This window comes from Triturus cristatus, chromosome 1_1, assembly GCF_964204655.1.
Source record: "Triturus cristatus chromosome 1_1, aTriCri1.1, whole genome shotgun sequence".
NCBI classification, from domain to species: domain Eukaryota; kingdom Metazoa; phylum Chordata; class Amphibia; order Caudata; family Salamandridae; genus Triturus; species Triturus cristatus.
This window is the reverse complement of record NC_140579.1, coordinates 660,269,339-660,341,427: the sequence shown is the minus strand read 5'-3', so window position 1 is coordinate 660,341,427 and position 72,089 is coordinate 660,269,339. Positions and strand designations below refer to the sequence as shown.

Genomic DNA, 72,089 nt, shown 5'->3' with positions numbered 1-72,089 from the left:
CCTGGAAAACCTTGTCGGCGCCCCGTTAGTCCTTCGGGCGGTTGTGGGCCTGAACAACCGGGGGCTTGCCTTGCTACGCTCCGCCCTGAAAGGGGCGTGAGTAATAAGGGACCGTGATCCGGGAAGAGGATCATCAAATGGGCAGCACAGACGGGGTTCGCCCCAGTGCTGCTTGGCTCATCAGGCGGCCCAGTTGGTTGCCTGCCCTTGGATCGCCCGTAAGATAACCCACCATATTACATAACGGTGTATGTAATAAACATGCAGCAGTTTCTTACCCAAACAAAAATTTGTGTGGTGTGTTTTATTTATGCGTACGAACATGCATGCTATTGTGGGGGGGGGGGTGGGGACTGTTGCCTCCTTCTGGCGCTATGTGCTCTGTTCTTAGTGGTAATGAGAACCTAACCATTCTCCCAAGTGCACAGTTATACAGGCTGAGTCATGACATCTGATTTGTGTTTTCATGCCAGCACTCTGAGCATTTAAGTGTGCATGTATTTTTAAGCCCTGCAAAAATGCCATTTTACTCAACACTGACAAGTACAGCAGGGGCATGGTGATCAGCCACTCAGCCGAGCTCAGTACTGCCCGGCCATCGCCTCTCCTCCCCTGCAACAGCTGATCTACTGTTATGTGGACCGAAGGAGAATCCGAGTGTACTCCTGATTGCGGACATGAGCAGCCACAATCAAACTGCCATGATTGATTGCCCGTTCTTCTTTCAGCTCTCCTCCCCGGTTCATCTTTCGGCTCTCCTCCCCAGTTCCTCTTTCGGCTCTCCCCCTGTTCCTGTTTCACCTCTCCCCCCGTTCCACCTCTTCCCCCCTTCCTCTTTCACCTCCCCCCGTTCCTGTTTCACCTCTCTCCCCCGTTCCTTTTTCACCTCTCTCCCCTTCCTCTTTCACCTCTCCCCGTTCCTCTTTCACCTCTCCCCGTTCCTGTTTCATCTCTCTCCCCGTTCCTGTTTCACCTCTCTCCCCCATTCCTGTCTCACCACTCCTGCTCTAATTCCTCTCCTCCCTCCCTTCTCCCCCTTGGGCGTTATTTTGTCAAATAATGTTAGGGAGTATAAGCCTGACACTTTCCCATATAGAGTGTTGGTGATTTTAGCTACAAAACACAGGGGCCCTAAGGGGGGGTTAAGGCGTTAGTGTTGAGTTATTTGGCACGTGAAGATATTCGTAATGTTATTCATTTATACATTAAGCCATAAGTTACCTTACTACTTAGAACATCTTTTAACTGTTAACAAAGTGTGGTATACTATGTGATGGTGGTGCCAGCGGTCCTGTCTAAACAGTAATGTGTGAGAATAGCTTTTGCAAGGCTGCCCAGGGGGGTTGCGCAGCAGCCACCCTAAAAGGGCGGCCGCCTTAGTGCCACAGGAAGGCACTGGGGTCGCCGGTCTAGTCCCTGGGCCACGGCCAGAGAAGACCTCCGGCCAACCCATTTCCGGGGAGGGGACAGGGGTATTTAGGCTGTCCCCGCCCATCCTTCGCCCTCTTTGTCCCTCGCCGTCTCGCCTTGCCGTTTGGTCGCGCTGGGAGCGTCCCGTGTTTCGCCCGATCGGTTGTGGTGAGTGTTGTGTTTGCAGGCTGCGTGCCTGCAACTGCGGGACAAATTGTTGAGCCCCCCACCTCCATTGTGTCTACTGTGTGCGGGGTAGCGGAGGTGTCTCGCGCACTCTTCGGGGCTTTGGACCGACGCGGTCACAGGGGTCTCACGGGCAGGCATTGGCGGGATGTTTAGGTTGGTGGCCGGCATCGTCGATTTTCGAGGTGAGCGCATGAGGGATGCTGCATGCTGCGAGGAGCGCCCCCCATGTTCATAGGCGGTGGTCGGAGTCCGGTGCGGTGGGGCATGACGCTCGAGGTAGCCTGCGACTATTTTACATCCGAGGCTCGACTTTGCCGGTTGCGCGGTGGGTGACGATCCGGGTGGTGGTGTTGGACAATGAGTCCGGTGGTGTCGCTGTTGTGGCCCCCGCGGTAGCATGAGCGATGGGGGGAGCTTTGTGTGTGCCCCTTGAGTAGCGCTGTTGCACTGCGGGGGGTGCGGGGGGTTGTCATGCCCTTCCCTCCGGTGTATGGGCCGGCTGTGGGCGCTCTGGGAGATTATGGCTTCGGGGGGCCATGGTCGGACTACAACATGGCGCGGATCGGTGCGGGACAGGCGCACCAGGCCCGGAAGAATAGCGATAGCGATGGTTGCATACGCAAGGGAGTGCCTTGAGGCGTGAAATTTAGAAACTAGGAATTACAACGCATAATCGGCTCCATAGGGGCCGCTTGTGGGGCCTATGAAAAGTGATTTTCCCGAAGCAGGGCATCCCCCCCCTTTACCTATCGGACGGTTGGGTCTGGAGCCGTGGCCCTCTGGGACTGGGCGTTGCACTTTGGGAGAGTGCGTGGGCGCCGTGTGGTTCCCCCTCCGTGGCGGTGTCGGGGCTTCGGGCCGAGCGGAGGGGCGGGCATTGTATGTGTGCCAGCAGCCCTGACTTGTGGTTGGGAGGATGCTGCGGGTCACTTGAGCGTGGATGCAGTGGCGAGGCAGCTGTCCACAGGTCGGCGCCGTGGCGGCCAGAGCCTGGACACAAGGGTTTGCCATGCCCTCTATAGTGCGGCAAGGGGCTGGGCCCGGGCGGGCGGCGCAGGCGCTGTTCCCTCAGTGGGGTTGCAGCATGGCTCTGACGCTGGTTCCCGGACGGCATGTTTTCACGGAACGCTGTCGGGGGTGTCTCAGTGGCTGTGCTCACGGCCTATGGTGCAAGGGCCTAGCTGCTGCTTGTTTCTCATATGCAGTTGACATTCCTTGACTGCGTCGATGGTCCCGACTTGGGGGATTGGGCATAGCTTGTTTGGCCGCCGGGCGGCACTGGCGCGTTGCGTTGCTTTCTGCACAGGCCGGTCAGTTGTGTTGGTAGTGCGTGGTACTTTGTTGTGGTGCTAATTTTGTCGTGGTGCTAGTGCGTGGGCTGCAGTGGTGACAGGTGCCGCTCTGTGCTCCTGGGCAACGCGCTTGTCTCCCGTGCTGAATGTTGAATGTGAGACGGGGCACATGCTAGCGCACCGATACCGTTCTGTGCGTCTGGGCAAGTCGCTTCTCTCCCGTGTCAGAGTGTGCGGTGTGGAGCCGGGCGCATGCTGGTGCTCCGGTACCATCTGGTGCTTCTGGGCAAGTCACTGGTCTCCCGTGTCTGAGTGTGCAATGGGGAGCGGGGCGCGGGTTGGCGCTCCGGTGCAGCCGGGCAAGTCGCTTGTCTCCCGGGCCTGAGTGCGCATTATGGAGCGTGTCGCATGCTGGTGCTCCGGTGCTATGCTGTGCTGCGGGGCAAATCACTTACATCCCCGGGCATGAATGTGCAATGCAATGCAGGCGCACGCTAGCGCGCCAATATCCGTCCAGTGCTGCTGGTCAAATCACTTTTGTCCAGTGCCTCTGTGCAATATAATGCGGTGCGCACGCTGGCACGCTAATACTTTTCTGCGCTTCTGGACAAAGGACTTATCACCTGTGCCTTTGGGCAATGTAATGAGGTGCGCACGCAAGCGCGTCCACACCGTCCGGCTCTGGACAAATCAATCCTGTGCCTTTGTGCAGTGTTATGCGGTGCGCACGCCGGCACGCTAATACCGTCCTGTGCATCTGCTTCTGCACTAATCACGCATCTCCTGTGCCTTTGTGCAACGTGCTCCTGGACAAATCACTTATCTCCTGTGCCTTGTGCAGTGTAAGGGGGTGCGTACGCTAGTGCGCCAACTCCGTCCTCTGCTTCTGGACGAATCACTTATATCCGGTGCCTTTGGGCAGTGTCCAATATACCCCTTTCATTGCGCTGCTGGTATTGGCCTCTGTATTGACCAAGATGAACTATGATATTGCGTGGCTCGCATCCACATCCCTAGGGAGCCCAAGGAGTGGTCAGATTGGGCAGCAGGGGAGGCCACCCCGCCTTGTGGAACCTCCACCGTACTGCGGGGTAGGTGGCCAGGCGGGAGTGGTCACGGGTGGCTTGATGCTCCGTAGGTTAGGCCACCTCTCACATGATGTCTTTTAGGCGTAATTTGGTGGCGCCAGGGGGAAGGATCGAACATAAGCAAAGGGTTATGATGTCCGGGAGGCAGAATTTATTGACAGTGTTAAACGGTAGCGGCAGTTTCAGTCGATAACCTTTCAAGTATTGCCCAGCGGTAATCGCCTCTTATACCATTCGATGTTAAACCAATAAAGAGGCAGGCGCCGGAGACTGGAAGGCAGGAAACAAAGTTTTATTCCGTCGGAGTAGAACACATCAGATCAGACAGCAAGGTATCGTCACGAGGTGCTCTAACTGCATCTCTGAGGCCTGGCCTCTTATACACAGGTTTATGACTTTATTGCAGGTTTATCACACATGGCACATTCTTGAGATTGTCTTGATACAAGCAAGAACTTCCTCGGAATCCCCACTTCGAGCTCGTTCCCACACATATCTTCAGTGGGAGTCCCCACCCCTCCTACAGTAGGAGATGGCTATCACACAGCTGGACATTCCGCCAATTCCCGTGGGTGTGTGCAACCGGTCGGGTCTCAGGGGGTAGGGGCTTTGATCTGCTGTAATCCCTTTGATGTGGGGGGTTTTCCTTACAGTAGGGGCGATAAACTGCATCCGTAGGGCTAGGTGATGGCCTGGGATCGGTTCGGACAATCGGGCGCGGAGGATGGGGGTTATCAGGAAGGATGTATGACCATGTATGGGATGAAAGGAGGTGTTGGTCAGGCACGGGGTGTGATTCCATGGCAGGGTCGCGCAGAAGGAGAGGGTTTATGGCCCATGTATGAGAGAGCGGGGGTGGTCGGCGCGCGGGGGGATGCTTGCAGCGCCAGGGGGACACGCTGGCGATCGACAATGAGCGGGGAGAGAGAGTGGGGTGCCTGAAATGGCGGCCGTGCGTTCGCTGTGTGTGGCGCTGGGGAGAGGCAAGATGGCACAGATAATGTTCAGTTACAAGCTAAATTTCCACAGTCCTCCCTTTTAACATATCTCGCCAGCTTGCCTGGCCGACATTCACCTTCGTTAACCCTTCAGCTATAATACCGTTAATGTTTTTCATGCATTCCTTAAAGATACAGAGTTTTTAGGGCAGGCAGGAGTAATCTGACACATTTGTACATAGTTACATACAGTTGATAAAGTAGGCGAGGAGGTAGTACATACAAAATTACATCAGCTGTGCCGCATGTCAGGCCCAGGGATAGGAGGAGGGGAGCTTGTTTGAGCACAAACATGATACTGTAAAGCAAAAAAAGAGAGAAACGTTTCTGGCAAAACAAGGGATATTTCGCACATTACTTAAGGCCCAGACTTCGTGTTGATCAAAAATAGTCAGTATAGTCGTGTGCATGGCTGGTGTTGTATGAATGTCATTATACAAAGTTAGATTTTCTTAACTTCTCAGTGTACAGTCGGAAGTGACTGACGCAACATCATGAAAACTCGATAGGAAGATAGTTAATATAAAATGGTGGTTGGGAGAGGAATTCAACTTAACATTAGTTACAGTCATGGGAGGGAGTTCTTCTTTCCAGTGTCCTATTATAAAGAGCCATCACTGGTAAGCTCTTGTTGTTGTTCTTCTTTTGTTGGCACTGTTGAGCACCGGCGGTGGAGCTAAGGTCCAGCTCAAATCCAATTTCTCACGTGGCAGGGTGTGACCATTCGTTGTTCTCCGATCACAGTCCTGTTCTCTAACACAGTTCATCATAGGTACTTTGAGACGGGGTACCCGCTTTTTGTTCTTCGGTAGTTAAGTCAAATTCAAAATCCATATAAAAGAGGGAGAGAGAGAGGGAGAGAAGGGTGTGACGTGCTTCGGGATGCCGAGGGAAGAGGGGGTGGAGTGGGGTCGGATCAAAAAGCGGACCAAGGGGGGCAGAATCTTCCAGCACTGAGCCCATCAATCGAGCTCGACGGGTTGGGACTTCAGGCACGCTGGTCAGCGAGTAGGGGGCCTCGAGATAGCCCTTCGTTCCATCGCTTATCATTCTGATAATGGTGCCTCGTCTCACGCCCTTTTTGCTTCGTTGCTTCCCCCTTTGTCGATGTCTTAGATGTTCCATGGTCCGTAGCCAGGCTGTGCGTCACGTCCGACCCCTATCTTCCGGTGGCTGCACGTTATCTTTAAATGAGTACAAGAAACAAAATCTTAGAGAGTTGGCAGGGAAGACATTTACACACTTCATCCTCTCTCCCAACCACCGAGTAGTTGGGGAAATGCTTTTATCGGTTGCTGTATGATTGATGTCTATTAACTCTGATGTTAGTGTGCGTGTTACTAATCTATTAATCATTGCTGTGGTGCAGGTTTCTGTGGGTGTCCCTGTCCATCGTCTGGCCTACTAGGTGTCGATTCCTGCGCCCTATAATCGTTGCAGGAGGCCTGACATCTGTTGACTTTCTGGTTTATCAAAAATTCGAACCGGCTTCTCCGGTAGAGACTCGTTCATTTTAACACAAGTTCTGTTAATACACATTTTCCTCCGAGGACTGCTAAGTTTATGGAAAAAGTACGAGGTGCTACTGCCATGGGTTCACAGGTATCTATTTCGGGGAGGGACATAAGCTAAACATTTTTTCTTGCTGGAGACAATAGGTAACCCCCATCAGCTTAGGCAATGTACCTTTAGAGAATAAGGTCATCAGCTGTTTTGTCCGAAATACTCTGAGACGGCTAGTACAGGGCTGGGGTTATTTTGGGAGAACGGGGTGCTTAGACATTCTAGTTTGGGGTAATTGGGTGGAGGCAATTCTGGGCGGTGGAGATGGTGTTGTTAAAGCTCTAAAACGAAAACCACTGACATATAGTCCCCGTGATGAGGGCCAAATTAGGAGACATCAGTCGTCTTACCTGTCCTTTCTTTCTCAGCCAATTAAGCTCAACATTTGCAGAAAGGAGAGGTAGTAACGTGGTAAAGTACGGTCGTTTTTGTTTCTGTCAATTTGTTCGAACACCACCGTGTTTGAGGCCAATTATACACAGACTGAGGAGGTATGTGTCGTTAATTTATTCAAAAAGAAAGAGGGCAAGGAAGCCTTTAGTGAGGGAGGGAGAGAGAGTGAGAGAGAGAGAGAGAGAGAGAGAGAGTGAGAGTGAGAGTGAGAGTGAGAGAGAGAGAGAGAGAGAGAGAGAGAGAGAGAGAGAGAGAGAGACGGAGACGTGTGCATCAAGTAGGCTATTTGGCATATGTACGACACAAAACGAGAGAGAGAGACGTGTACGATAATAGGCCACTTGGTGCACACACAACATGGAGTAGCATGGGTCTGTTCTATGTAAGAAAACACAAGCGGGGGAAAGACATAAATTTGGTGATCACGCACACACGAATACCGGATAGGGTGTGACAGTACATGCATCAAGCGCAGAAACTTAAGACGGAGACTCAGGGCTACGTTGAGTATGGGGACCTCTCCTTTCCTGTCCTCTTTCCTATGCATGCTGCGTATTGTCAGTATTTTGTAGTTTATCTTGGGGGGGGGGGGTGTCGGACCTTTTACTCTCCTCCCTTTGATCGATGGACGAGCACTTCAATCATACGATGACGCTCTCTTCAAGCGACCCAAGCATGAAATGCATACACATTCATACCGTATAATCGTAGCACACACGCACAATCATACCATACAGTTTTTCATGTTCCCAATGGTTGGTCTGCACTTTACGCACTATCCCACAACGTTTGTCTATGTTTTTCCCGATATTGAACACGGTGCGGTCCATGTCCACTCCATTCTTCAGTCGGAACTTCGTCGTGACCTTTAGAGAGGGAAAAGAGGGGAGGGGATGTGCAGTATTCAAAGTACCTTAGCGCGCGTAGACACGAAAAAGTTCTACTTACCACGTACCAGGCTAGCCGCAGGAGTGGGTAATACCACAGACCTATTATTCTTTTCTCCCGAGACAAAGATGCTCTATTTCATTCATCTCCTAAATTCGGGTTCCCTGGTCGTACATGCATTTCTCAATCGGTCGTGTATTATGGTGCAAGATACCATACCTTGCATTCGGCATATACCTTAAGCTATGGTTGACCATTTTCTAACAACTCTTGGAAAAGACAGGTGTGACGGGCACAAATTCCGTTAATCAAAAAGATTCATGTAAATGGGGTCTGCATTATCTGTTTTCTATTGATTGGGAGTAACAATCGTTTATTCAAAAGAAAAACCTTTACCAACCTAGATGATTTGTCATGACACTGATTCCGTAATCCCTTTAAGAAGACCTTTATTTAAAACAATGTCAGTATACAAATACGGGCCTACAACCGTTCAGGCCGGCCACGGCGTGAGAGGCGTCGAGTATCATGAGCAACACTATCTTAGCATAAAAGAATAAAAACGCTAAATAAAAAATGGGTAGGTCAGCAATCAGTAAGGTTGTACGTATGCTCGGTCAGTACCCTTCCCGTCCCTCTGCTCATCATGTGTGGAAACATCACATACATATCCTTTTAACACAAATGCCACGTGACTGGAACGCCACAAGGAGTTGTAAGCCTCTCCTACATCGGCGCCATTTTGGGGCGAGGTCGGGCCAGTGTACAGTCTAAGTCTTTCCATGAATTAGCTGTCGGACCAGAATTCCTTTCGGTAGTTCGAGAACTTTCGTTGGCATCGATGGAAAAGAACAGACAGCATGAATCGTGATTCGGGAATGGGGAGGTACAGTTTTGGTTCCTACCGGGTCATGTTGAGATTCCACCGGACCCGATCCGAGCGGATAGGCCGCGGTGTCTTCTGATAATTCAAACAGAAGCTTGCGTCAGCATGGCGTCACCACGGTCTCACGGTGATGCCGTGATCCGTTCTTAGGGCGGGACAGTAGGCGGGTCTTTCTGCCGACGTCCTGCCTCAGTCTTTTTCACTGCACCAAGCGGAGGCAAGGTGGCTGCCGCCCGGGGCAAAAAACAATGGCGGCGGTTTGTCCTTACCGGAAGTCCGCGGGAGTCGAGGGCCAATGACCCCCGCAGAATCTGCAAAGCTGTGGTGGCGTTTTTCCAAGGGTGGGGTCCACGCCCAAGCAGACAAGCTTCCGAGTCCAGAGCCGTCTTTCCAGCGGGCCGGGCCTGAATCTGAAAGATCAACCGCCACCCCGGGGGTCCAGTAGCAGCGACAGCAGCAGTTCAGATGGTATCGCCACCGGGGTGGGTCCCCGATCACTCGGCTGCGGGGGCCCACTCCTCGCGTCGGGCGCTAGTGGCAATCTTGGTGAACCCGTGCTTGGGTGGTTGTCCGGCGGTCGAGTGCAGGGGCGCCAACTCAGCTGGACGGCGAGTGAAATGGCTGGGTGCAACTCAGCTGGCCGGCGAGTAAAATGGTTGGGGTGCCCTCATCTGCTGGCGAGCCTCCACCTGGGGAGGCGGGGGAGGCCCGTCCGCGACGCTTGTCCCCGCCAGGGCACCCTTCGTTATTGAAGGAAGAAGAGAATGGGAAGATCCGCACGACGTGGCAGACCCACCTTGGCGTTGCCAGGGTCTTGGCGCCGCGTGTGGCTTCCGGACTATTCGCACAGTTGTCCGCCACTGATGTCAATGTATTTTTGCATGGCTTTTATAGCCCAAGGCCGACTAAAAGGACCGCCCAAAACAGGCCAATGTTGCAACTTCGAGGAAGGAGAGGCGAGGACGGTGTCACGTGGACGTAAATGCTTTGGGATGCAGGTCGCAGCAGACTGTCATGTAAATAGTTGTTTAAAACGTGTTTTAACCTGTTCATCTTGTCGGAATGTTGTTATACCTATAAGTTATTAAAATGTTTAATCATACTACTTTGTTGGAGTGTTGTACATATTTGCAATCTAGTTACAGTGTAATCGGAAAATGGCATAGTCCAATTGTGCGTGATCCTAGTCAAGTTCGGTGACGTCGATGGTGGGTATCAACAGGCTTTCGGTCGTGTCTACTGGGCGGGGTGGGTGGTAGGGCAGACATGTTTAGGCAGCGAGAGCAAAGGAGCCGGGCTACCTCGTGGCCGTCTTGACCGTGAGCTTGGTTCCTTCCCCTAGTTCCATATATACCACAAAGGGCTATTTCCTAGCGTTTCTTTAGTTTTGTAGGGTCAAAAAGGATCCTACCAGTGGCCACTGACTCTCGGGGTCCCCCTTTGTATATTTTATGCCATAGCTTGCTATAAACTACGGCGATTAGTTCGTATTTTAGTGAACATGTCCTTATTAGGGGTGCCTTCCAGAGGAGCCGGATGGTTCACCTCTAATAAGCGGTCCGGGCAAAACCAACTACCAATCAGTGGGGAGAAGATAGGCATGACGGGTTTCAACGGGGACAAAAGTCAGCACTACCTATCCTTTCACTGCTTGCAAAGACTAGACAGAATATCTCTATTCCTCGTTATTTGTAAGCAGAGAATACCTCCAAAGAACCAATATCGAACAACTAGTGTTCGGACAATCAATCAATCAATGGGGAGATAAAGATAGGCACGACGGGTTACAACGGGGACAAAAGTCTGCGTTACCTACCCTTCACTATTTGCAAAGACTAGACAGAATATTTCTATTCTACGTTATTTGCAAACAGAGAATATCTCAAAGAGCACTATTCTTCAAAACAATCAATGTTCGGACAATCAATCAGTGGGGAGATAAAGATAGGCACGACGGGTTACAACGGGGACAAAAGTCTGCGTTACCTACCCTTCACTATCTGCAAAGGGAGAGAGAGAGAGTATTTCTACTCCTCCCCGTTTGTAGACAGCGAATATCTCAAAGAGAACAATCAATGAGCAATACTAGTATTTCAGTCAATCAATCAATTATTTCGCAATTTGTCGTGTTTCACGACCTTACCCGGACCGCGTGGACAGTTTCTCGTCTTCCGCCTCCAGCGCCCGATCGTCCTCTACTCTCCGTATTTGCCGCGGCACTCCTGATGGTTCCCAGTCAGGACCGTAGATCACTCGAGAGAGGTCTGCTCGGAACCAGTGAAGTTCGGATGATCGGCTGCCAGACGAGGGTCTATCGGGCAGGAGCTCTCCCGATCGTTGCAGTCGTTCACTCTGTCGTCGGGACCTCTCCCGCTGGATCCACGTGTCGCTGATGGGCCCCACGCTTGGGACGCCAATTGTTAAACGGTAGCGGCAGTTTCAGTCGATAACCTTTCAAGTATTGCCCGGCGGTAATCGCCTCTTATACCATTCGATGTTAAACCAATAAAGAGGCAGGCGCCGGAGACTGGAAGGCAGGAAACAAAGTTTTATTCCGTCGGAGCAGAACACATCAGATCAGACAGCAAGGTATCGTCACGAGGTGCTCTAACTGCATCTCTGAGGCCTGGCCTCTTATACACAGGTTTATGACTTTATTGCAGGTTTATCACACATGGCACATTCTTGAGATTGTCTTGATACAAGAAAGAACTTCCTCGGAATCCCCACTTCGAGCTCGTTCCCACACATATCTTCAGTGGGAGTCCCCACCCCTCCTACAGTAGGAGATGGCTATCACACAGCTGGACATTCCGCCAATTCCCGTGGGTGTGTGCAACCGGTCGGGTCTCAGGGGGTAGGGGCTTTGATCTGCTGTAATCCCTTTGATGTGGGGTGTTTTCCTTACAGTAGGGGCGATAAACTGCATCCGTAGGGCTAGGTGATGGCCTGGGATCGGTTCGGACAATCGGGCGCGGAGGATGGGGGTTATCAGGAAGGATGTATGACCATGTATGGGATGAAAGGAGGTGTTGGTCAGGCACGGGGTGTGATTCCATGGCAGGGTCGCGCAGAAGGAGAGGGTTTATGGCCCATGTATGAGAGAGCGGGGGTGGTCGGCGCGCGGGGGGATGCTTGCAGCGCCAGGGGGACGCGCTGGCGATCGACAATGAGCGGGGAGAGAGAGTGGGGTGCCTGAAATGGCGGCCGTGCGTTCGCTGTGCGTGGCGCTGGGGAGAGGCAAGATGGCGCAGATAATGTTCAGTTACAAGCTAAATTTCCACAACAGCGCCTAATTGGTGGCCTATATTGCAGTAGTTAGGTTCCTTGTTTTCTTTCATCCGTCAACGGATGTGCTCGTCACAGTATAGGGGCTCGCCTCGCACGGGAGGTTTCCTTATGGGGATTAGGACACAGCGCTCTGTGGCAACCCAAGCAAAGGTATATGGCGTCGCGGTTGATAGTTTAATAGGAACGCGGCGACTTTTCAGCTCATCTATGTGCGGGCGGGGTCCGCTCGGCGCGTCTGTCTTTTTTCCAAACTGCAACACGGCATCAATAAGGGCCCTTCCGTTTCTGGTGCTTCGCATCAGGGGTACGATCTTTTTGGGTTTGTTGCTCGAACTGGTGCATTTTCTTATATTTATGTCTCATTGGCTTTATTATGCTTGCGATAAGTGTCACTCACACTTGGGTAACTATCACTCTTTACACTGTTTGCGAAAACATCACACATAGCAAAATTAACCTTTGGCAGTATTGTTCAATGTGTTTGACACCACTCTGGTGCCATCCATATTCGAACCAGATCATCTATGGGTATGTTGAAAAACGTCAGTGACATCATGCAGCGAGTCTGCCCATAGGGCCTAATCTTCGCCTACTGGTCAGACAGCTGTGGATTGTCCACTGAGCAGCGGTCTGTTGGGAATGTCTGAGAATGTGTCAGACATGGTGAGGGAGGCCAGGTTCGGGAACTGAACCCCTGGATATGGTTTTGAGCCTTATTGCATCAACGTTTTCTTATTTCCGGGTATATTTCTACCTTGGGTACTGTTGCTACACGGGTCTCTGCGCTACAGCGCTTTCATTAAAGCACAATTAGTATGTGGTGTGCAGTTGATAGGCTGGATACATTAGTGTTATAAGGAAAGGTTGTGTCGGTTGTTCCCTTCCCTTCATAAGAGCTTGGCTGTGTGTGTGACATATCGTCCAATTTCCGTGACTGTATAAGTATATTCCAATGAAGAGTAGAATTATAGAGCAGGGATGAGCGTGCAGGTGGAATTTTGGAATGTTATTTGGTTACCTGCATGCTAGCGTCATTCAAATTACATCCATGAATCGTCAGGTGTTGCTAGTTTTGATGACATCAATAGGATTGATGAAAGGGAAGCCTGGCAAGTAAATAAAATGTTAGAAGAGGGTACGTCAGCACTGGAATGCCAGGGACGGTGTTGGAACTGGGCAGGCGATGCAGCGCGATTATTGGAGGGTGCAGGGACGATCACGCCGGTAACCAGGTCCCGGGGTCATCACGTCGCTGTGTTGAACGCGTAACAGGGGTGACGAGGGGGGCTTACCCATCACTGTTTTCTCTTGAGTGGTAGCTGACTTCACGTTATCGGGGCATTATGTTATACATTTTGCAGGAACAATGGTTGTTTGCTTGATTTTTCTTGTCCCCTACATGACTGCAAGAGGCGCACCGCGGCAACAAGGCTCAAGACAGGTTGAGGACTGGTGCCAGCTGGCATAGTGGTGGCGGTCTGTGACAGTATGGTAACTAGGGAGAGGTGTATGCAGTCGCCGCTGTGGGGTGCCTAGTTGGCGATTATGGGTGTGCGGTTTGAATAGTATATACACTGCCTCTGGGATACTCTGCCTAGCGACCTAAGGGGTGAGTAGGAGTTAGATATAAGGTGTACTTTCTTTTCCTGACTTGTGGGGGCTTCGGCTAGGCTCAGGGCAGACCTTAGCCAACCAGAACTCCGCTTGTTACAGTGGTAGAGAATGCCTAGGAGTTGTTCGCAGTCCAGTTGCAACCGCATCACAGGGTAAACGTGTTAGGCCACATGGCTTGTGCAGGCCTCTTGTGGTGGAGCCTGGTTCTAGAGTTAACGTCGTACTAGTGGGTCTTGTGCTTTCATCGCATGATTAAGTCCCGGTCATGAGCCGATTTTATCAGGGTTAGCTGGCTGGGGGTGCCGATGCATCAGAAGCACGGAGCAGCTTTCAGCCAAAAGGGTAAGGTTGATATCTGATGCAAGGGGCATCTGTTAGATCAGAGCTGCACTCCATTGTACCGCCTCCGGTGCTTTGAGGTCTGTTGCCACCGCCGTTTCAATGGAAGCCATTGGCTAGCGGGTTGCTCTGAGTGGAGTATTTGCAGGCTTTATCAACGCTATCCGCTAACAGTTCAAACGTGCATCTTTTACTAATTTATACTATGCAGAGCACATGCACCAATTCCCAGGCTCCTGCAGGAGGTGCGTAATAAGGTCGTAGCAACCTGGCAAGGGGACTGTGCCAAGTGTGGTGGGTAGCATGTCGTTTGGTTTGGGCATGAGCGCGGCATGTCCTTTCGCCGAGGGACAGCAAAGTCGGTGGCCTGGGCTCCCAGCAGTACTGCTCACTGAATTCGGGTTGACGATATTGGAAACTTTGTTGTTTGTGGCAGGTCACCTTATTTGGGGTTAGAGGTCCATGGACCAGCCGGTGTCTTCCTGCACTTAGGTCGGTGAGCGATAACTTTGGGTGTTGTGGTGTCTATGGTAAGTTCTGGGCAGGGAGACTCAGGTCTAGGCACTGGTAAAATGGTGCATGCTGAGTAGTCTTGTAGGCCCGCCCCACCCCTGGCAAAGATGGCAAGCAGGGGTCACAGGGGGAACGGAGCTATCAGCCGTCAATCTGTTGAGCTTATAAACAGCAGGAAAGTCGGAGGGAGGCGGCTGAGTTGCCCTTGCATGGTTTGTCTCGCTTCAGGGCCAGTTGGGGTCACTGTTATGGGTAAGGTTAGACTGCTTGGTTGCATTGGATACTTTGACAAGTTGCCCCTGTGCAGGCATCACGGCGATAAGTGGTAATTTTGGGAGCGTGAACTAGGTGTCCTTCTAGAAACTGATTAGAGCTTGCAGTCCCGCTATGGCAGAACATGGTTGTCAACATTCTTCAAGGAAACCATTATTAGCAGGAAGGTATTGCACCATGGAGAGCCAATGGTTGTGGGTTCGTACACAGCAGTAGTAAGGGCATCTCTTTCTGTGTCTGCAGGCCAAGTGTACCATCAATAGCTCCAGCAGCTGTAATGCTTCTTTTGCGTCCGGGACTGGGCCTGGCAATGTCGGAACTTTGCAGCCAGACACGGCACAGGCAAAGATTACCTGTGTTGGTACAACGGCACGTAGCAGTGGAGTCAGCTGTGTGTCATCGTTCCCTGGTATACCGTCAGTGACATAAGTATGGTTGGGGCTACATACGATCAGGCACCCTCTGCCTGCCGGGGCGGGAGGGTGCCAGTGCCAAGACGGAGCGGGTTGCCTGGTGAGGGCTGACATATATGGGAGTGAGCAATAATACGGACAATAATATGAGCTCTCTTGCAGTCACAGAAGGTTAAGTTGACATTTGGATGGCATGGTGCCAGTTGCTTCATCACACGCAATTCCCTTGGTAGATGTCTGTGAACATTCTGAATGCTATGTTGGTGGTTAGCACGTTGTCATGCCTTTCAGAGGTGTTTTAGCTCAGGCCGGGCCATGCAGGAGTTAGATGCCGGTGGTCTGCCCTGGGATTCATGTTAATTCATGTTAACAGGCAGATTGAGTGGCCGAACAGTCAGATTGAGCGGAGGGGCTTGGGTCCGACCTCTGGTTCAGGCGCAGATCCTGGTCGGTTCACTTAGTATCCCGTCCTCGAGTTCGTGGAAACAGGCACCTTGAGTTGAGTGACGTTAATGTGTGAATTTTTCGCCCTCCTGCCTGGGCTGGCAGCTGCAGGTTGAGGAAGTTGCCTTCCAACCAGGGCGACATGGTACATAGGTTTGGTGGGAAACGCAAGTTGCAGATCCTGGTAGGTTCACTTAGTACACCGGCCTTGAGTTCATGGAAACGGGTACCATTGATTTGAGTAACGGTAACGGGTAACTTCTCCCGCCCTCCAGCACTGGCGGGCAGCTATGCAGGTTGTGGAAGTGGCCTTCCAACGGGGGCGATTTGGTCCACAAGAATGGGGGAAACTCCTGGGAAACAAATTTGGGCGACAAAGTATCAGGAGAACAATTGGCATTCCCGGTATTCAAAATAGAGAGGTATTTTCTACATTGGTTCCCCTCTGGGTCACTCGGTACTGTCTGCTCCCTGGTATACTAGTGGAAGTTTGGGAGGGCAAGGCCTCACTGTGAGTGGTGACTGACGGAAGGCGATGAACATACTCCGACTAGTGCTAGACTCAGATAACTGAGTGTAGGAGGATGTAGAGCGGGCTTGTCGACTCTTACCGCCCCCGCATTGGCACTTCATGGCAGGAGTGGCTGTCAAAGGTACTGTTCTTCAGCCAGTCAAAGGTAACATTGGACCTACGCCTACTTTTAGGTTTCAGGTCATTTCAGTCAAAAATCCATGGAGAGTTTAGAAAGGATGGGCGCACCTGTCCAGAAGGGGCATGCTGGCCTCCGGTCCTGTATGGGCTAAGACTTGTAGTGGCTAGACCTGGGAGAGGCCCGGTATCAGCAGTGTAAGCAAAGAGGCCTATCTTGGTGGGGGGCCCTGGTTGTGACGGTGGCAACCCCCAGAGCTGTGGATGAGTTACAGGGCGATCCAGAGTCTGCAGATACCAAGGGGTACTTCATGCAGCAGCACAGCGTGGTGCTAAGCCAGGATACCCAGGGATGTCTTAACGTTGTCCCCTGGAAGAACTACGGCGCCCCGTTAGTCCTACGGGCGGTTGTGGATCTGAGCAACCGGGGGCTGCCAGAAGAAGCTCCGCCCACCTCTTTCGGGGGGGGCGTGAGTAAGCAAATGGACTGGTGGTCCACGGATGGGAGGGGTGGCCCCTCCCAAGATTTGGTATGCACCAATTGGCGACTGCCACGGTGTAATTTAGGCTTATCAGACGGGCAGGCGGCATAGGGGTTGGCCTGCCCTGGGATCGCCCGTAAGATAACCCACCATGTTTGCATATTGGTTATGCTAATAAACCTGCAGCAATATTTCTCCACTTACAAAAGTGTTGTGTGGTTTATTAATGTATTATGTGTGTTATGTGACTACAGTTGCCGATATTGGCACTATGCAAGGCTGCCTGGGGGGGTTGCGCAGCAGCCACCCTAAAAGGGCGGCCGCCTTGGTGCCACAGGAAGGCACTGGGGTCGCCGGTCTAGTTCCTGGGCCACGGCCAGGAAATACCTCCGGCCAACCCATTTCCAGGGAGGGGGGAGGCGACAGGGGTATTTAGGCTGTCCCCGCCCATCCTTCGCCCTCTTTGTCCCTCGCCGTCTCGCCTTGCCCGCCCCTCCGCTTACCCGGCAGCCGGAGGTACAAGGTGTGAGGGGGGGTTAGCTTTTTTCTAACATGTTATTTTGTGTTGCAGGAGGAGTTACAGGGCGATCCAGAGTCTGCAGATACCAAGGGGTACTTCATGCAGCAGCACAGCGTGGTGCTAAGCCAGGATACCCAGGGATGTCTTAGCGTTGTCCCCTGGAAGAACTACGGCGCCCCGTTAGTCCTACGGGCGGTTGTGGGTCTGAGCAACCGGGGGCTGCCAGAAGAAGCTCCGCCCACCTCTTTCGGGGGGGTGTGAGTAAGCAAGTGGACTGGTGGTCCACGGATGGGAGGGGTGGCCCCTCCCAAGATTTGGTATGCACCAATTGGCGACTACCACGGTGTAATTTAGGCTTATCAGACGGGCAGGCGGCATAGGGGTTGGCCTGCCCTGGGATCGCCCGTAAGATAACCCACCATGTTTGCATATTGGTTATGCTAATAAACCTGCAGCAATATTTCTCCACTTACAAAAGTGTTGTGTGGTTTATTAATGTATTATGTGTCTTATGTGACTACAGTTGCCGATATTGGCACTAATATGAATCCATCTTTGAGTAACAACTGCTAAGCCTGCTGGCGGCTTGTAGATTTTTCCGTAATTGATGATACCAGGGGTGGGGTTTCAAGCGCGCTGTTGCTACAGGCTTTGTCCAAGAAGTTGGGTGTTGGAATGTCTTGTGACAGAGTAGCATGAAGAGAGAAAATTCAACATCATGAGTGCATAGATGCCACATCAGGCATTTAGTTAGACTGAAGACATTAGCAAAGACGGAGTAAAAATGCAATAGGTCTCGCCTTTCATTAAGTCAAAGCCATTTGCTTTGCTATACAATACCATTAGCAAAGCAAATGGCTTTAACTTAATCAAAGGCGAGACCTATTGCATTTTCAATGCTTGTTTTTTTAAGTGGTTCCCCCCCACTCACCCCACTGCTGCTGCAAAGCAGTAGCCGAAACTGACAGAAAGTGCTGTTGAGCATGAACAAAAGCTATTGGAAAGGGCAAGGGCTATTGGCGATGCCAATACTAGTTTTCAGCAGCACTGGGCGTCATATGTGGCCTAATCAGCCACAGAGTGTTGTCTGTAACTTCAGCAGCCACAGAACACTGTGTGCATCCTTGGTAGCAGCAGAGCATTGCATACAACCTAAGCAGATATAAGTCGCCGGGCATCTACAACCTCACCGGCAACTGGTTATTGTTACTGCGCATCACGGGTTACTTCTGTGGTCAGACGGCATCATGTGCGACCTCATTTTAGTCCTCACAGCAGTGGCGGCCGGCATGGCTTATGGTTGGGGGGATGCATGGGAGGGGTCACGATGAAAGGAGTGAGCAAAATAAACAAATAATTAAAAAATCACTTACCTTGCTGCCGCCGGGTCCCGCGTCTCTGCTCCTGCTCACATGCCCACATTCAGGGACAGGAAGCAGGCAGCCAGGCTCCCTCCCCTAAACCAATCACTATGCTGCAATGCACCATTGTGATTGGTCTGAGCGCCGTGACATGGCGCTAATCCAGGGGCTGGAGGGGTGGGAATGTTCTCCATGTAGGCTGTAATGCAGCCTGCAGGGAGAACGGGGAAAGTGCGGATGACTGGTTTGGGTGCCCTGAGAGGGCCGACCACACAGTCATTGTGCACTTAGGAGTGGGCAAACCACTCCTTCCCTGCTACGAGAGAAGAGCAGCCCTCAAAGCAGCTCAAACATAAAATGAAAATAACTGAAAGTTATTCTCATTTGATGTTTTTGCTTCTCGCACTTCTTGAAAGCAGTGGGGCGGAGGAACCACCACTGCGTCACAGGGCATTCTGCATGACGTCATTTCCGCAGTGAAAGGGCATGGTGTGGGACTGTAGCAGGCGCCGGTGTATGGTGTTTCCTCAGTTGTCACAGAGCATCAAGTGACTGTACCACACAAAACGGCAGAAGAACATGCTATTGACGGCATAAAGTGGCAAGTTCTTGAAATCGCTGAGATTCCGTCTCATGGGGGCGACCTTGCCCTAATTCTGCAGAGACTTGAATGCACATCAATGAGAGGGCGCCTGTAATTTAACCATTGAAGGACTAAAATCTATGGAAGAGTGGAGAAGCTTTTTTCCCCCGTATTCCGTAATTTTGACAGGTTCCATCAAGACTATTGATTTCCACAGATGCATAGAATACAGAGGACCAAGGCCCGTTTGCGATATTCTGTGCCTAGGCGTAGCTGTATAAACCCTCTTTTGTAATTATTTTTTATCTATAAGTCATGTTTCCCTGTTATTTTGCTTAAAATGGACTGTCCTTTGCATTATGCTCAAACTGTGTTATGACGTCCCACGCTTTTCTAGATTCACTGGTCTTCTCCTGTGTGCTCTCACAGCACAAGCACCTTCTGTTAATGTTTATTAATTATTCCTTGTTCAATGTGTGCTTATTTTTTGTCACACATTTCCCGCAATAGAGACATCTGTTATTTCCTACGCCTAGCAACTCTCGCTTGTTTACACCTGGTAATGTAACCCACACGAGGATTATTTCGATGCTTTTACATGTGGCTTGTTGTTAACCTCCACGCATGTTTTCATTTAGACTTTGCTTTAGTCTCTTATCACAGCGCAGCCCACAATTGGTGGGGGTCTTCACACCCTTCAGCGCTCGCTGTGCATGCTTAACCATGCCCGATGTTACAGTTAGCGCTCTAGCCGAATGAGGAATGAGGAATGCGTAGTTTGCGCTCACGTCGACGGACGTGAGCGCGTGTATAAAATAAAGGGGCGGGCGAACGAGTTCAGTTCGCGCCCGGCTAAGGACATGTGTCTGTGTGATTTACTGCGCGCTGCTGGTGCTAGGCCCCACGCACGTGGCGCGCCCCCACCCAGTATGCCCCATGACCCTGCTACATGGCAGAACCACAGATCTTAACACTGGCGACGAGGTGGGCCCCCACCCCACCGTCACGAGGCCACACCACCAGCTGACGGAGCAGCAGAAGGCCTGCAGGCCTGAAGAGTGCATCGCCCAGCAAGGCGGCGCGGCGCGTGACGGAATAAAGGTGGACAAGTTTGCTGAGGAGGTCAGTGGTCACTGCACTGGTGCACCGAGCACGTGGTTCTTGCGCCACGATGAGCGACACGGAGCAACAGGACCAAGCCAGAGCGCTACCCCATCACCCCCCGACAGGGGTCCTGCCCCCATTCAGCGAAGCCGCTGACCCCACGACGGCTGCCCCGCGCTGGCAAACCTGGATGGGCAGACTGGAGAACTATTTCATTGGTTCGAGGGAGACGGACGGGGCGGTGAAGAGGTCCCTCCTGCTCCACTACGCGGGGGAAGAAGTATACCTCCTTTTCAAACACCTGCCTAACACGGGGAACCAGGACGACTACGCAGCGGCGGTGGCAGCTCTAAATGCACACTTCGACCCGCAGGTCAACCCGGACTATGAGCACTTCAAACTCCGCCAAGCGAGACAGCGCGAAGGGGAGTCGGTGGACGCCTTCCATGCACGGTTAAGAGCCCTCGCGGACACGCACCTCGTAGGTGACAGGGCCAAAGAGGAAATTAGGGCGCAATTGATACTTGGGATCCGGAGCAAGACGCTTCGACGACTGATACTCCGCAGGACCAACATCCTGATGAACGACATCCTAGTCCTAGCCAGGACGCATGATCTGTCGGCGGCACGGGCAGAGGAAATGGACCAGGCCCTAGTAAAGGGGATAGAAAAACAAGTGGAGGTGAAGACAGAAAAGGCGGATGCGGTGCGGACACGAGAAAGGCCTCAGAGACCCCGAGACCGGCGGCCCCCAGCCCAAACCCGGCTATGTGGGTACTGCGGGTACGAAGATCACCCGCTCAAAACATGCCCAGCCAGAGGGAAGGTGTGCACAAACTGTGGGATCGAAAATCAATTCGCGTCAGTCTGCCGGACACAGAAGGGCGGAAGCAAGTGGGATAAGCCGCAGAGAAAGCTGGTAAGACAGCTCTCGCACACGTCACTGTCATCCCAACCGCCGCCCAGGTATGAGACAGCCAGGGGCCACCAGGACTCGAGCACCGAGTCTGAAGATAGCGAAGCAACGTACTTCATATCCTTCACGAAAGCCCTGAAAAGTACCAGGCGACCGCAGCCGCGATGCGACCTACTGATAGCAGGAACGGTAGTCAACGTGGTGATAGACACAGGTGCGTCCGTGACAGTAATGGGCGTACAGCAGTACAACCGTCTCAGGCCGAGACCGGAGCTCCGACAGTCCAAGTCCAAGATCTACGCCTATGGGAGCGACACGCCGTTACCGCTAAAAGGGAAGATGACGGTGGTGGTGAGTGCAGAAAACGCTGAAATAGTGATTGACATTCACGTCATTGACCAGGAGGTGGACACCCTACTCAGCGGTCATGCAGCCGAGGACCTCGGGCTGATCGCGTTCCTCAGGAAGATCCAGGACAAGCAAGCCGAAGACCTGCTGGATACTTTCAAGGGCCTCTTCTCAGGGCTAGGGAAGATCAAGAGGCCACTGGTACATCTTCACATCGACCTGTGATGGCACCGACGGCCCTCAGGCACAGGCGGATACCATTCCACCTACGGCCGCTGGTGGAGGAGGAACTCCAAAGGTTGGAAGAGCAAGGAGCAAGGAGTGATCGAGAAGGTGACCGGACCCACGCCATGGGTATCACCCATGGTGATCGCAGAGAAGCCCCGCCAACCGGGGAAAATCAGTTTATGCATAGATATGCGGTTGCCAAACAAAGCTATCAAGCGCGAGAGACACATCACACTGACTATGGATGACATTGTGTCTGATTTAAACGGAGCTCGGTGGTTCTCTAAACTAGACTTGAACGCAGGATACCACCAGCTCACCTTGGCAAAGGAAAGCCGATACATTACTACGTTCAGCACGCACCTAGGACTGAGGAGATTCAAACGCCTGAATTTCGGAATCTCCTCGGCAGCAGAGATTTTCCAAAATACCATCAAAGATATCCTGCTCGGACTACCTGGTGTCTTAAACGTGAGTGACGACATCCTCATCTACTCCAAGACGCTGGAAGAACACTATCGGCATGTCCGCGCCACACTGTCACGGCTGCAAGAACATGGTGTCACCTTGCACCGGGAGAAGTGCCAACTGTTTCGACAAACCATCGAATTCTTCGGCTACGTCTTCACCAAAGAAGGCATCCAAGTGGATCCCCGGAAGTCCCACGCCATCAAAGCGGCCGCAGCTCCGGCATCAGTAGCGGAAGTCCGCAGCTTCCTGGGGATGGCCACTTACTGTGGGCGGTTCATCCCGAATTTGGCCACTCTAGCCGAACCTCTCAGACACCTCACCAAGACCGAGGTAATGTGGCGATGGACAGATGCCGAAGAGGCAGCATTTAAGGCAATCAAGACAGCCCTCTTGGACCAGACCACACTGGTCTACTTTGACCCGAGCAAGAAGACGGAAGTCCTAGTGGACGCAAGCCCGGTAGGACTAGGTGCAGTCCTAATGCAAGAGCAGGAACCCGGGCAGTGGGCAGCCCTGCCGTACGCCAGCAAGGCCCTCACGGACACAGAAAAGCGCTATTCCCAAATCGAGCGCAAAGCCTTAGCCATTCGGTGGAGCTGCCGTCATTTTCATCTGTACGTGTGCGGACACCCATTCACGGTGGTGACGGACCACCAGCCACTAGTGCCACTGTTCCGAGGGACGGCACCACATCCGCCCCCACGAATAGAACGGTCGGCCATCAACCTTCAACAGTACCACCTCACTGTGGTATACAGGCCAGGGGCCAAAAACCCAGCAGACTTTCTATCCCAACACCCCGAGACCCACAGCGAACCGACACCAATGGATGGGGAAGAGGATGCTGAAGGTCATCTCGACATGGTGGCTGCCCTGGCGTGCCCCCGGGCCTTAACGCTAGAGGAAATCATGGAGGCTGCCGAACAAGACCCAGTGCTCATCAAGGTCAAGGACACCATACTCGGGGGAACCTGGCAGCATTTTCTCCAGGCAGCGAACTCATGGTCTCATGAAGGGAGAGATGATCTCCAACACATATGGAGAGTGCGTCATGAGCTAAGCGTGACTAGAGGGGGGCTCGTCATCCGAGGATCCAGAATCGTCATCCCGGCTGCCCTCAGGACCCGGGCCACGCAACTGGCGCACAAAGGACACCAAGGAACAGAGAGAATGAAGGCTCGGATGAGGGAGAAAGTATGGTTCCCGAGCATGGACACCTATGGAGACGACGCGGTTCGCAGCTGCCAGTCATTCCAGTTGACCAGCGGAGCCCAACCGCCGGCTCCCATCATCACCGAGGAGCATGAGAAAGGCCTGTGGGAGAAGATCAGTGTGGACTTCGGGAGCCTACGGGACGGGCGAGTCACGCTAGTGATCATTGACAGCTACTCGAAGTACCCACTAGCGGAGGCGTTGCCGTCCACGGCCTTCGTGCACGTGGGCCCCGCCCTGGAAAAGGTATTTGGGATGTTTGGGTGCCCCGAAGAACTGCGGAGCGACAACGGGCCCCCATTTCAAGGACACGAGTTCGGAGAGCTCCTAAAGTCCCATGGCATACGCCATCGACGCATCACCCCGCAGTGGCCACAGGCCAATGGAGAGGTAGAAAGGCTCATGCGTACCATCAACAAAATACTGCGCATCGCCGTGTCGGAACAGTCAGACCCAGAAGAAGAACTGCAGCGGTTTCTGGGGGAATACCACAGCACCCCCCACTGCTCCACTCGTCAAGCACCTTGGGCCCTGATGTTCAAAGGGGCTCACCGAGACGGGGTACCAGTCGCCCCAGGCTGGACAGCCCCGCCATTCGACGCGGAGAGGGCGTTCCGGAGGCGCCAGGAGCGCAACGACAAAGTCAGCAAGGCGCGGAGGGCGGTGCCCAGGGAGGTTCACGTGGGGAACATGGTGGTTCTACGAGAGCGGCGACCCGGAGGAAAGTTCAAGACTCGGTATGAACAGGGCTACTGGAGAGTAGTCGACCGGCACGGAACCATGGTGACAGCGCGCCGGGGAGGTGAGCTGGTCACCCGGAACATCTCATGGTTCAAAGTGGTGAGGAGGCCGGCGGTCGACCATGAAGCTACAGTTGTGGGTGAAGAGCCTGACACAGGGGTTATTCCAGCGGGTGTGCCTAGCCCCGTCTCGCCGGACCACCCAAGGGCCGGTCCAGATAATGCCGAACGCCCGGACAGCGGACCAGAGCAAGAGGCTGCACCAACGACCCAAGCCCCGACCCCTCGGGGAACTGCGAGGTATGGGCTAAGGGAATACCCCAGGCCCAGCAGCCGATTGCGGGACTTTGCATGTCAAGTAAGTGGCGCCGCGAATTGAAGTTGGGACTGTTGTCAAGGACTAACTTGGAGAGGGATGTTACAGTTAGCGCTCTAGCCTTCGGCTAGAGCGCAATGAGGAATGCGTAGTTTGTGCTCATGTCGACGGACGTGAGCGCGTGTATAAAATAAAGGGGCAGGCGAACGAGTTCAGTTCGCGCCCGGCTAAGGACCTGTGTCTGTGGGATTTACTGCGCGCTGCTGGCGCTAGTCCCCACGCACGTGGAGCACCCCCACCCAGTATGCTCCATGACCCTGCTACATGGCAGAACCACAGATCTTAACACCCACCACCGCGTACATAGTAGATGCATAAGGCTAGGCTGTTCCGCGTTCATTCACCGCGACCAAGGAGACAGACTCCTTCGATCCCTAGTACCACAGCAATGCTGACTGAGCGTGCATCATGGAGGCACAGGACCCATAGGGAGACTCCTTACTCTCCGCGACTCACGGATCCACGCCTCTTCAGCGCACTGTGAGCGTGGTGCTCCAAGGCTTGTTGTAGGAGTGTTCCACCTGCCCTCCTGTTAGACGGCGACCTCAGAGGAGCCCGGGAAGGGAGTCCTGACTACCCTGAGACCCACCCTCAAGTATCGTAGCAGGGCACTGGCGGGAGACTCCTCAGGAGGAGAAGTCTCGTAGCGAGGATCGTACTTCGGGCACCACACGACACAGAAACAACACACCGTGCGTTCTCAGGAACCAATCTTTATCAAATAGGTTAGCACTGCAAATATGTACAAGGAGAGCGCGGGCTCAATGAGTCTCGGAAGGGATAGGGGGTAGCGGGACAGTCTTTGGCACAAAAGTTCAAGGTAAGGATGTACCCGGCGCACAGCTCACAATCCTCGAGCTGGGGGGTAGGCTGGTTGTCGTGGGGTCCGGCGGGACCAGTGGAGTCTGTGGAAGCCGCGAGTCACTCAGCGGGCTCAGGTACAAGTTCGGAGGTCTTACGGTCTTCAGGGAGCCGCGAGTCACTCAGCAGGGCTCAGGTACAAGTTCGGAGGTCTTACAATCTTCAGGGAGCCGCGAGTCACTCAGCAGGGCTCAGGTACAAGTTCGGAGGTCTTACGATCTTCGGGGAGCCGCGAGTCACTCAGCAGGGCTCAGGTAGTTCTAAGTTCCAGGAGCCGCGACCGCGTCAGCAGGCTCTCGTTGTTCCAGCGTCGAATCTGCCGGACAGTCCCAGAGCACCCCTGGTTATAGGTCGACCCCTCTTTGATGTCCGGAGTCTGTGCAGGCAGGGGTCTTGTCACCTGGGGGTCGCTTGTCGGGGGTTTCCTGCCATTGTCTTTTGATCCTTTCAGGGCCGGGTCGGGAGGAGTCCCAGACACCCAGCAGGCGTGGAGCCAGCCTTCAGGGAGGCCGGAGGGCCGATCGAAACCCATCGTCCCAGGGGAGTTCAGAGGTGCGATAGAAACTGCTCCTCCCTCTCTCACCCCTGGAAGCGTGATGTCCTCCAGCCGGAGTGGCGCCTCTAGGCCCGGGTCGCGCTGGGGCCGGGCGGCCATCTTGGTGCATGAAGTGGGCACGCGGGCCCGGGGTGGCCGAAAGGAGAGAGGCCATGGACGAGGGTGTCCGGGTTGAGTGCGTGTGTTCTGGTGGAAAGGCTTGGTGAGGCCGGGGGATTGGGGCCGCCGGCACCAGGTTAGGTGGTGTGGGGACCAGTAGAGCCATGTTACGAGGCCGGGTCCAACACCTCCTATTACAGCACCTTGCGCTACCTTGTTCCCATCAGCGGTTTCAGGGAGGACACACATGCATGTGTAACTATCACAGAAAGCTGCTTGGGAGGGCTATTTTAATTAAAACAATTTTTGTTTATACAACAGAGTAATTGGACCCTTTTAGTGTCGGCCTCCGCAGGCATGTTTCTTGGCATGCCCTTGTGTATCATGAGCACATAGCAGTACTTACACTCTATTCCTCTAGCATATCAACATTAGGTAACTATAATTGATTACATCCCTCCGCATCTAGCATGCTTCCTGTGCCTGCCTTATCTCACAGATTAAGCCTCACCCAAAGGCAGCTCCATGGTAATGGTGGAGGATTCTGCCCCACTGCTGATAGACAGCAGAGGCAAACGTACAAAATTTATTGATAAAACAATGTTATCATTATTTTATTTTTCACTGAGGCAGAGCCAACCAAGTCTTAGGGCTTAGGGAGGGGCGGGACCATCCTGACAGAGAGAGCAGCAGGGAGGACTCGGAGTAGTGGGCACCATAAATGCACATGTGGGTTAGGCCAGCTGTCTTAGGATGGCCAAACCGACACGTACACTTAGCATTTCTCCAACCCGAGCTGTACTTTTAACAACTAACTACCAGAAGCAATAGATTCCACACATGATCTTATTTTTGCTTTGCTGCCTTTAAAAGAAAAATGTATCCATTTGTCTTTGTGCAATCCATGAATCTTTTTCTGTGCACGGTATTGACATCAATATTCTAAACTCCATCATCCGCTCTAGACTGGTGTAATTCTATGATGCCTGAGTGAATCTTCAGTAAACTTCAGATATTTTTCAGGTCCCTGTTGTATATTGTACATCTCTAATTGTTGTAACACATTTCTTATTAATTAAGGAAAAAAAACCTTACCAAGGGGGTGCGTATGAACTTTTGAAAACTCAGTCCCCAATTATGATACTACTTCCCCTTGGAATGATACATCTATATCAACAAATATTATCTTTGTTGATTTACTCTTACATGGTAAGTGCACTTTATCGTTGTGCGGTGACACAGTTGTCATCCAGTCAATTCTTTCTATTTAACCCATGTTTAAAAAAATAAATAAAATTGTTTGCCATTTTGATAAACCCAATCCACGCATTCATTTACCAAATATTAAGCCATCCAAGTGGTGACCATCATTGGTGCCACATCATAACAGGTAAAATAACTCTTCTTTTTCTTCGGTTCTCCTATTGATGGTTGTCTTTTTCGGGGTCTTTGGTGGCATCAAAACTTATATCTTCCTGACAGACGGGACTTTTACATTTCTTCCTTTCCTGACATATACTTCTATATATCAATTTGTTCGCTTAATAGTAGCACTAACTTGGTGTTTACACATTTCTTCATTTTAACCACCATGACAAGAGGGGCTAGTATGGTGCACAATGTAGTGTATTCTCACGTTTATTATTCACACATCCTTCTTTGGTTTTTAAAGGCACAATATGTATTGGAGTTTATAATCAACCATTGACATTTTGTTAACATGGATATATATACCTTGATTTTTTCAGATGAAACACGTGTTGGCTGCGCTGTTTCCATCTTAAAAATCTACCTCTTTCAGTATTTCACATCATCTGTATCAAGACTGAAATCAAACAATTATTATAAATTCACTGAAAAAACCATAGGTTTCACACACGTTATAGTTAGGAATTAGCATTTAAAAAACCTTGCAAATTCACTTAAAAAACCATAGGTTACACACATGTTATAGTTAGCTGGACATTTCCCTCGTAAAAAACCAATGAAATTCCCCCGTTATAGTTAGTAAAGGGAACTATAACTCACGCGACCGCAATCCACTGCTGATGACGTCAGATATTACATCACTGTATTTATTCACCTATTTACCCATTTTTCTTTCCTTTAACCTTTAGCTATACATATTTAATAAATATGTATTTTACAGAAAGACACATATGTCATCAGTGATGTAATATCTGACGTCATCAGCAGTGGATTGCGGTCGCGTGAGTTATAGTTCCCTTTACTAACTATAACGGGGGAATTTCATTGGTTTTTTACGAGGGAAATGTCCAGCTAACTATAACATGTGTGTAACCTATGGTTTTTTAAGTGAATTTGCAAGGTTTTTTAAATGCTAATTCCTAACTATAACGTGTGTGAAACCTATGGTTTTTTCAGTGAATTTGTACGGTTTTTTAAATGCTAAGTTATGTATTTATTATTTCAAATTTTTTTTTTTAAGGTTTTTCACCGTGCGCGTACCGTGCGCGCACAGTGTGCTTCGTGCACTGTGCGCGCTCTGTGGGCGCGCGGTGCGCTTAGCGCACCGCGCGCCCACGTTACGCCGTTCGCGTAATTTTCACGTTTCGACCGTGCGCGCACGGTAAGCGCACTCCGCAATTTTTCGGAAAAATATTAAAAACATTTATGGCCCTTGGGGGTCCTTTGGGGACCCCCTGACAATGGCTAGGGGGTCAGGAACGGTCCACCCTGCCCCCTTTTCATGTTCTCCACCTTTATTTTTCACCTCCCTCGGACTGCGAGAGACAAAATGGCAGCCGACACTTCCTGGTTTCGACCGATTCGAATGTTTACTAAGATCTAACAACCAATCAGAATTGCGCTCGTGCACGGCAGGGAGCGCTTACCGTACGCGCACGGTGCACGCCTATAGATATATATATGCTTTTAAATGCTATTTTCTCAGAAAATACTGAACAGATTTACACCAGACCTGCAAAAGGCACATCCCTGACCTGAGGACTACCTCTCTGCCAAATTTCAAGGTTTTCTGTTCAGCCGTTCGGGCTGTAGCGCGGACTAAAGGTCCTATGGGAAAATGCATGGGGAAAACGCGTTTTGGGACCCCCCCTTTTTCTCAGCCCCCGCTTGACGAATCCCCCCGAGACTTTCAGGGAAGGAGCGGAGCGGAGCGCCCCACCTATTTTGAAAATTTTGCGAGGATTCGTCAATCGACGCAAAAGTTATTCCAAATAGAATGTTGCGGATTTCCTATGGAAACACGGTCCTAATTATAACTATCTACTGGCGACCGCCAGTAGATAATGTCTTTTGTTGCATGTTCAAATACTAAGAATCAACATAATATTGTGAAAAACCAATGCATTTCACTGAGACTGAAAATAAATAAGACTCTTTTTTCTAACAATATTGTGAATAACTTTATTTTCTGTGGGCTCCAGACTCTAATAATATGTTGTAGTAGTGATTGCTCTCGCAATTGACTCTTTTACACCTCATTGCAGCAGGGGATAGTCTGTGGTGGCAGCACACAACCTTTTACTTTTCATGTACTGACCACATCTGTAAGGAAACATGTGCAGTTATATGTCCTCCACTGCTGCATCCTTGTAATAGTAGTTACTCTTGTAGCTATAATCCCCTTCGGAGCTCGCTAGGCATGACGTTCGGTCACACTCAGCTGGTCTGATTGTAGAGCGTGACCTTTGGCCATATCCTGCAACAAGTCTCTTCGTGCCAAATCCCACTTGTTCATTGTATTCAGATGTTCCCAGTGCACCTTGAGCCCACTGTTAGATTCCCAGGGCTAGCAAATATGGATGAGAGCAGTGATTTATGGATTGCAGGATATCACCAAGATCGGTAATGGTGATCAGTTATGTAATATTACTAATTATATTATTATAAATTCTGGTGATATCTGTCCATAGAGATATTGAAGGCTGCTACAATGCCACTAGAAAATCGTGTCCACGTATATAATTACAGTCTAACTATTCAAGGCAACATTCACTGCAGAAAACATCAATGCCTTGATTACCTGCAGATTTGAAATGTTTTGGAAACTTCCCACTTATTTTCTATCTCGCCTCCAATCCCATCCTCGGACAAAGCATGCAGAGGCATCAGAAAGAGTGAGATGGATTGGCTGGGCCAAGCAGCAGGATGAAATGGCTGCTATCATTAGAGATTAGTGATACAGCTTGGGCTGAGAGAAGCAAGGGTTAATTGCATTGGCACTTTAGTGACTTGCAGGATGGGCAGAGCATGAGTGTGCATTAGTCAGCCAAGGCAAGCTCTATACTAGAGATTGACTGGAAGTGACAGGCAAATATGTGCTATTAGGACCACAAGCAGAGGTGAGATGAGAAAATGTGTGGTATTCGGAAAAGAGGCACTGATAAGTATAGTGACTCATTAGACTAATGTGCCCAATGCCGGGATTAGCTTTTGTCCTGTCGGTCAAATGTTCGAATCTCGAAGGTCCAGCTTCACATATGATTTCGCAAGGTTGATAAAACTAGTACCATTAAGTTGAGTGATATTAAACATCTGTCATAAGGCCCCAATCAACTAGTTGAGGAGATTGTGTGCTTTATAAATAGATGTTACTTTAAGAGTGGCTGTAAACAAGTGCTAAAGAGCAACACATTCCAATTGCTTTGCATTCTAAGCACTGCAGATTGTTCGAAATAATTACAGGGAGAGCGGCTCATTTAATTAGGTTTGGAGGTTAAACTGAAAACTATTACAATACATTTTCACTATCATTTAGCCATATTTCTCCCTGAAATTTATTCAAATTCCCACAGTCACTCACACATTTTTCCAAAGATTTGGAATGTTTGTGGTCATTGACACTAACTTAAGGTTGAAGACTGTAATCCAATTTTAAATATGTTCCTGCAATATTAAGCCTATAGTAGTTTTGTGTACAGTGTATCCAAACATAGTTTGTGGGTGGGGGGAGGAGGCAGTGGCCTATTCCACCAAAATGTTCTCTCATATGAGGGTTTAGGCTGAATATTCTTTCTATTTAGCTGCAGAGTGAGTGGCACCTTGTAGAGGGTATTATCCTCTCCTTCGTGGCGGGAGGAGGGGATGAAAGCTATCACCTGCTCAGGCCTACCCACAGTCCTCCCAATAATGTGTGGGGGAAAGGGTGAAGTAGCTGTTATTAGGGAGGGTAGAACGTTTCTTCACAACTTTTGAGCAAGGAAGTCTAGCTGTCAAATGGTGGGGCTCAGGTTAAAAGAGTTGCACACCCTGGCCCATGACCATGACACGAATCAGAATATTGACCCTTGGACTCATCACCATTTCGTGACCATTGTGGGGCAAATGTAGAGGACTATGGCACAGGTTTTTTTTTTAGTCCCTGGCACTACGGTCTGATGAGGGTTTACTCTTCATTTAATTTTTATGATTCACAACTTAGATTGTCGCACTTGCATGTCAATTTTTGTAAGTCACAAGAAGTTAAAGGCATAGTAGAAAATTGACTTATTTGATCACTCAGAGGTTTGCAAACTGAGAGAACTGCTTAATGAACTGTGAATGGCCTACAGCTTCATTCAAACATAAGTCAGTTACTCTTGTCTACATTTCAAATTTGTCGCAAATTTACCTAGCGGTTCCCCTTTCCAGCCCCCCCCCCCCTTTGAACAAACTGTACGAAATATTCTATACTCACTTTTAGGTGGACAATGGCTTTTTGAGAAAACAAAATAGCACATTTGCCAAACAGTGCCAAATTTATTAGTATTTGGCTCAGGAATAAGGCACTATCACTGACTCGCTAATGTACTATACTTTTAAATCCATCTTTCCATATCTGCCAAATTTACTAGGTCCCAAAAGTGAGCAGAACACCAATATATAATATTTGAGTTTCCCTTGTTTTAGGAGGCTCCTAAATTTTGCAAATAAGGAAAAAAAGGTAGGTGTCAGTTTTTATCATTTTTACATATGCTGTTTTGTTTTTTCTTTTAGGCATAGGACTCCTTTGGGTGAATCTTGTATATTCACACTCTGTATTTACACACATTTAGTCATTCAAATATTTTCCACATGCATATTCATAATTAGTCATTTTAGCAATAGTGATGTAGTATGGCTCACCCGTAAATAGGAAATGGTTGTAATAATTACAGAAACTGGTAGACCGAAATGATTACTTTTAAAACTTAAAGCAGAAAATGAAGCATGGATTTTTAACATACTTTATTTCAGTCGCACACGATGTACCCGATACAGAGATGAATTGCATAACCACAGGAAAACACAAGGCATTCATTGCAGCAGATGAGAAGAAATCGATTCATATAATGTATTCAGAAGGCATTCGCACTTTGCTTGGCATACAGCCCCGTTGCTCAGTGTGGTAAGTAAGCGTTGCCACACCCCATTACAGAAGACCATACGGTGGAGGAATGCCATGCAATGTGCTCAGTAGTGTGACTTGCATTGTGGCCAGTTGCAGCAGGAACAGCTGGCATCAAAGACCAAGCCGGTCTGGCACGCCTGTTGATAGGTATTTCCATTCAAGCAGTTGTAGAAGCCGTTCTTCTGTGTTGGGTTCGGGTAGGGGCCGTTGGCTTTACCAGCACAGAATCCACTGCCACCAGAGCGGCTTCCACCGCTGCTGCCTCCGCTGCTGCCTCCACCACCACTGGGGGCTGGAGCTGCTGTGACTGGGACTGCAGGGGAGATTCAGCCTAAAAGGGCATGGACAAAAGGTACCAATGAGGGGAAATACTCTGCAATCCAATTCTAGTCAAACATGGTCTGCTAAATTAGCCCAAGAATCTGATGTTGCGGCCTACTTAAATGTCCACTTAATTAATTATGAATGCTTCTTTTTAGGTCTCGCCTAGCGAGACTATAGAGAGCGGGTTTGAAAAGTGCTCCCAAAAAGCGGATTGCCTTGCTAGCACGCGCACAATCACGCGCATCGTGCCGCCATGCAATCCGCCTTTTGGGAGCACTTCAAAGGGTCCGCTCCCCCGCCCCCAAGCGCGCGCGCACCACGCTCCGCCGGGCTTGTTCAGGTTTGATGCCGCGGTGGGGGGCGGGTGCTGGTGCGCACAAGGCAGAGCAGTGTTAACAGCTTGCGGTGATTTACTAGCTTCACAGGTGATTTCTGGCTTGCGGGCGCGTTTATAACTGATTACACACAGTCTAGGTAAAACTTAAGAGGTAGAGCAGTAGTGTTGCTGCGTACCCACGATGTTGCTGTGAGTTCACCCGAAGGTCACCAGTTAAGGACACATTAATTATTCAAAAGGCACAGGGAGATTAAGCGATTTGCCCAGTACAATCACTTATTTCATGGTGCTCGGTCTGGCCGCAGCTCTGCAGTGCAGTGCTGCTCGCACCCATGGCACGTTGTTTCTTTGTGCCTGAACGCGCTTTCATTGCAAAACACATTCATGCAATGTATTTATCTTGTTTGTTTTTTAATAACCATAACGCCGGTTTCACTGGCCGCCATGCAGATTGGGAACGTTATTCTGTCACCGCGGCGTCCAGCCCAATGCCCAGTTTCATGTTTTGTTGTTGTTATTTTTTAATGACCATGGTGCCTGCCTCCCAGGCTGCCATGCACAGATTGGAAATGTATGTTTTTTTCCAAACACTTCCTGCTTGTGATTGCGAAGCCAGTGCTTGTGAAGCTAGCACTTTGCCTCCCAGTATTGGTGCTAATACCTGAGCCCGGGGCATTGGTTCAGTCACAAGGATCTTGGTTCGGGCCCCGGGTGTTAAACCTGTGGACTCTCTCAGCATGGCAGATCCCCACACTGTTGGATATTTCTACACCCTCGGCCCCTCCCGTTCACTGCTAGCGGTAGGTATCGTGGGAAACAGTTTTACTAATCAAGGAGTCTGACCGGACTTGTTTTAAGATTGCTGCTCCACCTAGAAATACTCAAATGTAAATGAATGCGGAGCCGATTTTACAAGCGCCATGCTTTGATTTTATTTCCGAGTGCTGCGCTTTTTTTCCAATTGCTGTTCCACCTAAAAATGCTCAAATATAAATCAATGCGGCGCCGATTTCACAACAAGCGCCATGCTTAAATGTTATTTGCAGCCTGACCCCGTCAGAACACTAGAGCCTCCTCCACCACCACCTTTTGCTCCGAGGTTGCTGCTCGCAGTTCACTCCCGTTTGAAATAACAGCAGCATTTGCGTATGTGAGTGCCTTGTTTTAACATGGCCACTGGCAGCTACACACGTACTGGGCGAATCGCTTTTTAAAAAAATTGCTGCCACCTAAAAATGCTTAAATGTAAATGCGCTTTTTTCACTATTGCTCGGCAACCTCCATTTTTTTTTTAAATGCTCAAATTTGCATTAGCGTGGTGCTGATTTTAAAAGCCCGCGCTTTAATTTTATTTGCAGCTTCATCTGCTCCCCCTCCACCCACCCAAAATAGGCTGCCCATTTGACGCTCCTCCCACGCCTTCACCAGCGGCAAAAGCCTCTTCCAGCCATAATAATCAGCCGCTGTGTCGAGCTCCAACCTGTCCGCCTCCCCTCCTTTCCCTGCAGCAGCTAATCAGCAGCACACAACACCAGAAAGAGTTGTGTGGCTGCCGGCACTCGATGCATGTGAGTATTGGTTTTGTTACATATATCTTTAAAATATCAACTTACTTTCATAGACTCGCAAATGGTACAGTTACTTCTTAGTTAAGCCTTCTTCGCTGATTGTAGTAGACATGCCACATTAGTTCTCCGAAATGCATCCTACTGCTTAAGTGTTACTATGGAAACAGAGGATTAAGACATAAGATGTTTTTTCTTTACTAACACGCTTCTAAGTTGGACATAAAAGCCTAATTCGAAAATTACCGTTTGCTCGGTGACAAAAGTTTTTTTTTTTCTAGACTATGTTCGGGAACATTCTTCCTGCTTTCCATCACGTGTAAATTAACTCAACCAAGCACATTTTTGCCAGGACCTTCCCAGGGCAGTTGGATATAAATTTCGTTCTCTCCTTCTGAACAAAAATAACTATGCTTCCCTTTATTGATGTCAGCATAAATCGAAAGTGGCACATCTGTGTTCGCACAGTCATGTGCCCTTCGTTGCACCCCCAGCTGCTAAAAAACTAGGGAAAAGGTATATTTATAATACTGACCAGGATTTAAAATACTGCTATTGCAAAAAGCACAAGCTATAATGCCTCCCAAACCAGGATAAAAATTGTCAATTTTTCGCAGCTTCCCCTTCTTACCCCAATAGGATAGCATTACAATTAGAAGGCCTTTTCCAACTAGCCCCTTCCTTCCCACATCTGTTTTTGTTCATTCCTCTCCCTCCCTTCCATTAGCAGGTCTCGCATTTGCGAGAGTTTAAGCTATTGACATTGTAAATGACAATGCCTTTTATTTATTTGTTGGTTTTCAAAACGGATAAATGAAAGGCATTGTCATTTACAATGCCAACAGATTAAAGTCTCGCAAATGCAAGACCTATTGCATTGCAAATGCTTGTTTAAATTCTGTTAATTGGTTCTGTATGGCATGACCATAATGTGGACCTGTGCCATATAATTTCCTTAGCATCTTGTGGGGGTGAAATGCAACAGGTAGCATGGTTTTGAGAACACATGGTCTTACCGGAAAGAAAGGGCAGACAAAAGGAATATGAAGAGCCCACAATTATGAATCCTCAGCGGGGCACGGAAATAAGGGGCTGCAGATAGACCTTGCTTCATTCCAAGAAGTGAGGCACAAGCACTGTAGAAACGGGGAACAGCCATTACAACGCGGTTTTTACCACGCGCAGCTTTTACATCGCATGCGTTACAACGCATGCGATGTTACAACGCAATGCCATTACATCGCAAGTCTTTACATCGACTTGCGCTAGATGGCGTGCTAACATTACAAATAGTGTAGTTTACTATTCCAACACCTTCCCTACTGTTACGTGGACTGGAGTTGGAATAGTAAATTACACTTTTCTAATGTTAGCACGCCATCTAGTGCAAGTCGATGTAAAGACTTGCGCTGTAATGGCATAGCGTTGTAACATCGCATGCGTTGTAACGCATGCGATGTAACTGCACGCGTTGTAATGACACGCGTTGTAATGTCATACATCCGTAGAAACACATCCAGACACAGGCAGAATACTATGAAGGAAACTGACCATCATATCCATCAAGTCTGCCAAGCCCCTGGTTACCGAAGCCAGGCCAGATGTGCCTTTAACACAACCTCACCTTTCTACTAATGTTTGCTCCCATGTGTACCATGTTTGCATTATGAAACTCAAATTCTACATTGTCTCCACCCATAGTGTTAAAAAATGTTTGCATGCATTCAGCATTAATAAAGCTATTAATATCACTTTCACAACCCCAGCTTTTGCACAGATCGTATGGACCTTCTTAATGACCCCTTTATGAGTCAGGCAGGCATATGCTGTCTGAATGTGGGCAACCACGGAAGGAGGAAACCATCCGTTGTCCCTGCTTCACACCATATCTACAGTAATAAGCTGTGTTTCTTTGGAATAAGGACAATCTGGATCCAGGATAAGCAGAGACCTCATTCATTCCCTAGTCAAAAATCTTTATTAAGCACATGAGGTTTTACACACCTATAGACCCTCCCAGCTCTGTAAAGCAACCCTATTATTCTGAACCTAGATGCTAGGAGTTTCTGAGACAGGTATTCAGTTTCTATTACTTTACACTTTAATGCTCTCAGTTGTATTACATGATTAGGGTGCTATGTAGAGTTTGACAGAGTTGCCATCCGTCCTATTTAGAGTGTACACATGGTGGTACACTCCAAATAGGACGGTAGTCTTGCATTTATTAAACTCTAAAGTGATTTAACTGGTTAAATACATTCATTACAATGATCTCTGTGTCTTACACAACATTTGGTATTATTTGTACTAAATTATAAAAATCATTTTGTTGGCAGTGTCAGTTTGTCTAGGTTGGAGTGCACTGGTTTTTCAATACCAACAAAACAGAATAAACCCTTAGTCGGTGAGGGTGGGAGACACTGTACAGGAGAAACGCTACTGGTGGTAAACTCCGGCTAGATTCAACTTCATTATGTACTGCTATTTACAACGTATAGGAAATTCCCAGCTAGAAATGTCTTGTAAAACCTTACCATTAATCCTCTTTTTACAATACTGTGCCCAGTCATTGTATGTATAATACATGAATAAACTGAAATCCTCATTAAGCGCTCAGTTGCATAAAGGATGACAACTGAGAAAAAAGAAAACAGGAAGATGTCCTTCAAATGTATGATCAATCCTCACCTGAAGCTTGTACTCCAAGAGTAGTCTTCAGCACAGTGATCAGAGGAAACTTGCCCTGGTTGCAGAATGTGCCAGTAAAGTCGTCCAGGTCAAGGGCCCACACCAATGCACCAGCCAGATTGTTCTTCATCAGCCACTCAGCCTGTAAGGATTAGATGCAACTTACTGCTATAAACATCAGTAAATTTTTGTTGCCTCCAGCCTTTGCAAAATATGATGGAACAGGCCAATCTGTATAGAATACCTTGAGCGTGAAACTCTTCACATTGTCATATCCAAGCCACTGGTTGCCCTGGTATGCGTAGGGGACCTCTTCAGCAGATGACTAGTTATCAGTAGCTCCATTCTTCTGGAACGTGCAGATCTGTAAAGATTAGAGGTTGTATGAAATGTTCATTAATTTTATTTTTGTTTTGAGTGGTATAATGTACTGGCCAGAAATAACACCAAAGTCAATGAATGTGATAGAGATCAGGGTGTATATAATATCCCTACTTCCACGGATAGAGTAATCTCACAGTTACACGCACATACATTCTTCATACACTAGGGCCCATTTCACTAACATACGCTCAAATACTCTACCAGCAATAACCTGTGGAAAGAAAAACTCCTAAACACCCTGCATCTATATCGAGGTCGATAAGATCTAGTTATTGTGACTGCCCTTAAACATAATCTAAACAATCTATACAATAATAATCAAAATATAATACTCAATAATTGACAAGAAATAATAACCAACACCATATTCAAAATTATATTGCTTTATCTAAAATGAGTCAAAGAAATTAATCAGAATAAATCATTTTTCTCATAGTTACCTATTCTAGCTAAATGTCAGAACGGGTCAGGACAAGTCTCTCGATAAAGTCTCTCAAGACGAAGTCCTCTCAGCAACGATCCTCACCAACGCAGATTCGGAACGCGGCAAAAGGCAAATGGCAAGTGGCAAAAACCCTCTCTAGGCTAACAATTCTTATAGTGAATTAAACAAAGGAAAGACACATTTTGTATTGACTTCTTCCGTCGAACCTCTGAGCAAAGCGAGAAGGAAAGGATGTAGCATCGCTACATTTGAAAATCTCCGCTCAGGAAAAATCACAAAATAAACATAACGGAACAGGAACCAACTGTATCTTGTAGTTTCCACATCTCCTCGGCAATGAGATCATAGTTCAGAGTCTTTCTTTAAAGCTCCTTTGTTTCCCAAAGCTGCCAAGGACGTTTCATTTCATTTGGAGATCGCCCAAAACTGCTGCTGTCCTCACGGAAAGTTTTAACCAGGCAAAGCAAGGACTGTGGTCAGCTGACTTCAGGACCATATTCAGCAAGGCTCTCTCTCGTCACAGTTTTCTACTCGAGGCCAGGCTCTACATGTCGGCCATCTTTACTTAGGCCACAATAGGCCACAATAGACCATCTTAACCCCTTCGCTGCTGCGGACATTCCGCTGCAGCGCTGGGGGGGGCAGGGGGGCAGCGCGGCGGGCCTGTGCTCATGACGGAGCCGCTCCGTCATGAGCCACAGTTGAGCTGTGCTCATGACGGAACGGTTCCGTCATGACTCCGCCCATTTGCGTTGTCGCCCCGCACAGGCGGGGAAACAGCGCCGCGCAGGCGGAGCGGCCGCCGACAGGATTGTCATGACGGAACCGTTCCGTCATGAGCACACGGCAACCGTGGCTCATGACGGAACGGTTCCGTCATGAGCAGGGAAGGGGTTAATTAAAAGAGACAAAAACAACGTTACCACACCATAGTGATTGAACAGTGTTAACCCCACTAATACCCTTATGTGTATGTAATTATCTAGCTCTTGCAACATAGGAAAGCATTAATTCGAAAAGCGTTTTGTGCTTAAAATAAACAGCACACAGCAATCTTTAAACATGTAAACACGCACATTATTATTAAACAGCACACTTATGCGTTCCCACGTGTAATTCTCTCTTGTTAAAACAAACGAGTTGATTAGTATAAACACTTACACAAGACAAATAATTAATAATTAATAATTAATAAATTAATATAACAAATAGACATGCCAGAGCTTCAAAACCCAGTTAATTTTCAAACTGAAAACTCTGCTCTAGCAATCCCCCCTTTGGTGATTTTATCACCAAATAAACCCAAAAAAAAAAATTAGTGAAAATTTAGTCCCATTTTAGGAGAAATCGGAAATGTCTTTTTCTCCTTACACAACACTACACACCAGTCACTCTTTCATCATCCCTCTTTGTTTCCAAATAAACACTCTCCCTCAATTCTTCTAATTCAATTTCTTGTGGTTCTCTTTTCAACCTTTTGTTTTTCTTCTCTTTATTTAATTTCTTTTTCCCTCTCCTGTTTTTACAACACACACACACTAATCTCAGTATCAATAAAGCAACAATTATACAAGTTAAAGGAAACAATATCCTACCTATAATAGTACTACCTATTTTTGCAATAAAATCTTTAACAGCTATCACCTTATTAGCTATTTTAGTCCATAAACTCTCAGCTTCAAGTGGTACTAATTCTTCATGCAAATCAGTAATATTTTTGATATAGACCTTCAGGTCTTTGCTTTCGTCTGGAATGTAAGTGCAACAATGTTGAACTTTCAGCATTCCACAAACTCCACCCTCCTTGGCCAATAGAATATCAAGGGCAAGTCGATTTTGCATTGACATGGCACGTACGGCACTTAATTCCGTATTCACTAAAAGAAACCCTCCAGCGGTATTTGTCGATAAGCGATCCACCACTGTTGACAGTTTCCGAATTCCATAAGCATTTAAAGAAATTCCCACTGCTGGAATTAAAACCCCAAAAATATCACCCACAATTTCAGACCAGGTTTCTCTCTTGAAACGCATTAGTAAATTAATATGTTCTACATCTCTTATTTTATCTATATGGAAAATCTTTGGAAAGACCAGGCCCACATAACACGTGCCATACCAATGGTCAGGCAACTTGTAATAAGCCTTGTTCCCACAAACATAGTACACTCCTGGGAAAACTGTATCTTCTCCACCTCTGAAACCCCAACCTGTTGCAATGAAGTATGTATCATGGCACTCACTAGTCCCAACAAAATATGTATCATATTGGGATTTCCTCCTTGTAATGCATAGCTTACCCTTCTGTGGTGCATCTAGAGCTAAAGTTGGACTAGCCCCATTTCTCAATTCTTTTCCCATCTCAATGTCCCAAATTGTCTCACTTACTTCATGTTTCCCTGCTTTCTCATGCATGTTCAATCTCCTTTCCTCTACCATATCCAGGAAAGCTTTCTCCTCTTCTTTCAGACTGCAAGTTAAATTATTCTTAAAAATGTAATCTAATGTTAATCCTTTCTCTTCAATAAAAATTTCACCAAAAGTGTTAGCTTCTTTAGCTGGATTCAGCTCTTTGTTCATTGGCAAATGCCCAAAAATACTATCTCTGTTAGACATCTTATAATCTATCTTCCCTAACAAATAGAAAACACTACTTAATATACTACATGAAATACCATATGTAGCTGGCAAATGATGATAAGTAACACCCTCTGAAACGGATGCAGGTAATTGCATACAAACGTAGCAATCCCTAACTTCCATTGTTTTCACATATTCGTATAACAACTTCGAAAAAACATTACTAGAAAAATTATTAATTGACCTATCTTTGTGTATGTAAGTATTACTAATTCTAGTCGGAACTACTTTTTGCGAATTCTTCTCTATATCTGTCATATTTTCTGTATGCATCTCAAATGTAACTTTAAAAGTAACTAATAAAACTAAAACTCCCCATAGTAGCATTAATAATCCAGTACAGCAGCAGCACATTCTACACCATCTTCTTAAGAAGGCACATCTACTTTGATTATTCTCTATGTTAGCCATTTTACTACTTTGACTTTGTCTTTTGACTTAGCCTCTACTACTCCACTACTGTAATTTCCCAACTTTGGATTACTTCAGACAACTGAATTTCAGACTTTCTCCTTTCACTTTTTTCTCCAAGTGATTTCTCAGTTCACTCAATTTGGATATTCATCAGTTTTCACTCCTTCTTCTTCAGTAACATCAAATTGTATCAGATCATCAACAACATCTTGTACATCATCTGACTCTTCTCCAATGTCAGTCAGGATAACTTTTAAGATTCCAACAGATTCTTCCTTTTCCTCAACCACTTTTCTCAAGATCCCCTCCGGATTATCTCGAGTCACTGTTTCTTCTTCTCCTTCTTCAGACAGTGCCACATAAGACCATTCCGGTGATCTGTACTTTTGGTTGGGTCTTCTTATTCTTTTTATTTCCTCAGGTTCTCTTGATTCTTCTTGCTCCTTTCTTTTTACTTCATTTTGACTCGATACTTCATTCACTTGTTCAGCTTTTGATGTATTTGCTCTTATTATTCTGTATCTCAATCTCTTTACTCTGTTGTTAGGCCAACGATCTCCTCTTATCACCTTTTTCGGCCTAATTTCTTTATTATTTCTTTCTCCAATCCAAGTTCTCTTTCTCAGAACTCGACCCTCTGTTTGTTCATTCTCACTCTCATCCAATTCTGTTTCAAGTGCCTTCTGTTTTCGTTTTCTAGCAGTTTTCTTTTTCTCCACAGTTTCTTTCACCACTGTTTGAGACTTCCCTACTCCTGTCCCTCCTCGGGTCTCCGACACGCAATCTTCTTGCTGTCTACTTGTCCCTTCACCTAGCTTGTCAAGAATGTTCCCTACACCTCCTCGGGGGTCTTCCGCAATCTGTCCCTCTCTATCTTCTTCTGACCCTGCTTCTTCAGGTATAATCTCAAGTGGTTCTTCAGTCTCCTCCTCTTCTGATTCAGGAGTAATCTCTGTGGAATTGCTCTTTTCTTTTCTTTTTTTCTTCACTGCTTTTTGAAATTTCAGGCTCTCTTACAGAATCTGATCTCCTTTCTGAGACTCCCAATGGTTCTCCTGAAGCCTTTTCTGCTTCTTTTCTCAGTTGTTCTGTATCTTCATCATCACTGGAATCCGATTCTTCAAAGTACTCTTTACCAGTTCCCTCTTTTGGGTTTGGAACTCTCAGAGTATGACTTGCATGTATCTAGTTTTTCACACCAGCACACTTTACTGCAGTTGTTGTAGTCAGAATGACTTGTCTCGGCCTTCCCCACCTTGGAACCAAGCAATTTCTTCTTCTGTGCACCTTAATCCTCACCCAGTCTCCTGGACTCAGATCATGGGCTTGCTCCTTCTCAAGTGTGGTAGCTTCTTCTCCAACCTGGTGAAACACAGAATGAACTGCGTCAGCCAGGCCTTTACAGTAATCCAAAATCATGTCATCAGTTATTGTCATCAACTTATTGACAGGTACAAATGCATGAGGCATTGCACGTCCCATGATTATTTCGTGCGGACTTAAACCAGTAGTTCTATCTGGAGTAGATCTAATAGTCATTAGCACTAGAGGCAAGACGTCGGGCCATTTCATTCCAGTGGCTAAGCACATTTTACCAATCCTGTTCTTGATTGTGCCGTTTATCTGCTCAACCACACCAGAAGCCTCTGGTCTGTATGCACAATGTAGCTTCTGCTGTATGCTTAATGCTTAATGCTTCACAAATCAAACTCATGAGTTCATTATAGAAGTGTCCACCTCTATCAGACTCAATCGTTACTGGAAACCCGTACCTAGGAATCAATTCCCTTAACAGTAACTTTGCCACTGTTATTCCATCATTTCTCCTAGTCGGATAGGCCTCAACCCATCTTGAAAACAAACAAACTACCACTAGAACATACCTCAGTCTGTTCACTTGGGGCATTTCAATGAAATCAATCTGCATTCTTGTAAAAGGACCTCCTTCTCTGCCTATTGTTCCCAGACTCACCACTGTCTTTTTCCCAGTGTTAAATTGCTGACAAATCAAACACCTTTGACAGATGCTCTCTGCAATTGTCCTAAACTTTGCATTGTACCAAGTCTGTTTAAAAGACCTGATCATCGCATCCCTCCCCAAATGTCCCTGGCCATGATACATTCTTGCCATTGACGACAAAATGGAGTTTGGCATTACTGGTCTGCCATCCCTATAGACCCGAACATGGTCTGTCTCTCTCGGGGCACAACCTGCCTTAATCCAATCTTTTTTCTCTTCCTCTCCTGCCTCATCCTGCAACTGCTTCACTTCATCCCATGTCTCTAAGACATTAGTAAACATCACAGAGCAAAAAGACATTTCACCCTCTCGTTCCCGATTAATAGACTGATTGTACTTCGCACAGTATTGAGCAATGTCATTGGCATAACGGTTTCCAACCGTTACAAAATCCTCTCCTGGTCCATGGGCAGCACACTTTACAACTGCTAACTTCTTAGGCAGCTGTATCGCCTCAAGTAATTTCCCAATCACTTCAGCATTCTTTATTGGAGTTCCACTCGATGTCAAGAAACCTCTTTGTAGCCAAAGCTGGCCAAAATCATGCACAACTCCAAATCCATACTGACTATCAGTCATCACAGTCGTCCTCAAATCTTTCCCAATTTCACAAGCTCTTGTCAATGCCACCAATTCAGCAACTTGTGCAGATTTCACTCCTTTCAATGGTGATGCTTCCATAACCTCACACCGCATATGCTGCACATAGCACACCATCATCATTTCTCAGGCATGAACCATCCACAAACAACACATGATCACTCTCATGCAAGGGAAGATCCCTTATGTCTGGTCTCGGTTTTGTACAGTAATCAAGCACATCCAAACAATCGTGATCATCTTCTGTCTTCACACCCACATTTTCAATATCCGGCAAAAGTGTCGCTGGATTCACATTTACACATCTCTCAAGAGTCACATTCGATGCGCCTAGAATCACTTTCTCATATTTAGTCAGCCGACTATGTGACATGTACTGAGTTCTGCTTCTTGTCAAAAGAATTGCCACATTGTGAGGTACGAATACCCTTACAGGATATCCCATTATGATTCCCTCACTCTGTTCCAGACTCCTGCATGTTGCAGCCACAGATTTCAGACAACCTGGTAAACCCACAGCTACAGGGTCAAGTGTCGATGAGAAGTACGCAATAGGCCTTCTCAGTAATCCATGCTTCTGAATTAACACTGAAAGTGCACATCCATTTCTCTCACTGCAGTACAATTCAAACTCCTTCTCGTAGTCAGGCATACCCAAAGCTGGAGTCTCACACATTCTATTTTTGAGCTCTTCAAATGCTGCCATTTGTTCTCCATCTAGTTCCAATGGGTCTGTCATCTCACTTTTTGTCAGTTTAATCAGTGGCTTTACTATCAGCGAAAAATTAATTATCCACTGACGACAATAACCCACCATACCCAGGAACATTCTCACTTCCCTCTGGGTCTTTGGGGCTTTCATTTCCCTGATGATTCTGATTCTGTCATCAGTCACTTTTCTCAGACCTTTTTCAATATTGTGTCCAAGATAATGCACCTCTTTCTTGCAAAATTGCAATTTGGCTGGAGATACCTTTAACCCTCCATCTGCCAGATGATTCAGTAAAGCTATGGTATCTACTTCACAAGCTTCACGTGTCTTTGATGCCACAAGTAGGTCATCAATATATTGTACTAGTACTGAGTTTTCAGGCATGATCAATCTCTCCGGAAAGAAAAACCCCTAAACACCCTGCATCTATATCGAGGTCGATAAGATCTAGTTATTGTGACTGCCCTTAAACATAATCTAAACAATCTATACAATAATAATCAAAATATAATACTCAATAATTGACAAGAAATAATAACCAACACCATATTCAAAATTATATTGCTTTATCTAAAATGAGTCAAAGAAATTAATCAGAATAAATCATTTTTCTCATAGTTACCTATTCTAGCTAAATGTCAGAACGGGTCAGGACAAGTCTCTCGATAAAGTCTCTCAAGACGAAGTCCTCTCAGCAACGATCCTCACCAACGCAGATTCGGAACGCGGCAAAAGGCAAATGGCAAGTGGCAAAAACCCTCTCTAGGCTAACAATTCTTATAGTGAATTAAACAAAGGAAAGACACATTTTGTATTGACTTCTTCCGTCGAACCTCTGAGCAAAGCGAGAAGGAAAGGATGTAGCATCGCTACATTTGAAAATCTCCGCTCAGGAAAAATCACAAAATAAACATAACGGAACAGGAACCAACTGTATCTTGTAGTTTCCACATCTCCTCGGCAATGAGATCATAGTTCAGAGTCTTTCTTTAAAGCTCCTTTGTTTCCCAAAGCTGCCAAGGACGTTTCATTTCATTTGGAGATCGCCCAAAACTGCTGCTGTCCTCACGGAAAGTTTTAACCAGGCAAAGCAAGGACTGTGGTCAGCTGACTTCAGGACCATATTCAGCAAGGCTCTCTCTCGTCACAGTTTTCTACTCGAGGCCAGGCTCTACATGTCGGCCATCTTTACTTAGGCCACAATAGGCCACAATAGACCATCTTAACCCCTTCGCTGCTGCGGACATTCCGCTGCAGCGCTGGGGGGGGCAGGGGGGCAGCGCGGCGGGCCTGTGCTCATGACGGAGCCGCTCCGTCATGAGCCACAGTTGAGCTGTGCTCATGACGGAACGGTTCCGTCATGACTCCGCCCATTTGCGTTGTCGCCCCGCACAGGCGGGGAAACAGCGCCGCGCAGGCGGAGCGGCCGCCGACAGGATTGTCATGACGGAACCGTTCCGTCATGAGCACACGGCAACCGTGGCTCATGACGGAACGGTTCCGTCATGAGCAGGGAAGGGGTTAATTAAAAGAGACAAAAACAACGTTACCACACCATAGTGATTGAACAGTGTTAACCCCACTAATACCCTTATGTGTATGTAATTATCTAGCTCTTGCAACATAGGAAAGCATTAATTCGAAAAGCGTTTTGTGCTTAAAATAAACAGCACACAGCAATCTTTAAACATGTAAACACGCACATTATTATTAAACAGCACACTTATGCGTTCCCACGTGTAATTCTCTCTTGTTAAAACAAACGAGTTGATTAGTATAAACACTTACACAAGACAAATAATTAATAATTAATAATTAATAAATTAATATAACAAATAGACATGCCAGAGCTTCAAAACCCAGTTAATTTTCAAACTGAAAACTCTGCTCTAGCAATCCCCCCTTTGGTGATTTTATCACCAAATAAACCCAAAAAAAAAAATTAGTGAAAATTTAGTCCCATTTTAGGAGAAATCGGAAATGTCTTTTTCTCCTTACACAACACTACACACCAGTCACTCTTTCATCATCCCTCTTTGTTTCCAAATAAACACTCTCCCTCAATTCTTCTAATTCAATTTCTTGTGGTTCTCTTTTCAACCTTTTGTTTTTCTTCTCTTTATTTAATTTCTTTTTCCCTCTCCTGTTTTTACAACACACACACACTAATCTCAGTATCAATAAAGCAACAATTATACAAGTTAAAGGAAACAATATCCTACCTATAATAGTACTACCTATTTTTGCAATAAAATCTTTAACAGCTATCACCTTATTAGCTATTTTAGTCCATAAACTCTCAGCTTCAAGTGGTACTAATTCTTCATGCAAATCAGTAATATTTTTGATATAGACCTTCAGGTCTTTGCTTTCGTCTGGAATGTAAGTGCAACAATGTTGAACTTTCAGCATTCCACAAACTCCACCCTCCTTGGCCAATAGAATATCAAGGGCAAGTCGATTTTGCATTGACATGGCACGTACGGCACTTAATTCCGTATTCACTAAAAGAAACCCTCCAGCGGTATTTGTCGATAAGCGATCCACCACTGTTGACAGTTTCCGAATTCCATAAGCATTTAAAGAAATTCCCACTGCTGGAATTAAAACCCCAAAAATATCACCCACAATTTCAGACCAGGTTTCTCTCTTGAAACGCATTAGTAAATTAATATGTTCTACATCTCTTATTTTATCTATATGGAAAATCTTTGGAAAGACCAGGCCCACATAACACGTGCCATACCAATGGTCAGGCAACTTGTAATAAGCCTTGTTCCCACAAACATAGTACACTCCTGGGAAAACTGTATCTTCTCCACCTCTGAAACCCCAACCTGTTGCAATGAAGTATGTATCATGGCACTCACTAGTCCCAACAAAATATGTATCATATTGGGATTTCCTCCTTGTAATGCATAGCTTACCCTTCTGTGGTGCATCTAGAGCTAAAGTTGGACTAGCCCCATTTCTCAATTCTTTTCCCATCTCAATGTCCCAAATTGTCTCACTTACTTCATGTTTCCCTGCTTTCTCATGCATGTTCAATCTCCTTTCCTCTACCATATCCAGGAAAGCTTTCTCCTCTTCTTTCAGACTGCAAGTTAAATTATTCTTAAAAATGTAATCTAATGTTAATCCTTTCTCTTCAATAAAAATTTCACCAAAAGTGTTAGCTTCTTTAGCTGGATTCAGCTCTTTGTTCATTGGCAAATGCCCAAAAATACTATCTCTGTTAGACATCTTATAATCTATCTTCCCTAACAAATAGAAAACACTACTTAATATACTACATGAAATACCATATGTAGCTGGCAAATGATGATAAGTAACACCCTCTGAAACGGATGCAGGTAATTGCATACAAACGTAGCAATCCCTAACTTCCATTGTTTTCACATATTCGTATAACAACTTCGAAAAAACATTACTAGAAAAATTATTAATTGACCTATCTTTGTGTATGTAAGTATTACTAATTCTAGTCGGAACTACTTTTTGCGAATTCTTCTCTATATCTGTCATATTTTCTGTATGCATCTCAAATGTAACTTTAAAAGTAACTAATAAAACTAAAACTCCCCATAGTAGCATTAATAATCCAGTACAGCAGCAGCACATTCTACACCATCTTCTTAAGAAGGCACATCTACTTTGATTATTCTCTATGTTAGCCATTTTACTACTTTGACTTTGTCTTTTGACTTAGCCTCTACTACTCCACTACTGTAATTTCCCAACTTTGGATTACTTCAGACAACTGAATTTCAGACTTTCTCCTTTCACTTTTTTCTCCAAGTGATTTCTCAGTTCACTCAATTTGGATATTCATCAGTTTTCACTCCTTCTTCTTCAGTAACATCAAATTGTATCAGATCATCAACAACATCTTGTACATCATCTGACTCTTCTCCAATGTCAGTCAGGATAACTTTTAAGATTCCAACAGATTCTTCCTTTTCCTCAACCACTTTTCTCAAGATCCCCTCCGGATTATCTCGAGTCACTGTTTCTTCTTCTCCTTCTTCAGACAGTGCCACATAAGACCATTCCGGTGATCTGTACTTTTGGTTGGGTCTTCTTATTCTTTTTATTTCCTCAGGTTCTCTTGATTCTTCTTGCTCCTTTCTTTTTACTTCATTTTGACTCGATACTTCATTCACTTGTTCAGCTTTTGATGTATTTGCTCTTATTATTCTGTATCTCAATCTCTTTACTCTGTTGTTAGGCCAACGATCTCCTCTTATCACCTTTTTCGGCCTAATTTCTTTATTATTTCTTTCTCCAATCCAAGTTCTCTTTCTCAGAACTCGACCCTCTGTTTGTTCATTCTCACTCTCATCCAATTCTGTTTCAAGTGCCTTCTGTTTTCGTTTTCTAGCAGTTTTCTTTTTCTCCACAGTTTCTTTCACCACTGTTTGAGACTTCCCTACTCCTGTCCCTCCTCGGGTCTCCGACACGCAATCTTCTTGCTGTCTACTTGTCCCTTCACCTAGCTTGTCAAGAATGTTCCCTACACCTCCTCGGGGGTCTTCCGCAATCTGTCCCTCTCTATCTTCTTCTGACCCTGCTTCTTCAGGTATAATCTCAAGTGGTTCTTCAGTCTCCTCCTCTTCTGATTCAGGAGTAATCTCTGTGGAATTGCTCTTTTCTTTTCTTTTTTTCTTCACTGCTTTTTGAAATTTCAGGCTCTCTTACAGAATCTGATCTCCTTTCTGAGACTCCCAATGGTTCTCCTGAAGCCTTTTCTGCTTCTTTTCTCAGTTGTTCTGTATCTTCATCATCACTGGAATCCGATTCTTCAAAGTACTCTTTACCAGTTCCCTCTTTTGGGTTTGGAACTCTCAGAGTATGACTTGCATGTATCTAGTTTTTCACACCAGCACACTTTACTGCAGTTGTTGTAGTCAGAATGACTTGTCTCGGCCTTCCCCACCTTGGAACCAAGCAATTTCTTCTTCTGTGCACCTTAATCCTCACCCAGTCTCCTGGACTCAGATCATGGGCTTGCTCCTTCTCAAGTGTGGTAGCTTCTTCTCCAACCTGGTGAAACACAGAATGAACTGCGTCAGCCAGGCCTTTACAGTAATCCAAAATCATGTCATCAGTTATTGTCATCAACTTATTGACAGGTACAAATGCATGAGGCATTGCACGTCCCATGATTATTTCGTGCGGACTTAAACCAGTAGTTCTATCTGGAGTAGATCTAATAGTCATTAGCACTAGAGGCAAGACGTCGGGCCATTTCATTCCAGTGGCTAAGCACATTTTACCAATCCTGTTCTTGATTGTGCCGTTTATCTGCTCAACCACACCAGAAGCCTCTGGTCTGTATGCACAATGTAGCTTCTGCTGTATGCTTAATGCTTAATGCTTCACAAATCAAACTCATGAGTTCATTATAGAAGTGTCCACCTCTATCAGACTCAATCGTTACTGGAAACCCGTACCTAGGAATCAATTCCCTTAACAGTAACTTTGCCACTGTTATTCCATCATTTCTCCTAGTCGGATAGGCCTCAACCCATCTTGAAAACAAACAAACTACCACTAGAACATACCTCAGTCTGTTCACTTGGGGCATTTCAATGAAATCAATCTGCATTCTTGTAAAAGGACCTCCTTCTCTGCCTATTGTTCCCAGACTCACCACTGTCTTTTTCCCAGTGTTAAATTGCTGACAAATCAAACACCTTTGACAGATGCTCTCTGCAATTGTCCTAAACTTTGCATTGTACCAAGTCTGTTTAAAAGACCTGATCATCGCATCCCTCCCCAAATGTCCCTGGCCATGATACATTCTTGCCATTGACGACAAAATGGAGTTTGGCATTACTGGTCTGCCATCCCTATAGACCCGAACATGGTCTGTCTCTCTCGGGGCACAACCTGCCTTAATCCAATCTTTTTTCTCTTCCTCTCCTGCCTCATCCTGCAACTGCTTCACTTCATCCCATGTCTCTAAGACATTAGTAAACATCACAGAGCAAAAAGACATTTCACCCTCTCGTTCCCGATTAATAGACTGATTGTACTTCGCACAGTATTGAGCAATGTCATTGGCATAACGGTTTCCAACCGTTACAAAATCCTCTCCTGGTCCATGGGCAGCACACTTTACAACTGCTAACTTCTTAGGCAGCTGTATCGCCTCAAGTAATTTCCCAATCACTTCAGCATTCTTTATTGGAGTTCCACTCGATGTCAAGAAACCTCTTTGTAGCCAAAGCTGGCCAAAATCATGCACAACTCCAAATCCATACTGACTATCAGTCATCACAGTCGTCCTCAAATCTTTCCCAATTTCACAAGCTCTTGTCAATGCCACCAATTCAGCAACTTGTGCAGATTTCACTCCTTTCAATGGTGATGCTTCCATAACCTCACACCGCATATGCTGCACATAGCACACCATCATCATTTCTCAGGCATGAACCATCCACAAACAACACATGATCACTCTCATGCAAGGGAAGATCCCTTATGTCTGGTCTCGGTTTTGTACAGTAATCAAGCACATCCAAACAATCGTGATCATCTTCTGTCTTCACACCCACATTTTCAATATCCGGCAAAAGTGTCGCTGGATTCACATTTACACATCTCTCAAGAGTCACATTCGATGCGCCTAGAATCACTTTCTCATATTTAGTCAGCCGACTATGTGACATGTACTGAGTTCTGCTTCTTGTCAAAAGAATTGCCACATTGTGAGGTACGAATACCCTTACAGGATATCCCATTATGATTCCCTCACTCTGTTCCAGACTCCTGCATGTTGCAGCCACAGATTTCAGACAACCTGGTAAACCCACAGCTACAGGGTCAAGTGTCGATGAGAAGTACGCAATAGGCCTTCTCAGTAATCCATGCTTCTGAATTAACACTGAAAGTGCACATCCATTTCTCTCACTGCAGTACAATTCAAACTCCTTCTCGTAGTCAGGCATACCCAAAGCTGGAGTCTCACACATTCTATTTTTGAGCTCTTCAAATGCTGCCATTTGTTCTCCATCTAGTTCCAATGGGTCTGTCATCTCACTTTTTGTCAGTTTAATCAGTGGCTTTACTATCAGCGAAAAATTAATTATCCACTGACGACAATAACCCACCATACCCAGGAACATTCTCACTTCCCTCTGGGTCTTTGGGGCTTTCATTTCCCTGATGATTCTGATTCTGTCATCAGTCACTTTTCTCAGACCTTTTTCAATATTGTGTCCAAGATAATGCACCTCTTTCTTGCAAAATTGCAATTTGGCTGGAGATACCTTTAACCCTCCATCTGCCAGATGATTCAGTAAAGCTATGGTATCTACTTCACAAGCTTCACGTGTCTTTGATGCCACAAGTAGGTCATCAATATATTGTACTAGTACTGAGTTTTCAGGCATGATCAATCTCTCCGGAAAGAAAAACCCCTAAACACCCTGCATCTATATCGAGGTCGATAAGATCTAGTTATTGTGACTGCCCTTAAACATAATCTAAACAATCTATACAATAATAATCAAAATATAATACTCAATAATTGACAAGAAATAATAACCAACACCATATTCAAAATTATATTGCTTTATCTAAAATGAGTCAAAGAAATTAATCAGAATAAATCATTTTTCTCATAGTTACCTATTCTAGCTAAATGTCAGAACGGGTCAGGACAAGTCTCTCGATAAAGTCTCTCAAGACGAAGTCCTCTCAGCAACGATCCTCACCAACGCAGATTCGGAACGCGGCAAAAGGCAAATGGCAAGTGGCAAAAACCCTCTCTAGGCTAACAATTCTTATAGCGAATTAAACAAAGGAAAGACACATTTTGTATTGACTTCTTCCGTCGAACCTCTGAGCAAAGCGAGAAGGAAAGGATGTAGCATCGCTACATTTGAAAATCTCCGCTCAGGAAAAATCACAAAATAAACATAACGGAACAGGAACCAACTGTATCTTGTAGTTTCCACATCTCCTCGGCAATGAGATCATAGTTCAGAGTCTTTCTTTAAAGCTCCTTTGTTTCCCAAAGCTGCCAAGGACGTTTCATTTCATTTGGAGATCGCCCAAAACTGCTGCTGTCCTCACGGAAAGTTTTAACCAGGCAAAGCAAGGACTGTGGTCAGCTGACTTCAGGACCATATTCAGCAAGGCTCTCTCTCGTCACAGTTTTCTACTCGAGGCCAGGCTCTACATGTCGGCCATCTTTACTTAGGCCACAATAGGCCACAATAGACCATCTTAATTAAAAGAGACAAAAACAACGTTACCACAGCATAGTGATTGAACAGTGTTAACCCCACTAATACCCTTATGTGTATGTAATTATCTAGCTCTTGCAACATAGGAAAGCATTAATTCGAAAAGCGTTTTGTGCTTAAAATAAACAGCACACAGCAATCTTTAAACATGTAAACACGCACATTATTATTAAACAGCACACTTATGCGTTCCCACGTGTAATTCTCTCTTGTTAAAACAAACAAGTTGATTAGTATAAACACTTACACAAGACAAATAATTAATAATTAATAATTAATAAATTAATATAACAAATAGACATGCCAGAGCTTCAAAACCCAGTTAATTTTCAAACTGAAAACTCTGCTCTAGCAAATGTGTCAAAGTACATGTACCTCATAGTAGGCCCAGAACCCAGCTTGTCTGGTGTACGGCCCCGCAGGACCAGCTCCAGATGTTGGAGCTGCGATGCCATTGTTGGATGGATTGCTCAGAATAAAAGTGTGTCCATAGGTGGGAAATCCAACAATGAGTTTAAAAGCTGGCGCACCATTGTTCAGCCAGTAGTTCATGACGTAATCCCACAAAGATATTAGTTGTTTTCAAGTTAAACTCTTTGTGAGTAGTGCACAAAATTTCATAACAAATTCATACATACTTTGAGAGTCTCTCAAACTGGCCACTTGACAAAGATTAATTGAAAATATCAGCCGATGACTAAACAGCATGTCATCACTTTTGGTCTGTCACTATACTTACGACATTCAAGTAAGCGTTTGCCCCAGTAGCAGAAGGATTGGTGTACAAGGGGCTGTTCTCCCATGTGTATCCCTCCCAGGATCCGTGCAAATCGTAGGTCATCACATGGATGTAGTCCAGAGCCCTGCCGGAAAAGGCATACGCGTAAATAGGCTGCTGTACTATATCGTAAGGGCACTGTACAGAATTTACAGGACAAGTGGCAGATACAGTTATATTTCCTGTGGTTGTACTATCCTGATGCACCAGCAGATCAGGTTGTTCTTTAGTGTTTGGATTTCCTATTAGATGCCTGTCATGTGGCAGCCTACTCTTCTTGCCCATATCATTTACTGCCAGAATGCACACAGACTGTGAGCATTAAGACCAACCTTCTAAACATTAAACTTTCACATTTTAATGTGTAATGATTATTGGAGCTCCTGCATGCAACATTATTAAACCCATCCCCAGAAAGAAGACTGTACTCACGCCGAGAGCTGAGGGATCCGATACCCAGCCTGGATATTGGAGATGCCTGCTGCCACAGCAGCTGTGACCGTGAGCCGGGGCTTGTTGCTCTGACTTGCCTCCTGCTCAAAGGCTGCCTGTATTTTTCTATAAAGAAAGGAAGAAATTGAAAATCGAGTTTATAATGGAGGGAATGGCTACTCTAGCATTTATGAGTAAATTCATCAAAAATACCTCCCTCCAGACAGCCTGGGCAATTACTAGTTGAAAAGATATCTTCTAGCACAATATACAGTCTTTGTTAAAATGATCCCTTACAGAAGGGCTTCTTTGTTCTAGAGTACAAGCCTCTCCAGCAGGAAAGACAACTCCACATAGGTCAAGAACTAAGGATTTACACCTGCTTTCAACATCTCATCAGGGAAAAGGGAACAAGACACCATGCCCATGTCCCTGGAAATGTCCAAAGTTTCCTGAGGATCAGAGCTATGGTGTCAGTACAATATTCATTAAACAAGGATCTAATGGACTTTGCTTTGGAAACAATGAACACCACCATCAAAGTGGAAAAGAAAATCAAAACATTGGGAAAGGCAGAGGAATCAAGATGCAAAGAAGGGGTAACAGTAGCTACTCAGAAACCTCAAGAATTATTTCAAACTCTGTACATAAGAATAGGTCAGTTCTCCATAGAGTGTCGCAGGCAGGAATGCTAGCCCTGCAGCAGTTGGATGAGCTAAGTTGCATATCAATTTTTAAGATAACCTTATTGAATTGAGAGAAGTTAATAAAACACTTTTTTCATATTTTAAGCTTTGTAAGAGCTTTTTTGTTAGAATGTAAACAATATTTGTAGAGTCTACATTTTTGTTTTATGTGCACTCGGCTTGTTTCCAGACTTTAAAAAAAGTGGAGTAGAAAGTTATAAAAAGTTAAACAATAATCTAAATATCCTTTCTAGATCAGATTTAAGAGATTATCTGCAGACAGCAATATTCTTTAAAATGGTATTGCAGCCTACAGAGCCACTAACCAAATATTTTGCATGCCAGAGGTTAAGTTATTCCACCCTCGGGTGGTAGATGTTCTAGCATTCCCATTGCCTTCCTGAAACTATTATTTCCAGGTTGGCTCCCTTATTTGCCCCCTTGATCACTAGTGTTCTTGATGACTCACCAGGTTAGCACCTCTAGTCTCCTCTGCAGCATCCTGGAGAAGCCCTTCCACACCCAGTCATCCTGATGTCTGCTTGGAGCATCCGTCCTCAGTTGGCTGCCTAGTGCCCACTCCCCCAGCCTCCGGCAGCATGGCATGCTTCCAGTCTCCTCAACCATTGTATGGCACTCTTTCCTAGTGTCTCCGCGACCCTTGTCTTTAAAACTGAGGCCTAGATTCCACTAGTCACCAAGACAGAAAGGGCTGTCTGGTGCTTTTGTTGCTGTCTGACTGACATCACTATCACTCCACTTGCCCCTAGTCTCTCACGTAGCAGGTGGAACCCTTGTCTGTCTATTGGAAGCTTTGTGCAAATGTCTCCCTGTTGCTGAATGGTACTTCATGTCCCGCTGGCTGGATGTGGCACTAGTATCGGTAACAACTGGCTGGCACCCTTGTGCACCCAAGAATTGCCTGGTGACCTTTTTATCTGCTTGGTAGTTGGCTACCTGTTATGGCCTGCTTCCAGTATCTATGCCCAGTTAATGGATTCCTGCCCATGTCATGGTTGCTGGGCGACAGTTTCATTACAGTGTCATCAATGATTACCGAATGCATTTGGGTTTGAATTGTTGGGCAGTTATTTACTGGGCTGTTCAGGGCTGGTGGTCTGTAAGCTGTGCTGAATAAATACTTGAACTTGGACCAGTACTTATTATTGGCGATGAAGATGGGATATGAGAGATGAGAAGAGTAAGGATGTTATAGCTGAAGAAAGTGCGGTTCAAGAAATTAACAAAGATGGTGGCAAGGTGGGAGAATTTGATAAACTAGGTAAAGGTGATACTAGTAAGAAGGTCGTTAGTGAGGGCAGCGTTGTTTCTGGACGAGGACATAGTGGTTTCAAGTGCTTTAGGTGCAGTAGTGAAGGACACCTGTCTAATAGCCCTGGTTTTTATGCAAGATTTGCTACATGTAAATGTGGCAAGAAGGGGCATAATGCAAGGGTGTGTCGCGTTGTTGGTGCCAAAGGTCAGACTGTACATTGTGTGGAGGGAGAAAGGAAAATTGTGCCGAGTGTGAGAGATGATGGAGTGGTAGACAGTGACAAGTTAGAGATGCCTGAGTGTGAAATTGCAATTGGAGGTGAGCAACTGTCGGTCCTTGCTGATTCGGTTTCACCGTACACCATGGTTGGAGATAATAACTGGGAGGCAGTGTTTGGTAAGAAGGCGATTGAATTGTCTTCATCGGATATCAGTCCAGTGAGGTATGGAGGTGTCAAAATTGATGTACTTGGATTTGCTGTGATGAAGATACAATTTTTAGAGAGAAACAGTAGGACAAATCTATGTTGCCAAGAGAGGTGACAATTTATTAGGATGGAGACATCAGAGAGATTTAGGTATAACGTTTAATCCGAATGGTCCACAAAAGTTTTTGTTGCTTTCTACAGGAGAATTACCTGAGGAAGTTCATTCACAGGTTCCTAGAGTTTTTAGTGATGGGTTAGATTTGTTGAAGAATTTTGAGCATAAGATTGTTTTGAAAGAAAGCGTTCAACCTTTTGTAAGCAATGATGGAACCCTTGGAGCAAGAATTAAAGAAACTTCTGAAGGCGGGGGTGATTGAGGAGATCGAATGTTCTGAGTGGTTGGCCCTGATTGTTTTGGCATTTAAGGATGGGGTCAAACAGACCAGGATGTGTGTGGACTTGAGGTGTCTAAACAAACACATTTGGGTGGACAGGCAGCCTCTGCCAAATACATCAGAGAAGCTAGCTTTGATTAAGGATGCTAAATTGTTCAGTGTCATGGATCTATCCTCTGCCTACCATCTGTTTAGCTCCATCCCAGTCTCCAGGCATCTCACATCATTTGTGACCCTTTTAGACGCCTATAGGTTCATCTGGATGCCTTTTGGGTTAGCCTCTGCGGCTGTTTGTTTCCAGAGGGTCATGAGGAGGGTTTTGGAGGGGGTGCACAAGGTTCTGATTTTTCAAGACGATATCATGGTTTACGGCAGAGATCAACAGGAGCGGTTTCAAGAAGCTGGCCTAGTACTAAAGAAGGAAAAGTGCATATTTTGAGTGACTTCAGGGAATTACCCTGGACACAAAATTTTGGGTAAGGGGATAAGCCCTAAATTGAACTTGGCTGAAAGAATTGTGAAGGCACCCACTCCACAAAACAGAGACCAAGTGCATTCTTTCTTGCGGTTGGCTGAATTTTGTTCAAAGTTTATTCCCAATTTTGCTGATTTGTCTCCACCTTTAAGGTTACTATTGAAGAAGAATTCTAAATTTGTGTGGTCTGAGGAGTGTACCAATGCTTTCAAGAGCATCAAGGATGCTATTTCTAAAATGCCTACTCTTGGGCATTTTGATGTATGCAAAAAGACTGTACTGTCAACAGATGCCTGTATGCGTGGTTTATGTGCTGTCCTTTCCCAGGTTGTGGATGGTGAGCCTAAGGTAATAGCTTTTGCTTCTCGTTCTCTCAGAGGGGCAGAGAAAAGCTATTCCGTGATTGAGTGGGAAGCACTGGCTGTGTTTTGGGTCATTCGGCATTATACGTTTTTTTTTGTGGGGAATCCCGATTATAATCAAATCTGATCACCGGCCATTGTGTCAAGTATTTACATGCTGAGAGGTGGAAAATGTATCACCTCGAATTAAGAGATGGATGGAAGGGTTGTCTGAGTTCAATTTCTCGGTGGAATATGTGCCTGGTGTTAAGAACATGGCTGCAGATTGCTTATCAAGATTGCACCTAGATCATAGTGGGGATGAAGTGGAGAAATCCCTGGTGCATGGGTTTGTGAATCTGCAGTCAAATCTTAAGAGTGGTCTGTGGCCTGCAAGAATGACAATAGTTTGGACTTGCCGAAAAATTTCATTGTTAAAGGTTGGCCTGAGGATAAAGATGTGCCTGATTCCTTAAAGGGTTTCCTAAATGTAAAGGACGAATTGTGCATTATTGAAGAGAGACTCTATAGGGGAGACGGAGTAGTACCTCCGGTTGATCTTAGAAACATGCTTATTAACTTAACGCATGAAGGGCACCTGGAAAGTAACCTAACTAAAGCAAGAGTTCGAGAATGGTACTGGTGCCCGGTAATGGACCGTCAAGTATAAGAGGTTGTCAAGGATTGCTAGGAATGTGCCAGCAATGACAAGAGCAAGAACACATGCATAGTTCCTTTGTATCCGGTGGAGATCCCTGTGCAAACATGGTCCAAGCTAGGATTAGATATTGCAGGACCCTTTGAACTTTTGGCATATGACTAACGCTATGTTCTGTTGTTGGTTGATTACACTTCCAAATGGGTTGTCACCAAGTGTGTGTCCTAGGTTCATACCAGAACAGTGATAGAGTTCCTCCCTGTGGAATTTTCTAGAGAAGCTATTCCAAATTATCTTACTACAGACAATGGGGTTCAAATTGCATCTCATGACATGTGCCTTTTTTTCAACCAAGTGTCTATTGCACATCATAAGACTGCTCTGTATTCTCTACAAGCTAATGGTTTGGTGAAGAGCATGAACAAGTTAGTGAAGAGTTGTGCTCAGAGAGCTCTGCAAACCAAAGCCTCTTTGAAGTGCATGCTTAGGGAGATGTGGTGGGCTCACCGCAACACACCCAACTGTGTAACATCCGTCTCTACCTTTTCTGTTTTGAGAGGCAGGAAACCTCATGATAAGTTGAATCCTGCGGGGTTGAGATTGGGTGGAATGGTGGAAAAGGATGGAGAATTGACTACTAAGAGAGAGTCTTACTAGGAGAGATACAAGCCTCAGTTTGATAAGAAAAAAAGGGTTCAGTTTAGATGTTGGTGTGTGGGGAGAGAGTGCAAGTCAGGAGACCTGGGTTTCCTAAAAAAGGTCGCTCTAGATTCATAGGTCCTTTTATAATCTCAGAGTTGAGAAAAACGTTGCGGTCCTGGACTCTGGAGATGTTTGGAGCATGTCTAGGCTGGCAAAGTGTCATGATAGATTTATGAAATCCAACAGGAATTTTGTGGATGGGTGTAGCACTGACCCAGCCGGTCGACCTGCTGTGCACAGTTGAGTTTTGGTACAAATCCCTTCGTCTAGGAGACCTAGAGCTCGACCGTTGTAGCATAGTAAATATGCTATGATATAAGTGAAATTATTCCTTTGCTTTTTTTTTCTTATTTTTCTTCCGTGTTCTTTTGTTTTATGTTATATTGGGGGGAGGGGGAGGAGATGTGTTATGGCCTGCTTCTAGGATATATGGCCAGTTCATGGATTCCTGTCCACGTCATGGTTGCTGGGTGACAGCGTCATTCCAGTGTCATCAATGATTACATGGTGCATTTGTTCTGGGGCTGATGTTTGGGTTTGAATTGTTGGGCAGTTATTTACTGGGCTGTTCAGTGCTGGTGGTCTGTAAGATGTGCTGAATAAATACTTGAACTTGGACCAAGACTTTGTGTGTAATTACAAGTCTACCTTATCTCCCTGTTCATTGGCTGGCTCCCTTATCTCTGCAAACCAGATCTCTGGCTGACTGAGTGGATGACTCAGTTGTCTCCTCACTGGCTAGTTTATTCAATTTTTGCCCTGACCTTCCCAATGGCTGGCCTACACCATTACTTCTCCACTGACTGCAAATCATGCGTCCCTGGTGATGGATACTCAGGTAGCCATACTCAAACATACATGCTCATATTGTTATCTTTTCAGCTCACTACTGCTCTTGCCCTCCTCGCCATCTGGCTTGTGTTGATGTTCCTTTCTTCCCACAGACTTTGCCCTTCGTAAACCTAGGGTATAATTGCTCTTCCTCACCTGGACCAGAGTAGTGAAGAGTTGTTTGTCCTGGGGTGGGCTTCCTCTGGACCCAGGGTACTCCCAGTCAAAGTCCAATCCATCAAACCCATACTGACGCATGAAACTGATGACAGAGGGGATGAAGGTCTGACGGTTCTGTGAAGTTGAGACCATGGGGGTGAATCTTAAAAAGGAGAAAGATGAAAGGGTCAGGGTCATTTTGGAGAGTGCTGGCAGTGTGCAGAGTGGATAATGGATGCAATTGCAGGCACCACTTTTTTAAAACTCATGCCCTGATAGCAGTCACAAGTCATGCTGCTTAATCTTTCAAACCTTGGCCAAGGTTTTTTACATTTTGCTGCGAGGAAGAAAAATCTGAGATTCAGTGCAAAGACGTCTTTCAGAATCGAATGCTTGATTTAGTTTTATCTACGTTTTCTAATGAGAACAAGCACCATCTACGACCTAGTGAAGTGTTACTATTTTTCATAAATTATTCAAGAATTTTTAGTCCATCAAAGCTATTAATGAAGAGCGCTTAAAAAAACCTACTGCTTTTTATACAGTGTACAACTCTAAAAATAAAGTAAATAAGCAAGCTAGCTTTGCCTTGACAAATATGAAAAGTACTGGTGCTTTAACAAAAAAACTAATAGGAGGTGCAACTTAATGGTTAGTCATGGGGACTGGTACAATGCCCACTTTTGTTCCCAACTCTGCCTACCGATAGGATACCCACTTTGTGGAGGAACAGATAATGGAAATCTGGGACCAAGTAAGTGCCAATTTGTACTGAATAAGGCAACAACTTATTCCTGTGGTTCACCAACTTCAGTTCAGTGAGAGCCTCAGATGTGTTAATCTTCATCTACCATGTACACTAACAACCCCATTTCAAGCCAAAATGCCAGATTCAACAGGGCACCCAAGTGATGCAGCATCTGCATGGGTTTCTTTTAGATTTGTGCTTTGACACCACATCTAGCACTCTTTGGAGCACAAGGCTGCATAGTGTGGGTTATACCCGCTTGATGATCTGACATGTAAGGTTCAAATCACGTCACTATTCTAGAATACACGTATAGGGCGCAATACCTGCTTACACAGTGTAGGGAAATCCAGACGGGGCACAAGAAAGGCCAAGGTGGGATGGGCAACTGAATAGCAGAGAAGGTGGGCAGCACAGTTGCTGCAGATCAGAGCTTATAAATTCTCCCTACTTCCACGGACAGAGTAATTTCACAGTCATACGCACATACACACATCATACGCTAGGGCCCATCACACCAACATTCATTCTATTACTCTATCCACACTGAATATATGAGAGAACTCCTTGATCAATCTGCATCTAATTTGAGGTCAATGCAACCAAATTGAATTGTCTCGAGTCATGATTTAAACAGTTTAAACACATTTGAGATCTCAATAAAATGACAAAGAAATAACCACCCGACACTGAAATTCAAACAAGAATAATTTTATCTAAATTAGTTCAAATTAAAAGTTATTCAATTGCAAAATTATTATTCTTATATTTACCTATTCTAGCTAAATGCCGTATTCTAGTCAGGACAGGTCTCTCAGTAAAGAATCAAAGTCTCTCTCGAGTCGCCGTCCTCTCAATCAGCATCGATCCTCTTGAGCATAAGTTCAGGAAGAAGTGGCCTTAGACCCTCTCTAGTCTAACAATATTTATACTAAAATGTACATATTAAAAGTTACAAGCAAACTCTAAACGTCCGTTGAGCAGAGCGAGCAGGAAAGGATGTTAGCTCGCAACATTTAGAAAAACCTTCACTCTCGGATATCTCAAAAATAAAAACACGGAAAAAGGAAGCACAAACTAAATTTGCAATATCCATGGATGCTCTTCTCCGGAATTATATCACTTGCAATGAAGCCACCACAAGTTTATCAAAAATGTTCATTTGTGACAAATGTGCTCCTCCAAGGATATCTGGCGACCATCCCAGAGTTGTCGTCCTTTCATAACTTTTAGCTCAGACAGAAGCCGAGGTCATTCAACCATATTCAGCGAGGCCTCTCTTCATATTTCATCTACTCAAATGCAGGCTGTAGATGTCAGCCATTTCTCAACAGGCCAAAATGGACAACTTAATTAAAAAGAAACACAAAACATCATTACTACATTGTATTGATTATACAGTGTTAATTCCCACTAATACCCTTATGTGTATGCATTTATCTAGCCATTTGCGACATAGAGAAGCATTAAAGCATATTATTTTAAAGTGCAAACACATAACAAATAGCACATAAGCCACACTTATTTAATTAATTTGCTCACCAACTTAGTTCACTTATTAATTAAGCCATGCAATTGCACTCCCACGTGTAATACTTTCATTAGTAAGGTGGATTAATCAAAACACTCGACAAAATTAATACTTAATAATTAATTCTTAGTAATTTTAATTATGACATATAAAAATATAAACTGAAGTTTGAGTTTAAATAGAAAACCCTGCTCCAGCAATCCCCCCTTTGGTGATATATCATCACCACAAAAATCCAACCCAAAAAATGTAGTCCCCTTTTCTTAGGAGAAAATCAAATTTCTTTCTGCTTTTACATTGAACACATTAAACTCCAGTTTCTCTTTCATCATCTTTTTTTGTTTCTAAGTACATGCTCTCTCTAAATTCTTCCAATTCAATTTCTTGTGGGTCTCTTTTTGACCTCTTTTGTCTCTTTTCAACATTTTCTTTTACTATTTTCTTTTTATTCCTCCTATATTTACAGCATAAACACCCTAATCTAAGAATCAATAAAGCAACAATCACACATGTCAATGGAAATAATATCTTACCAAAAATGGTACTACCTATCTTAGCAATAAAATTCTTAACAGCAATCATCTTATTAGCCATTTTAGTCCAGATACTTTCAGTTTCCAGTGGTACTAATTCTTCATGCAAATCAGTAATATTTTTGATATAGACCTTTTAGATCTTTGCTTTCATCAGGAATGTAAGTGCAACAATGTTGAACTTTCAGCATTCCACAGACTCCACCCTCTTTTGCCAATAAAATATCAAGGGCAAGTCGATTTTGCATATACATGGCGCGTAAGGCAACCATCTCTGTATTTACCAATAGAAACCCTCCAGCGGTGCTTGTTGATAAGCGATCCACCACTGTTGACAGCTTCCGAATTCCATATGCATTTAATGAAATTCCCACTGCTGGAATCAAAGCTCCAAAAATATCTCCTACAATTTCTGTCCAAGTTTCTCTTCTAAAGCGTGTTAGTAAATTAATTTGTTCTGCATCTTCTATTCTATCCATATGAATTTTTTTGGGAAAGACCAGGCCAACATAACATGTGCCATACCAATGGTCAGGCAACCTGTAATAAGCCTTATTCCCACAAATATAATAAACTCCCGGGAAAACTGGATCTTCTCCTCCTTTAAATCCCCATCCTGTTGCAATAAAGTATGTATCATGGCACTCACTAGTCCCAACAAAATAATTATCATATTGGGATTTCCTTCTGGTAATGCATAGTTTACCCTTCTGTGGTGCATCTAAAGCCACAGTTGGACTGGCCCCATTCTTCAACTCCTTTCCCATTTCAATGTCCCACACTGTCTCACTCATTTTATATCCTCCTGCCTTCTCATGCATGCTCATTCTCCTTTTCTCTACCATGTCCAGGAAAGCTTTTCCTTCTTCCTTCAAACTACAAGTTAAATTGTTTCTAAAAATGTAATCTAATGTTAATTCTTCTGTTTCAATAAAAATCTCACCTAAAATGTTAGCTTCTTTAGCAGGATTCAGTTTTTTATTCATAGGCAATTGCCCAAAAATGTTATCCTTATTAGACATCTCATAATCTATTTTCCCTAACAAATAAAAAATACTAATCAACACACTACATGAAATTCCATACGTAGCTGGAAGATGATGATAAGTAACTCCCTCTGAAACGGATGCAGGTAACTGCATACAGACGTAGCAATCCCTTACTTCCATTGTCTTTACGTATTCATATAACCATTTTGAAAAAACATTGCTAGAAAAATCATTAATTGACCTATCCTTATGTATGTATATATTACTAATTCTAGTTGATACTACTCTCTGTGAATTCTTCTCTATATTAGTCATATTCTCGGTATATATTCCCAAAGTGTCTATTGTAACTCTAAAAGTAACTAATAAAGCAAGCACACTCCATAGTAGCATCAATAGTCCTGTACAGCAGCAGCACATTCTGCACCATCTTTTCAAGAAAGCACATCTATTTTGATTATTTTCTGTGTTAGCCATTGTACTACTTTGACTGTGTCTTTTAATTTAGCCTCTACTACTCCACTACTGAATCTCTAGATCACTAGATTATTACAATCTGTTAATTTTTAGATTTCTTCTTCTTCACCCTTCTCCAAGTAACTCCTTTAGTTCACTCAATTTGGATTTTCATCACTTTTCACTTCTTCTTCAGCAACATCAAATTGTATCAGATCCTGAACATCTGTCTCTTCTCCAATGTCAGACAAGATAACTTTCAGGATTCCAACAGTTTTCTCCTCCTCAACCACTCTCCGTAAGGTCCCCTCTGGATTTCCTTGACTCTCTGCCTCTTCTTCTTCTTCAGACAGTGCCACATACGTCCATTCCGGTGACCTATACTTCTGGTTGGGTTTTCTGATTCTTTTGATCTCCTCTGGTTCCTTTGATTCCTTTCGTCCTTCTTCTTTTGCTTGATTTTGACTTGACACCTCGTTCACCTGTTCAGCCTTCGATGAATTCACTCGTGTCAGTCGATATCTCAGCCTCTTTATCTTGTTAGGCCAAAGATCCCCTTTTACACTTCTTTTCTGTTTTACTTCTTTATTTTTCCGTTCTCCGATCCAAGTTCTCTTTCTCAGAACTCGACCCTCTGGTATCTCATTCTCACTCTCATCAGATTCTGTCTCATTTGCCTCTTGTTCATCAACAATTTTCTCTTTTTCCACAGTCTTCTTTTCCACCCTTTTGAGATTTCCCTGCTACTGTCCCTCCTCGGGTCTCCGACACGCAATCTTCTTGCTGTCTACTTGTCCCTTCACCTAGCTTATCAGGAATGTTCCCTACACCTCCTCGGGGGTCTTCCACAATCTGTCCCTCTCTATCTTCTTCTGACCCTACTTCTTCAGAAGTTATCTCAGATGAATTCCTCTCAATCACTTCATTTAACTCAGGTATAGTCTCTGTGGAATCACTCCTTTCTTCTCTTTCTTTCTCTTTATTTTCTCCACTGCTCGTTAGAACTTCAGGCACTTTTCCAGAATCTGAACTCTCTTCTGAGGTTTGCAATGTTCCTCTTGAAACTCTTGAAACTTTTTCTGGTAAGAAAAAAGAATCACCTGACTCTCTTTCTGACTCTCTTTCCCCCCCTTTCAGGATTCTTTTTTCTTCTCACTGTTTCAGTGTCTGCATCATCACTGGAATCTGACTCTTCAAAGTATTCCTTCCCAGTCCCATCCTTTGGGTTTGGAACTCTCAGAGTATGACTTGCATGAATCCAGTTCTTCACTCCAGCACACTTCACAGCAGTCGTTGTAGTCAGAATGACTTGTCTTGGCCTTCCCCACCTTGGAACCAAGCAATTTCTTCTTCTGTGCACTTTTATTCTCACCCAGTCCCCTGGACTCAGATCATGGGCTTGCTTCTTTTCAAGTGTAGTGGCGTCTTCTCCAACCTGGTGAAACACAGAATGAACTGCGTCAGCCAGGCCTTTACAGTAATCCAAAATCATGTCATCAGTTATAGTCATCAGCTTGTTGACAGGCACAAATGCATGTCTCATTGCACGTCCCATCAATATTTCATGCGGACTCAACCCCGTAGTTCTGTCTGGAGTAGATCTAATAGTCATCAGTACTAGAGGCAAGACATCAGGCCATTTCATTCCAGTGGCTAAGCACATCTTGCCAATTCTGTTTTTGATTGTGCCATTCATCTGCTCAACAACGCCAGAAGCCTCTGGCTTGTATGCACAATGTAGCTTCTGCTGTATGCTCAATGCTTCACAAATTAAACTCATGAGCTCATTGTAGAAGTGTCCTCCTCTGTCTGACTCAATTGTCACTGGGAACCCGTACCTAGGAATCAACTCTCTTAACAGCAACTTGGCCACTGTTATTCCATCATTTCTCCTAGTCGGATATGCTTCCACCCACCTTGAGAACAAACAGACTACCACTAGAACATACCTCAATCTATTGACTTGGGGCATTTCAATGAAATCAATTTGCATTCTGGTAAAAGGACCTCCTTCTCTGCCTATTGTTCCTAGGCTCACCACTGTTTTCTTTCCAGTATTGAATTGCTGACAAATCAAACATCTTTGACAGATGCTCTCTGCAATCAGCCTGAAGTTTGCATTGTACCAAGTCTGCTTGAAGGACCTAATCATAGCATCCCTCCCCAGGTGTCCCTGGCCATGATACATTCTTGCCATTGTTGACAACCCTGCTCCAGCACAGATACCTCTGGGGAATGGCTCATACTCTGGTTAAAGGCAATAGACTGGCCTATGGGTTTCGATATTACGACAACCAGGAGGATGCACAAATATTACTGACAGGTTTTAAGTGGTGGTTTAAGCTGGAAGTACGAAGAACCTAGGAACAGGAGAACGTGAAATCAGTTAAGGACTACCTAGAGCCAGTGGGGACAAAACTGTTGAAGGAACTGAATGAAGAGAGAATGGCAGGTCCATTTGATGGATGTGTGGCCCTTGGACAGGTTGATAGTCACTCACTGGGGAAGTGTCTACGAAAGAGCAGAGACAGTTCAGATTGATTCAACATCTGTCCAGATCACAGTCAGTCGCTGAAGGATTATTATTAGTGACATACCCGTCAGTGGATGTTGGCATTCACCTGGTGAGACGGGTATGGGGTAGCAACGTGTGTGGCTAAGAGCTACAGAAAATCAGTGTTTCGCTTTTTGCCAGTGCACCCAGGTGATTTTGATCTGTTGGGCATACAGTTTGGGGGCACTGGTACGCCCCAAAAACATCCAAACCATCAACATAGAAAAAATAACCACTTGCAAAGAGACGTAATTTTACACCTAACTGTGACCGCAGAACGCTCTGGCGAGAGGCACTAGTACGGTGTTTTTATTTGTTGTTGACGATAATTTCTATGTGAGACAGCTTTGGGATAATCTTTTTTCAAGACAAACCGTGGTACTGTGGTATTGTATTGTATTTTTACTGTGCCCACTTACCTGCACCTTAAAACAATCATCACTTCGCTATTGGCGATATTCCACCATTGTAGGGACATCCTCCGGGCGCCATTTTTGTTAGCGCTCTAGCGGCCAACTGTATTTAATGAGGGGAACGCAAGCGCGCAGCATCAAAGAGACGTAATTTTACACCTAACTGTGACCGCAGAACGCTCTGCCGAGAGGCACTAGTACGGTGTTTTTATCTGTTGTTGACGATAATTTCTATGTGAGACAGCTTTGGGATAATCTTTTTTTAAGAAAAAACGTGGTACTGTGGTATTGTATTGTATTTTTACTGTGCCCACTTACCTGCACCTTAAAACAATCATCACTTCGCTATTGGCGATATTCCACCATTGTAGGGACATCCTCCGGGCGCCATTTTTGTTAGCGCTCTAGCGGGCAACTGTATTTAATGAGGGGAACGCAAGTACGCAGCTCACGCGCGCAGCGGGCGCGCCGATGGCACGCCGGAGGCGCGCGCCAGAGGCAAGCCCGTCTGCAGCCGCCCGCGCTCCGACCGCGCTTAGCGCCAGTAATGCTGCCCTAAACTGCACAGGCAGACTTTGCTACTCTAGAGACACCATTTTAAAACTAGGCAACAGGCAGCACGAGGAACATCGGCAGGTCCTGACATGTGGCCTGATCAACAGCAGGTCTCTCATTAAGCACCACCAAGATGTCTGTAACCTGTTGGAAGATCTAGATCTTGATCTGCTGTTTATAACTGAGACCTGGGTAAACCCGAACTCCTCAGTGGAACTAGGACTGGCATGCCCTGTTGGCTATAAGATTCTTCAGAAACCACGCTTAACGGGGAGAGGAGGTGGGGTAGGGCTAATCTTCAAGAAGAAGTGGGACTGTGCCCCATTACCGATTAAAGACATAGCAGGATACGAGGTCCTGGGCTTTACCCTACAGGAGGCTAAAGGGAGAATGCTGACGGGTATGGTCTGTTATAGACCTCCAGGCATGGACTTCAACCATCAACCACTATTGGATACCATCGTCGCCTTGGCTTCTACACATTCTAGACTGCTGCTTCTGGGGGACTTTAATCTATGGGAGACAGGGAGTCTTGGATATTATTTACAAGCCTTGAACCATACTTGCGAGAATTGTGGCCTCCACCAGCTCATCCAACAATCTACACATGAGGGAGGCCATACGCTCGATTTAGTGTTTGCCAAACCGTCTGAAATAGAGGTACTCAACATCTCTCCATTAAACTGGACTGATCATTTTTTTATTCAGTTCAGGATGATTTTACAAGGAGACAAACCGGTAGGGAACAAACAAGCTAACTTCAGGTGGGGAAGGGACTGGGCTAAGCTCTCCAAGAGGGGCACAGCCCCTCTTTTCTCAAGACGGAATTTGTTTGACCCAGAGAAGGCGCCTGGAGAGAACTATAATAGTTATTGTAACTCCATCAATCAAGTGCTGGAGGGATATATACCAAACAAAAAGCTTAGAATGCGTAGTACCCCATCAGCCCCCTGGTTCAGTGAGGAGCTTAAAACACTACGCTTAGCGCGCCGACAGGCCGAAAGAAGCTGGCGCAGGCGGTATTTAGAAGCAGACAAAAAAACTCTAAAAATAATACAATATCAATACAAGACGGCCATCAGGGAGGCGAAGTCGCAATTCTACGCTAGCTCTATTCTGCAGGCATCTAATGGAACCAGGGCTCTTTTCAACATCGCTAGAGACCTTAGTAATCCAGGATGCCTGGCTAGCACTGTTCAGCCATCACAAAACCTGTGCAACGAAATTGCCACGTTTTTTATTGACAAGGTCAATAATATCGTGGGTGGGTTTGATCAGAGTGTCATCGAGATCCCCCCCGACTACTGTAGACATCAGGAGAGATATCTCTTTGAGCTATTTCCAACCCCCCAAGGAAGACTCCTTTAATAGCATAGCGCGGGAGATATCTTCTGGGTCACCTCTTGACCCCCTTCCTCATAAGATCTGGAAGGAATTCAGCCCCGACCTATTTCCGGATTTGTGGCAAATCTGCTGCCAATCTCTGAACGAAGGAATTGTACCAAGTGGCTGGAAGCAGGCGGTAGTCACCCCATTACTGAAAAAACCTTCCTTAGATCCATCGCTGCCAGCCAATTTCCGTCCAATATCCCTTTTACCTTTTCCAGTTAAAATCTTGGAAAAACTGGTCAGCAAGTCCCTGTCTAATTTCCTGGAAGAACATCTGCTCCTGGATAGGGACCAGTTTGGCTTTCGACCAGGGCATGGGACGGAAACCGCGTTGACAACCGTCTTGGACAAACTTCGAATGCGAGCCGACAGTGGCAGCTCCTCAGTGTTGGTGCTGTTGGACATGTCGGCCGCTTTCGACACGGTTAGTCACTCGGTGTTGCTGGCAAGACAGGAAGGTTTGGGGGTGACGGGCCGTGCCTTGGAATGGTTACAGTCCTATTTGACTGACTGTCAACAGGCAGTGACCCTGATGCCATTTGTCTCCCCTTGGTCCCCGGTATGCCATGGAGTACCTCAGGGCTCAGCTATCAGCCCAATCCTCTTCAATGTCTACTTAGGGCCCCTGATCCCTCTAATAAGGGATCGAGGTGGTTAACTATGCGGATGATATCCAGCTGATGTTCTCCATGGAAGGAGAGCACGCAGTCCCTTTGAGTTCTTTCCAGACATGCATGAGGAAGGTCTCTGACAGGCAGAGGGCCAATTCATTGCAGCTGAACGCCGGGAAAACGGAGCTACTGCACTGCTGCACAGCCAAAATGTCTAAACATCTTCTGAGCGAGTTCCGGCTTTGGCCAGAGGATGCCCCTATAGTTGCAGCAAAAACAGTCCGTAACTTGGGGGTCATGATGGACGAAGACCTTCAGCTGCAATCTCAGGCCAATAAAACAATCGGCACCTGTATTTCTCAGTTGAGAGCTCTTCGTCAAATTCTCCCGCTACTCCCTAATGAGGCAAGGTCCCTGGTGGTCCAGAGTGTGATCCTGAGTAGACTGGACTACTGTAATTCACTGTACCTGGGTGCTCCCCTCTATATCGTACAGGGATTGCAAAGAATACAGTCTATTGCAGCCAAATTGGCCCTCAGGAGACAGCGTGACTCTTCTGTAACGCTGGCATTAAGGGACCTCCATTGGCTTCCTGTCAAAAAGAGGATTGACTTCAAGTCGTTGGTCACGGTGTATAAGGCCCTACATAATACTGGCCCGCTACCATTGCTCGAACGATTCGCCTGGTACGAACCAAAAAGACTCCTCCGGTCCACCAGTCAAAGCCTGGCAGCTGTCGCCAGAGTAAAACTTACCAAGATGGGAGGCAGGGCTTTCAGCACGGCGGCAGCGCACCTTTGGAATTTGATCCCCCTAGAGCTGCGCCAGGCTAAAACGCTGCTGGGTTTCAGGAAAGATCTTAAGACATGGCTATTTCGCCAGGAATAGATGACATCGATCTTGGCCGTTGGCTATTCGTTTTGTGCTGTATCAGGTTATCAAAGTCTCTCAGCGCCAGGATACCCGTAGGGTGGCAGATTTAGCGCTCTACAAAAGCTTATACAATACAATACTTCATTCCCATCACTGCAAATAGACGGGAGTACACCTACTACCCTATAAAGTACTGGCCCGGCCAGTGGCCTCGGAAGCATTCCGCAGTTCCATTTCTCCTGTGCGCAGCTTTCCAATCCTTACCCCAGCTCTCCTGCCATGAGCGGCAAGGCATAGCTGATGGACAAGGCGTAGCTGATGAGCAACTCTATCTCTTGTGCCCTTTTTTTTTTTATTTTTTATAAATTCTGTTTATTAAACGTAAACAACAAAGTAATGCGTTACATTATCATGTGTCGTACATCATATTAGTTATCAATTTGTAAAGGCAGCAATACAGTACTGTTCTTTATGTCATGCAACATTACCGGCACACAATGGTAATTATATCATACAGTGTTCTTCAGGCGTTGGGACATTTGGGGGTTCGCACAGTCCTCCCCGATACACATTCCATCTAGACCATATAGCCATCCATTTTTTGGGGCACCCCCGGGCCACATACACTGTCTTCTCTCTCAACATACGCCAGTCCATGTCCTCCTTCCACTTCTTCAGTTTCGGTGGCACGGTGGCTCCCCATGCCTGCGCTATATTACGCTTAGCAATCATCTGCCCCAGGGTGGCCCATATCCTTCCCTTTACATCCAGATCTGTGGGCTCCCAGATATTCAACAGGCATCTCTTGGCCTCGGGCATAAGAGGGATTCCCCAAATCGTGCTCATACATTGCAGGATTTTTTTCCAGTAGTCTTGAATGTTTGGGCATTCCCAGAGAATGTGCAGGAACCCACCTTCCATCCCACACCGTCTCCTACACTGCCCGTCTACGCTTCTGCCCATAAGTCTTAATTGCTTCTCTGAGAGGTAAGCCCTGTGCAGGATCTTAAGTTGGACTAGTTTGAGTTTAGCCGATATGGCCACTTCCTTTGGTGATGAGAGTGCCTCCTGCCATTCCTCATCGTCCATTTCGAGGCCATCCCTTACCCATTTCTCTCGAAGTGTAGTGAGGGGATCAGGGGTGTGATGAATGAGTTTTTTATAGGTGAGGGATATACATTTTTCCGGTAGGTGCCCATCAAGCAGCCGGTCCTCTAGTGGAGATGACTCAGGCAGCTCCGTACCAACTGGGATATTTGCCTGCAGGGAGTGTTTAATCTGGAAATATCGAAAGCGCTCTGATTCAGCCATTTCGTATGTCTGTTGTAATGTCAGGAAGGGTATCACTCCCTCCCTCCCCCAGAGGTCCCGTATGTGCGAGATACCTATTAGGTCCCATTTGTCAAAACCTTTTGTGCGCCCCAAAGTTCCCAGCTGT

At 46.1% G+C, this 72,089-nt stretch overlaps 1 pseudogene across 1 annotated transcript; it reads right to left on the bottom strand.

The window, feature by feature from the left end:
* Positions 1-32,517: 32,517 nt before the first annotated feature.
* LOC146870814 (acidic mammalian chitinase-like) lies at positions 32,518-60,158 on the bottom strand (annotated as a pseudogene). The gene is made up of 8 exons (XR_014978845.1): positions 59,997-60,158; positions 56,480-56,488; positions 54,050-54,165; positions 53,580-53,702; positions 53,215-53,401; positions 37,614-37,733; positions 37,370-37,511; positions 32,518-32,786 (listed from the first exon to the last, which is right to left on the bottom strand). The product of XR_014978845.1 is annotated as an acidic mammalian chitinase-like (transcript).
* Between the last annotated feature and the right edge of the window lie 11,931 nt (positions 60,159-72,089).